Source organism: Palaemon carinicauda, unplaced genomic scaffold, assembly GCF_036898095.1.
Source record: "Palaemon carinicauda isolate YSFRI2023 unplaced genomic scaffold, ASM3689809v2 scaffold291, whole genome shotgun sequence".
Taxonomy (NCBI): domain Eukaryota; kingdom Metazoa; phylum Arthropoda; class Malacostraca; order Decapoda; family Palaemonidae; genus Palaemon; species Palaemon carinicauda.
In genome coordinates, this window is record NW_027170570.1 from 23,919 (window position 1) to 96,007 (window position 72,089).

Consider the following 72,089-nt stretch of genomic DNA (forward strand, 5'->3'; position numbering starts at 1 on the left):
TAGATAGCACCACGGAGCCTGCAGGACAGGGAGGAGATGGAGGACTTGAACCTGGTATTGTGGACAGCTGGAGCTTGGGTCTTGGCCATGCACTCAAGAACCAGCTAAGCTAAAGGTGACCTTCCATTCTTAGGAATGACTAGTGACATACCAAAAGCTCACCGACGCACTTCGTCGAAGCTAATGCTAGCCTAAAGACTGTCTAGAAAGTTGGATCTTTTTTGACGATCTTCTCAAAGGCTAGTATGGAGGACTTTTAATAGACTTGAGAACTCTGTCATATCCCACTCCAGGGCCTGAGTTCTTGGGATGGGCAAAACTACTCAAGGCTTCTCATGAATGAGGACAGCTCCCACAAAGAGCAGAAGGATTATGTTACTCAAAAGGATTGTGCTCAAGGCTGGGAGGTAGCCTTAACCAGCTGCGATTAAGGTGCTTCTCTTGGTAGAGAGAGGGATGAGGAAGTCCTTTATCTGTGCTAAGTGGTCTGGCCTATGGTAATAAATGGTTTAATTTCCCCTTTAGAGCGGTGTAGAAAACCATCACAGGTACTAAGACATACTTTGAGCAGTCCCTCGCAAAAAGCCTCTTGCTCAAAGGACATGCAGTATAGTCTCCAACTGTGAAGTGCAAGCGACTTCACGTATTGGTTGTAGCTCTCAAGGTGTGTCTGACAGAAAAGTGTTACATGGAGATAGTTCTCTTAGAGCGCAATTAAATATGGTAATAGATCAGGATCACATTCACCTGGGACCTACTGTGATCAACACTCCGTTGACCAGCCAGCAATTCAGCCTGAAAGGAAGGCAATGTGTAGGACAACATCCTTGGACACTTCAATCTAGGAGTTGCATAGTTTGGCAATGTGACGAACAGGTCAGTTGCCAGAGAGCAAGAAGCGAGGATGAAAAGACCACTCAGAACGTACAACCTGTCTGGCGACTAATTCTGTCAGCTAGTACATTCCTGTGCCTGGAATGAATCTTGCTGAAAGCTATACATTATTATACACTGACCTAATGTGCACCTGCTTGTCAGTCAGCAAAGACTGTACGAGACAGCCCCTTCTTGCTTGTCGAAGTAAGGTACGACAGTTTTGTTGTCGCTCGTGAATACTACTAAACGTCTATCAAACTGTTGAAAATCTTGAAGTGCCAGGAACACTGCTTGCACTTTAAACAGGTCGATACGTAGGAGCTTTTCTCGGGGCACTACACCCCTGAAGTGATTTGGTCTGTTAGGTGTGTTCCCCATCCCTCCTTGGATGCATTTGAGACCTGAAGCATTTCTGGAGGTGAGGTGGTTATTGTTAGTCCCTAAGTTAGGTTTTTGTTGTTCAGCTAATAAGCAATATAGTCCCATCTTTCAAGCTCCACTGGAACCAGATGAGACGGGAAATTGCTGGCTGCCGACTGGTAATGCTTCGGACACCATTGAAGGGATCGCTGGTTGAGACTCCAGTGTCGAACGAATCTCTCCTAGGAATGGTGTCCTCAAACACATTACACAGCCAAGCTGGGAGTTCTCGCTTGAACAAGAAAGGTTGCGCTGCCTTGCTGAGCCTACTAATGGGATCTTTAGAAGGTAAGTACTGTATCCCAGTAGAGTTGACCTAAGCTAATAGAGTGAACAATCGAGTGAATACTTTGAGAGATGTGAACAGTCCAAAGCACAGAGGTATTTACTGTAGGACATAACGATGGGCACGATATCTGGGAATACGTTTCCTTCTGAACCACCAAGAGCTTCCTCTCTAATGACAGGCTGTACAGTACTTGGAATCCCCTCAGTGGAAAACACACATCGATGAACAAACTTGTTTCGTGATGTGACGTTGATTACTAGTCTCCAGCCCTCGATTGATTTTTGCACCAGGAAGAGCCTATTTTAGAACTCCGAAGACCTATTGAATGACTCCAAGCGCATTCTTCCAGTCTATCGCTTCAACTTCTACCGTCAAGGACAGAGCTTCCAGCGATTTTGGGGGTTAACGTTGCAAGGCCATCAAAGGGCAAGTAGGGGGAGGTCAAAGGTCCTCGAACGGTAAAGGGGTATCCGTCCCGAAGGCCTTGTGTAATCCACTGCTCTGCTTCATGTTGCTGCCACGTCATACAATGAAGTTCGGCGTTCCTGTCCTCCCTTCTTGCCTCCTACATTGGCCAGGTTAGACACAAATAGGTGGAGCACTTTCTGCCCCTTTCTTAGAGGAAGAGGAAGAAGCAACTAGTGTCCATATCAGGCTTTTGGAGGCTGCTGGACCTTTCTTTAATGTAGATACTGATGGTATAGCACTCCAAATACCTAGCTGGGGCTGCCTTTGAAGGTCCTGGATCCTTGACTTTAATTGTGGATGAGGGAGGCACGGCTAGTCTTCCTCCATTTCTCACTGGTGTTTCTACGTCTTTCAGGAAAAGGATATTGTCCGACTTGTCTGGAGAATCAGTAACCAACAGCATCCTCTTCCTCAGGCACCAGTTTGCCCATTAGTTACCCAACTTGTGTGCTAAGAAGTTCACCCCCACTGCACTGGATGGAACCAAGCTACTGTACTTTGCCAATATAGGGCTAAGGGTTTGTGAATTTACTCTTGCCATCTGAGCAGTTCCAACAATGCCACCTCTAGTGAGGTCTTCGATCCTTTAGGGGTGGTAGAGTGCCAATCAGTGACCGTAGACCACAATGTCATAGAACCCACGGTAACCTCTCCAGGTTCATTGGATTTACCAGCGAGTGTAGGAATCTCAACAAACGAACAGTCTTGGGGTTCTCCACATCTGCTGGTGTCAGACCGAAGTGCGAGGTCATTAAGGTGTTAAAAACCAGAGGCTCCCACTGCCTCACAAGGGGGAAAGTCTCGATAATCATCTTGGTTGATAGATCTTTCCTCAAAGAACAAGCATGTTTATTTATTTTTTTTTCAGCCTGACCCTTTTGCTACTACTATACGTGCTCTTGCATATAAATCCACGAAGAAGTTGAAGTGGGGCTAGATTGATGATCTGTTTCCCCTTTGGAAACAGACTTGCTCTTGGCAGTCATGCCCAAAGACTGATATAGTTCCGAATACTTTGGTCCCTGTGGTGCGTGTAGGTGAGCAGGATATCAGGCAGCATGCAGTCACATAGTGTACATACTAGTCACCAAGAGGTAATGGACCTTTTTGCCAATTTCGTGTACCCGATGGAACTCTTGTTCCCGCGTATGCATAAGAGTTTCCTAGTGAATGAACTGGGCATGTGAGGAAGGAATAGATGACAGGTGATTTCTTTCCCTACTGTGGGAGCACCTGGAATTTTATCCAGCGACCCGGGAGGTACAAGGGGAATGTCCACAAGGTAATAATCGTGAAACTCGTCTCTCGATGCAAGGGAACGTCTCGTCGCTCTGTGAAAGCGAGGAGACATGATCATTGGCTCCAGAAAAGGGCATGGCCTTTCATTCGGACCGACAGTGTGTTCTTGTTTGGATGGGAGTTTGAGCAGGAGTGTAGCCGTCTACCATTTACCGATACAAAGTACTTTTCCTATCTGGGTTGGTTCTTATTACCGCTCGCATGTCTAGCACGTAAACGGGGGAAAGATTGGTTGGTGTCTCTCGCGACTCCTATTGATTGGTGTTCTTGGAGTTCTTCGATGCTTTCTTCTTAGAAATAGCAGTGTTTTAAGAATCTGGGGCAAAGGAGGAAGAAAATTTGAAGAGGAGAACACACAATCATCTCGTCAGCCTTCTTTGGAGTCAAAATTTTAGAAAAAAGTCAATGCTCCCATGGAAGAACAAGCCAATTGGCAAAGACCACACCCTTCAACGCTTCCATAGCAGGACTCGGCAAGGCACTCAAGGGATAGTCTCGGCTTCCTTAGGTTCAGGTTGTCATCATACAGTATAGCCATACTTAAGGTGATGACTGCAAATAGTCATGCTTCTATAAGTCACAAGGGTGATTAGTGTTAATGGCAGGTTTCCACATTAATGCGACTCACTTCCTGTGACTTTAATTTGAAACAACTGCATAGCCTTGTTGGAGATCAATGCAGGTCACATGTCTTGGGCTCTGAGAGAGGCACTATGGAAGCCCAGGTGAGTAGGAAGGTCGCATCAGTGAGCGTCGAAGGGACTCGGCGTGAGCCGGCCTGTTTCGCCGCTGGTGCAGATCTTGGTGGGAGGACCTTTGCGTCAATAGGCGTAGGAGACGATGATAATGATAATGCATCTCCTTGTACCTTTCATTTAAATTATCTAGGTTTACCAGACACATAACATGTTTACATTCTATCTGTTTATTCTGGAAAGAGAAGGGAAAAAAAATTAGAATACAGTATTTTAAAATTGAGAGGCAGCAACAGCATGTGCGTACTGCTCACAGCTGAAGTAAAAATGTTATTTTCATTAGTAAAATAAATTTTTGAATATACTTACCCGATAATCATGTAGCTGTCAACTCTGTTGCCCGACAGAATTCTATGGAGGGATACGCCAGCTATCACAATACTAGAAGGGGGTGTTCTAACCAGCGCCACCTGTGGCCAGGTACTCAAGTACTTCTTGTTGACACCTCCTCAATTATTCCTCGGTCCCACTGGTTCTCTATGGGGAGGAAGGGAGGGTCAATTAAATCATGATTATCGGGTAAGTATATTCAAAAATTTATTTTACTAATGAAAATAACATTTTTCAATATTAAACTTACCCGATAATCATGTAGCTGATTCACACCCAGGGGGGTGGGTGAAAACCAGTGTACAAGATTAAAGGATAGCTAAGTATCCCATATTTCATATAACAGTTATCTCAAATAACAATGAAATAATAAGTACCTGGTAAGGAAGTCGAATTGAACCGTTACTCTGTCTCTTTTTTAAGTTCGTCTTCCTTACTGAGCGCAGCGTTCCTCTTGGAGGCTGAATCAACCCAAAGGTGCTAAAGTATACAGGGCTGCAACCCATACTAAAGGACCTCATCACAACCTTTAACCTCGGCGCTTCTCAAGAAAGAATTGACCACCCGCCAAATCAACAAGGATGTGGAAGGCTTCTTAGCCGACCGAACAACCCATAAAAAGTATTCAAGAGAAAGGTTAAAAAGTTATGGAATTATGGGAATGTAGTGGCTGAGCCCTCGCCTACTACTGCATTCGTTGCTACGAATGGACCCAGGGTGTAGCAGTACTCGTAAAGAGACTGGACATCTTTGAGATAGAATGATGCGAACACTGACTTGCTTCTCCAATAGGTTGCATCCATAACACTCTGCAGAGAACGGTTCTGTTTGAAGGCCACTGAAGTAGCCACAGCTCTCACTTCATGTGTCCTTACCTTCAGCAAAGCAAGGTCTTCTTCCTTCAGATGAGAATTTGCTTCTCTAATCAGAAGCCTGATGTAGTAAGAAACTGAGTTCTTAGACATTGGTAGAGAAGGCTTCTTGATAGCACACCATAAGGCTTCTGATTGTCCTCGTAATGGTTTTGACCTTCTTAAATAGTACTTAAGAGCTCTAACAGGGCAAAGTACTCTCTCTAGTTCGTTCCCCACCATGTTGGACAGGCTTGGGATCTCGAACGACTTAGGGCAAGGACGGGAAGGAAGCTCGTTTTAGCCAAAAAAACCGAGCCGCAAGGAACATGTAGCCGTTTCAGATGTGAAACCTATGTTCCTGCTGAAGGCGTGGATCTCACTTACTCTTTTACCTGTTGCTAAGCACACGAGGAAAAGAGTTTCTAATGTGAGGTCCTTAAAAGAGGCTGATTGGAACGGTTCAAATCCTGATGACATTAGGAACCTTAGGACCACGTCTAGATTCCAGCCTGGAGTGGACAACCGACGTTCCTTTGAGGTCTCAAAAGACCTAAGGAGGTCCTGTAGATCTTTGTTGGAGGAAAGATCCAAGCCTCTGTGGCGGAAAACCGCTGCCAACATACTTCTGTAACCCTTGATCGTAGGAGCTGATAGGGATTTTACGTTCCTTAGATGTAACAGGAAGTCAGCAATCTGGGTTACAGTGGTACTGGTTGAGGAAAACTGCATTGGCCTTGCACCAGCTTCGGAAGACTTCCCATTAAGACTGATAGACTCTGAGAGTGGATGTCGTCCTTGCTCTGGCAATCGTTCTGGCTGCCTCCTTCGAAAAGCCTCTAGTTCTTGAGAGACTTTCGATAGTCTGAAGGCAGTCAGACGAAGAGCGTGGAGGTTTGGGTGTACCTTCTTTACGTGAGGTTGACGCAGAAGGTCCACTCTAGGAGGAAGAGTCCTGGGAAACGTCGACCAGCCATTGCAGTACCTCGGTGAACCCTTCTCTCGCGGGTCAGAGGGGAGCAACCAACGTCAACCGTGTCCCTTTGTGAGAGGCGAACTTCTGAAGTACCCTGTTGACAATCTTGAACGGCGGGAATGCATACAGGTTGAGATGGGACCAATCCAGCAGAAAGGCATCCACGCGAACTGCTGCTGGGTCTGGAATCGGAGAACAATACAAGAGGAGCTTCTTGGTCATCGAGGTAGCGAATAGAACTATGGTTGGCAGACCCCACAGGGCCCAAAGTCTGCTGCAAACATTCTTGTGAAGGGTCCACTCTGTGGGGAAGACCTGACCCTTACGGCTGAGGCGATCTGCCATGACATTCATATCGCCCTGAATGAGCCTCGTTACCAGCGTGAGCTTTCGATCTTTGACCAAATGAGGAGGTCCCTTGCGATCTTGAACAACTTCCTCGAATGAGTCCCTCTCTGCTTGGAGATGTAAGCCAAGGCTGTGGTGTAGTCGGAGTTCACCTCCACCACCTTGTTAAGCTGGAGGGACTTGAAGTTTATCAAGGCCAGATGAACTGCCAACAACTCCTTGCAATAGATGTGAAGTGTCCTTTGCTCCTGATTCCATGTTCCCGAGCATTCCTGTCCGTCCAGTGTCGCACCCCAGCCCGTGTCCGATGCGTCCGAGAAGAGACGGTGGTCGGGGGTCTGAACAGCCAAAGGTAGACCTTCCTTGAGAAGAATGCTGTTCTTCCACCACGTTAGAGTAGACCTCATCTCTTCGGAAACAGGAACTGAGCCCGTCTCTAGCGTCATGTCCTTTATCCAGTGAGCAGCTAGATGATACTGAAGGGGGCGGAGGTGGAGTCTCCCTAACTCGATGAACAGGGCCAGCGATGAAAGTGTCCCTGTTAGACTCATCCCCTGCCTGACTAAGCATCGGTTCCTTCTCAGCATGCTCTGGATGCATTCTAGGGCTTGGAAGATCCTTGGGGCCGACGGACAAGTCCGAAAAGCTCGACTCTGAAGATCCATACCCAAGGAAACAATGGTCTGGGATGGAACGAGCTGAGACTCCTCAAAATTGACCAGGAGGCCCAGTTCCTTGGTCAGATCCATAGTCCATTTGAAAATCTCCAGACAGCGACGACTTGTGGGAGCTCTTAAAAGCCAGTCGTCTGACGGAGCCGGACACAAGATCATGATACTGCTGCACAGTCTGTAAACTGACAATCATGGGCAAGCGAGGAAGTACAGTGACAACTCGAATCTGTCTAGACTATCTGGGTCGTACAGACAACTCCTTAACGGGTTGCTGAGGTTGCCGCACTGCGTCACAACAAGTCCCTTCTGTTGGTTGTTGAACGTCTTCCCCGTGACACATTGACTCCGTAAACAAAAATCCTCTAACAAGGACTAAGCTTGGACTGCATGTCATGCAACACAGCTCAAGGTCTATGGGAGCAGGTGTGGTAACAGACGGGATTAGCGGCTGAAGTGGAACCATTACCTTCCCTGTAAGCATGTTATGCTTAAATAAAAGTCCATAAGAGGTTATGCAGCTAAAGGCTCCCTCCAAATGACAGAGTCCTCAAGGGAATATCAGAAGGAGGGAGAAAAGAACTTTCTCATCTACAGGGACCTTATCCTAGAAAAGCTAAGTTCTCTGAGTGAGGGTTCACTGGTGCAAAAGCAGCAGACTAGAAGGCAACGTTATGAAACTGCTTGACAGTCTAGTGAGTTGGCAACAACCCAAGATATGTTGAGAAGCATGCGGTAAGGTATGCAGAGCATGATGAATGCAGAGTATGCTGTATGCAGAGCATGCTGTATGTAGAGCATGTTGTATGCAGAGCATGCTGAATGCAGAGCATGCTGTATGCAGAGCATGTTGTATGCAGAGCATGCTGAATGCAGAGCATGCTGAATGCTGAGCATGTAGTAAGCAGAGCCTGCTGTAAGCAGAGCCTGCTGTAAGGAAAGCAGAGCGTGTGCATGGCGTTTAACATTTCTCAGAAATTCCATGACCAGTGCTAGAGTGCTTTATGCATGCTTGCATGGGGTTTAAAAATCAACATAATGTTTACCTTACATTCATAACTCATGATTCATATTTTTGCCATGGTTAGAAAATGGAGGTAAGGTATGCTGAACAGCAGAGTCAGAACGAGCTGGAACAACAACAGTGGAAGGTGCAGAAAGTTCCTGTTCCTGTGGTATGAGTGGAGCGTGAAGAGACCGAGGTTGCGCAGAACAAGGTAAAGTTCCCGCAAGCAGAGGTGTCTGAGGCGCAGGATCAGGGTGCACGGGTTGAGCTCGGTGCAGCAGCTGAGGAGACTGACTCACAGGTGGAAGAGGTTGTACCTCCACCGAGAGTTGCACCACCGGTGGAGCAGCCAGGGGAGGAGGAGGAAGAGTGGGGTAATCCTCCTGATCCCAAACCGAAGGTTGCCTTAAAGAAGGCTGAGGCTGAACAACACTGGGAACAGCGAACACAGAAAGAGGTTCAACATCGTACGCCTGGCAGATGGTGCTGCGACTGGGTGCAGCGAGTGCAGGCGGGTTGAGCACAGGCTGAACGGGTGCAGGGGAGGTGCAACACTCTCAGCCCGACACTCATACAACAGGTCCGAAAGCTGTGCTCGCATGGACTGTAGTAGAGTCCACAACATCGTACGCCTGGCAGATGGTGTTGCGACTGGGTGCAGCGAGTGCAGGCGGGTGCAGCACAGGCTGAACGGGTGCAGCCGGTTGGTGCACCACCGGTGCAGGCGGGTGCAGCACAGGCTGAACGGGTGCAGGCGGTTGGTGCACCACCGGTGCAGGAGGAGGAGGAGGTGCAACACTCTCAGCACGACACTCACGCATCAGGTCCGAAAGCTGTGCTTGCATGGACTGTAGTAGAGTCCACAACATCGTACGCCTGGCAGGTGGTACTGCGATCAGGCGGAGCGAGCATAGGGGGGGGGGAGTGTAGGCGCACTCTCAGCCCGACAAACTGATGACTGAGGAGAGTCAGAGCTAACCCAATGACTGCATCCGGGTTGTTGAACTTTACTTCGTACGTCTGGCATAGGTCTGGACTTACGTTTAAGAGGTCTTGAGACCTGAGACCAGCGTAACTCTGCCTTTATTTTCTCCTCTAAATCTCTTCTGCAGACGAGCAAAATAAGGGCTCAATCGTCTGCGGGTGGGAGTGACGGTCTCGGTAAGACACGCCCACAACCACCGAGGATACTTCTGTGCGCCGATCAAGGCCTGCCGAACCCTTATGCCCTTCGACATTGCTTCTCCCCTGGGCTTGGGAGCTTGCAAGAGGTCCCGGACTGGGAGGACGACTGGCGCGCACAAAAGTACCCTCACGCATAACACTGACATACTTTGCACTAATCACTTATCACTTTGATTTCTGTTTGCACTTATTTCACTGAACTCGAAACTTTAAGTGGTTTGTACCTGAAACACGCAATTCTATCCTTCTCAAAAGTTAGTAATTGCGAAAACAGAATTACAATGTAACAGAAAAATCTAATGAAAGAAAATTCAGTGGCTGGAAAGAGACTAAACACTAGATCACTCTAGAAACGTTTAGTTTCTTCCCCTAAAGAGACTAGGGATAAGAGCAAAACGATAACGACGTTACTCGTACGCCTGGCAGGCTTGAGGGAAACGTTTATCCTCTTTCTCCCTCCGTCTCTATCTCTCTCTCTCTCTCTCTCTTGACTTAGAACCTGAGAGAAGAGCCCAATCATATATATCGTTAAAACATATTATTGTTAAAGGAAAAAACTGAAATATTTCCCAAAATGAAAAGTTCCTTTATTAGGATTAAAACCATTAAGTTAAGAAAGAATGAACAAAACGCTAGACACGGTTACTCTTACTGCAATGTGAAACCGTGAACATTCTTTCTCTATCGTAACGATAGAGTGCAAGTTGAAACGTTCTGAACGTCAACAACTGCCGAGACAAACAAAACGTTAGTTCAACTTGAAAAAGTACGAGACTATCAAAGAAATTCTTTCAAAGACCTTAAAATAGCATAATATGTTAACAGGTAAAACCGAAATGACGGGCTCACGATAATTAACTTCGGTACCAAGAAAAGACCGCCTACTATTAGGAAGGTCGAATATAAACAAATATAAAAATTAATTTTAATAAGTTTATAATAAAAGGAAGTTAATCGAAGAGGCCTATAAGAGGCGGAGAGATATAAAATAAATCTATAACTTTTGTTAAGCAAAATTAAGAAAGAGAGTCTATACTCTCTTAGACACCAACACTTCCGTCTAAGGGAAGGGTCGGCCATTGAAAGGTGAACGAGAGTTCATACTCTCTTCGTCACCAAAAATAATCAAATTAATTCCAAAAGCTAACTAAGCTAAAATAGAAGTTTCCAGTAAAGCGACAGCCGAAATCAAAGAGAAATACTTCACCAAAGTCGTGAAAATACTCCAAGAACATAAGCGTATCCCAGAACGTCTTGTCAGAAGCACGACAGAGGAATAATTGAGGAGGTGTCAACAAGAAGTACTTGAGTACCTGGCCACAGGTGGCGCTGGTTAGAACACCCCCTTCTAGTATTGTGATAGCTGGCGTATCCCTCCATAGAATTCTGTCGGGCAACAGAGTTGACAGCTACATGATTATCGGGTAAGTTTAATATTGAAAAAGTGCTTGTATTACTACTAAAGTTTAACTGTAGTTCAAACTTTGCTAAAGTCATACTCCCATTTAAAAATAATGGTTTGTATTCATATGTGAACAAATATAAAAATAGATTTTTGACCACAGCATATCACTTTTGTGTAATGACCTGTTCATTTTCCATTATCCCTTCTATACCAAATAACACTACCGAGTGTGTACCTTAAAAACTAACTTGTTATTGGACAATGTAAATTTATGATCAATAAAATGGTTACATGTACTTTAATTAATCTGATTTAGCATGAACCTAACTTATAAATGAAACAATCGTATACCGAGGACTAGGTGTATTTATAAAGGGTTTAATTTACATTTAAAACAATAAATATATTCCTCCGTTGAAAATTTCACTGTAAGAAAAGATAGCAAAAATTTTAAAATACATAAAAATTTGAGAAATGAGTTAACCCTTTTACCCCCAAAAGGACGTACTGGTACGTTTCACAAAACTCATCCCTTTACCCCCATGGACGTACCAGTACGTCCTTGCAAAAAAATGCTATAAAATTTTTTTTTTTTTCATATTTTTAATAATTTTTTTGAGAAAATTCAGGCATTTTCCAAGAGAATGAGACCAACCTGACCTCTCTATGACAAAAAATAAGGCTGTTAGAGCAATTTAAAAAAAATATACTACAAAATGTGCTGGGAAAAAAATAACCCCCTGGGGGTTAAGGGTTGGAAATTTCCAAATAGCCTGGGGGTAAAAGGGTTAACTTAGCTATACTGTACAACGATTACGTGAAAAATAAAGGAATATAAAATTCAATCGGAGATCACAGTACATTTCCATCAAAATGGAAATCCTATTCAAAGTTGCCCTCAGCTGAAATCGGAACTAGACTTCCGCTGCTTCAAATTAGAAGCCTGATCTTCGGTGGAACTTGTTCTAGCGTGCAACAGTTCAACAGTTGAGATTTGCGAGATGGCCCAGGTTTCGAATCTTGTTGTTTGATTTTCTGAAATGATTACAGTAATTATTATAATATAAGAACTACATTTTTTCAATAAATCTAAATTACTATAATGAACACCAAATCTCTATCTTTTATTACAGTGTCCATTAATAATTTACTGTATAATCTTTAACCCTTTTACCCCAAATGGTCGTACTGGTACGTTTAACAAAACTCATCCCTTCACCCCCATGGACATACCGGTACGTCCTTGCAAAAAACTGGTTTTTACATTTTTTTGCATATTTTTAATAACTTTATGAAAAACTAAAGGCATTTTCCAAAATAATGAGACCAACATGACCTCTCTATGACAAAAATTAAGGCTGTTGGAGCAATTTAAAAAAAATATATATATATTGCAAAATGTGCTTGGAAAAAAAAAAATGCCTGGGGGTTAAGGGTTGGAGAGTTCCAAATAGCATTGGGGGTAAAAAGGTTAAGAATTATGTACAAAATACAAAATTATGAAACAGGATTTTATAAACACTGATATTGTACAGTACATATGATTTTGCATGATTTCTTAAAATGCAAGACTTTTGAGTTTTTATGTTTATAAACTCCTATTTCACATATTCAATTGTCTTTATATAGAGTACTTCTCAATGATGTCCCAACTACAATTATTATTATTATTACTTGCTAAGCTACAACCCTAGTTGGAAAAACAGGATGCTATAAGCCCAGGGGCTCCAACATGGAAAATAGCCCAGTGAGGAAAGGAAACAAGGAAAAATTAAATATTTTAAGAATAGTAACAGCATTAAAATAAATATTTCCCTTATAAACTATAAAAACTTTAAACAAAACTAGAGGAATAGAAATAAGATAGAATGGTGTACCCTCAAGCAAGAGAACTCTAACTCTGATGAAGGGGGCAATGCCTGTATACTCTCAATAGTACACAACCTGGTGAATGCTAAAGGACCTTCAAAAATAGGATTAGCATTAATGATTAATGTTCATTGTTCATTACTTCTCTTGCAGTTTAATTATTTCCTTTACTCACTGGGCTATTTTTCCTGTTGGAGTCCTTAAAAGCTTACAGCATCCTGCTTTTCCAAATGGGGTTGTAGCTTAACTAGTAATAATAATAGTATTATTATTATTAATAATAATAATGATAATACAGCTTAATTTTAATATTCTTTCATAAGCACATTAATCTGCAAGGTTAAGAGACAGATGTAAACTTCCTGGCAAGCATTCGATGATATTTATAAAAACAATCGTGTGCACAAAGCCAAGAAAATTATTGTATAGTAATAAATATAGTAAGAAAGGACTTCGCTCAAGGTTCGTATGGGTGGATGCACTGTTGCTGTTAGAGCAAAGACAATGTACAGTAATCCACATTACATCTGCTTATGGCTTGACTCTTGATAAAAGTTTTAAAGGTGTATTACACAGCGGATCTCTGCAATAGCACAGTATATCCACCACCATTTTGATCACCGATAGAAGAGTTCATTGTTGTGCTGGAGTATAGTACTGTGATCTTTAACCTTGGTATAAGAGCTAACTTTTCTTATCAATATTCCTTCCAGTACTGTCACTTATGCTGTGAGCTTACCCCATAATCCTGTCTTGCCGTCGCTATTATCGGCAACTGTAGGAGTCTGGTCACAGCTAAGGTAAAAAAAAACATGAGACAGACATGAGTTGGTTCCTCAGCATGTCTCTGGTCCTCTCTGGTACTGTCTCCAACTGCAGTTTTTGTGATCTTAAGGCTGCCCTGTTGACCTCTTTATAAGTTAGGCTTGCGGAAGTCTAGTGCATAAATCTATAACAAGTCCCATGACAGTGTAACATTTAATTGATAGTCAATTCTTTTGAAGGGGAAGTTGTTTGAGATTCTAAAATCAGAGAAAACCGGTGTTGGGAGGTCAATCAACCGATGAATCTTAACTTTAAGATGGACCTTAGCTTTCTTTTCAAATAATAAATCGCCCGCAAAATGCAGTATCCATCACAGTTCCCTTTCTTAAACAGCAAAAGTCAGGGACACAGAACTTAGGCTATCTGGCGATAGTCAATTCTATCGCCAGATAGCTCCGTCTGGCACAATGTTGCTAACTCCGGCTGTTAAGGTGGTATTGAAAGCAATTGGGAACACAGCTGCTGAATAAAGGAGCAGGTGTGATGTAACCAAGAAATACGACATGAACACTGCTCATAGTAAAACTTGAACAATTTGGAAGTAGTTTGGTCTTGGAAGAACCCTCCGAAAAGCAAAACAAGTAAGCAGGAAAACCAAATTGATCCAGTGCCTAAAATCTCAAAAGCTTATCTGGAATCTTCCAGTAGACTGAAAGAATGAGAGACTTCAGCACGACTGTGATCCTAGGGACAAACTATGGTCCATTTCTTTTAGCGATGCATATTTGCACCGACTCGCGGCGGTGCCCTTTTAGCTCGGAAAAGTTTCCTGATCGCTGATTGGTTAGAATTATCTTGTCCACCCAATCAGCGATCCGGAAACTTTTCCGAGCTAAAAGGGCACCGCTGCGAGTCAGCGCAAATATGCATCGCTAAAAGAAATGGACTATGGTGCATTCCTTCCAGGCTGTTTGGTCTACTTGAACAGAATGATAAACTGAAAGTCATTGCAAGCAGTTTAACCAAAAACATACTCCACTGACATTAAAATATCTTGCAGACGCATACATCATTAATCTGTTGCAAGGCCTTCCTTCTCATATGTCATGCTACTCTGTCAACTCTTCCTAAAACAAACCTTGTTACTATCTTGATATCATCTATTTCTAGCCACAATAATATTCACTACTAAATAACAGTGCTGGGATCCTGCAACACTAAAATTGCTAATTTCCTAAATAAATATTTCAAAATAGAAATATATAAATAGTGAAAGCATTTCCTTACAGCCAAATGAACAGAGGAGTGGAAATGTGTATCTTTGGAGTGCAGAGATACCGGGTAACTCCCTTTCCTGATTTCAAAAGCATAGAGATAACGGGAAACTACCTAACCTGGTTTTACAGAAACTTCCTTTCCTGATTTTACAAGTGTGGAGATAACGGTAAACTACCTAATCTGATTTGATGACAAACTTAGTCACTGATTTTATCTTGTATGGAATTTTCTGCCAAAACTTACAGAATGCTGAGGCTGATGACTGGCTTCCTTCTGTACCATAAAGAAGTCTGTAGAACCAAGGCAAATTTTCTTGTACTCCATGTGATCAATGGAAACAACAAGGTCCTAAGGTCCATTGACTGCAATTGTAATACTTAATGTAGGCTAAAGTCTTCTTTTAGCCTTCTTTAACAAACCTCTTCAGCAAGAGAACACTTAGCACGGAGCTATGAGATGCCACAACACAATCTCATCTTGCTAGTACTTTTCATCTTCCCTGCAGGAGTGTGCATACTGTATGTTTCCTTACTCTCGATAAGATCTTATCCTGATAAAGGAAAGTTAGAGGCGGAGTCACTTTCCATTGGGACTGCTGCTACGCCTAACATCAAGCCTCCTGTCGTCTTAAATTGGATCCTTGAAAGTTCAAGGCAGCTTGTTCTAGTTCGTGCATACAAAAGAAGGGTATTGGTCTCTCACAATTGCGACCAGTCATCCAATCTGGGAACTACTGGCAAAACCTAGCATATGATGAAAAAAATCAATATGATTTGCCATCAAAATTCTTTTAAAGGGAAAAGAAGTTATGAAGGAAAAGGGCCTAGCAAAACCAAATGTTTAGGAAGTGGAATCTTGTTATCAACATGGCAAGACACATACACTCAAAGGCTCTTGGCTGGCCTTTTACAAAGATATATTACTAATACATCGGATAAATTGCATTGACTTCCACTTACTAAAGGAAGTACAGGGTACCTTGGCGGTCGCCCGCTAGATCCTAGAGACGAAAGTGTGGCGCAGCCAGCACACGATGTTTCTTTTGATTTGTAATAGTGAGTTTAGGATTTATGCAGAACGAACGTGGGCTATATGTAAGTATTGTGGTGGGTTTGTTAAGAAACAAATGTACAGCTTTCACATTTTCCATATTTGATATAAAGATGCAACTATGAAAAACTAAACTGTATAAGAAGGTCCTCAGCTTTTAAACAGTCGGATATACAAACAAATCAGACTGAAATCGTAAAATAGAGATATATCGATAGTTTATATACTGTAATAAGATAAAGAAATACTTAAATACTTTAAAATAACAATATTATATTAATTTTATACAATTAACAAAATGACATTTGCAATCAATCTGATATTTATTTCATATAAAACAGGACTATTTTTTTTACTTTAGTAGCTGAAACCTACTAGGTTTATAAGTTTATGACTTTCTCTATAAGTATTTAAGTATTGTAGGGCGTTGATTAAGAAACAAATGAAGACCTTTCACTTATCTGAGATAAAGATGCAACTATGAAGAACTAAATTGTATGATTTAAATAAACAAAACTATTTATAACTATTTTTTTAAAAAAAAAATAAGTCATTCACCTTTTCAGGAAAGACGTGGGCGAGCTGTTCACTTCTCGACTACCAGATCATCTGCTGCCGTTGGAACACGTCGGGATATCTGGAATTAAAGGCGTTATGTAGTCAAGATTGCCTGGAATTTAAAGACTGCAAAGATCGTAATGAAGAACATTGTCTGGCTGGATGGAATTTAAACATTTCTAAATATACTGAAGAACATTGATGAAGATGAATAATTTCTGTGCAACATAAATATATTCTGATAAATTATGCAAATATTTTTATACTTGAATAATCTACTATCTAACACTAACGACATATAATTTTAAGTAGTTGTTGATCAATCAAATAAAATTTTTCAAAATATGTTCAGCATATAAAGAACAAAAACTTTTTTTTCATTTCCTATATGTAAATCACCATAATTTTATTAGTTAAGCATTACTCATATAAAAAAATAAAACAAATATTTTTTACTTTTCTATATGTAAATAATTAGACTTATTAATTCCTTTACTTTATAATATAATAGAAATTTACTCCATCAAATAAAGTTTTTAACCCTTTTACCCCCAAAGGACGTACTGGTACGTTTCACAAAACTCATCCCTTTACCCCCATGGACGTACCGGTACGTCCTTGCAAAAAAATGCTATAAAATTTTTTATTTTTCATATTTTTAATATTTTTTTTTGAGAAAATTCAGGCATTTTCCAAGAGAATGAGACCAACCTGACCTCTCTATGACAAAAATTAAGGCTGTTAGAGCAATTTAAAAAAATATATACTGCAAAATGTGCTGGGGAAAAAATAACCCCTTGGGGGTTAAGGGTTGGAAATTTCCAAAGAGCCTGGGGGTAAAAGGGTTAAGATACAAAAGCAGTAATTTCCTTACACTTCACCATGCATTTATGAAACCGCATGAAATATTAACTATGACATAATAGCATTTCTTCGATGAGTGGAGTACAGCACTCACTTAGTCTTGTTTCGAGATTGTGTACAGTAAATTTTGATAATAAAATGTGAATAGAAAAGGCTATCTCTATGAAAATTGATTACAAAACTCCCTAATATCATCTAAGCAATAGATTTTTTTGTGCAAACTAGAAAAGGATGTTTAATAAATACATACATACATACATACATACACATATACCATGGTACTTCCCCCAATTTTGGGGGGTAGCCGACATCAACAAATGACACAAAAACAAAAAAGGGGACCTCTACTCTCTGCGTTCCTTCCAGCCTAACAAGGGACTCAACTGAGTTCAGCTGGTACTGCTAGGGGGCAAATCAGAGGAGAGACGAAGGACTGAACTATAATCTATGATCATTGCTACTTGCCAAGCTACAACCCTTGTTGGAAATGCAGGATGCTACAAGGATAAGTGCTCCAGAAGAGAAACTAGTCTAGTGAGGAAAGGACATAGAGAAATACCTAATAAACTATACACATACATACATATACCAAGGCACTTCCCCAATTTTTGGGGGGTAGCCGACATCAACAAATGAAACAAAAACAAAAAAGGGGACCTCTACTCTCTACGTTCCTCCCAGCCTAACACATATAATGAAAAAATATACAATACATACAGATCAGTAAGAACATTAAAATAATGTCATGTATAAACTATGAAATAAGACTTATGTCAACCAGTTCAACAGAAAAACCTTTGAAACTACAGTAGTTTGAACTTCAGAAGTTCCACATTCAACACAGATTAGGAATATCATTTCACAATCTCGTCACAGCTGGAATAAAAACTTCTAGTATGCGGTGTAGTATTGAGCCTCATGATGTAGAAAATAAGATTATTGGAATTAACTTCATACCTAATATTACGAATTTGGAAAACATTTGTGCAATATCCATATAGAAATAACTGAATGATGGTGCCAGAGATTAACCCTTTTACCTCCAAAGGATGTACTGGTACGTTTCACAAAAATCATCCCTTTAATCCCATGGACGTACCGGTACGTGCTTGCAAAAACTGCTAATTCTATTTTTTTGCATATTTTTGATAATTTTTTGAGAAACTTCAGGCATTTTCCAAGAGAATGAGACCAACCTGACCTCTCTATGACGAAAATTAAGGCTGTTAGAGCTATTTAAAAAAAAATATACTGTACTGCAAAATGTGCTTGAAAAAAATAACCCCTACGGGTTAAGGGTTGGAAAGTTCCAAATAGCCTGGGGGTAAAAGGGTTAATATCCAAATGAAAAATAAGGAATTTATTAGACATAATTTTCTATCCAAGAAATTGAGATGGTATTCGGCAGCTGGAGACCAGATAGAAGAAGGATACGCAAGGCAAAATATTTATTTATAATAGATTGATCACCAAAAAACTTTTTCTCAATAAACCAATTGTTTGTGAAATTGAAAAAGGAACAAACTGGATGTTTCTCCGGAGTAAATTTACTATCAAGAAAAACACATAGAATCTTCAATGAATTGTGTATAGTTAAAGAGACATTGTCAATGTAAAGATCTTGTTGTTGAGAAGCCACTGTCCTCTACCTACTTACAATTATTTCTTGAGTTTAGTTAAGGTTGGGAGGAACGTAGAGAGTAGAGGTCCCCTTTTTGTTTTTGTTTCATTTGTTGATGTCGGCTACCCCTCAAAATTGGGGGAAGTGCCTTGGTATATGTATGTGTACTTAAGGTTCAGCTTCATCCCCCATGATTTGCACCATGAAGTGATTTCAGTTAGATCTCTATAAGTGATTCAGCAACCATATTCAAATGGAATTGATGCAAAGTAGTATTAGCTGCATACGAATACGTAACAATCTTGTTTTCTAGGCCAGTCAACGTATCGTGTATATAGAATGAAAAGTAACGAGCTTAGAGCACAATCCTGAGGAACATCATATATTACATTCTAATAATTAGTATGGTAACCTTAAAAAATACTCTGCCATCTATTTTTGAAAATCAATAATGATGCCAAGAAAAGACACACCCACTACCAACGGTTTGGGTTTGAAAACCAGGGCCTCATGATTAACACCAAAAGACCCACCAACTCCAAGCTGTTTGGGTTTGAAAACCAGGGCCTCATGATTAACAAGGTTAAAGGACGCATTAAAATAAAAGCCAATAATACAAACTAACCAACTAAAATGAAGGGATTTCTGCACAGCATTGGAAATTGTAAGAGGGGCATCACATTCTCCAAGGCTTTCGTGAAAATCAAACTATGGAACAGATGATTGCCATCCGCAAACTATTTAAACATTTTGTCAAAAGACTTTCATAAACTTTAGACAATATGGGAGCTATTGAAATTAGGCAGTAATTAGCAAAGCTAGAGCTACCACAAATACATTTACCAAATGGAATAACATTAATAATTTTCCAACATGTGCAAAATAACTTCGAAGTGCGCAACTTAAAAATTAAGACAACTTAGGAGCTACGAACTCGGTTGTCTTTATAAAAAGACAGAAGGAAAAATATATCGAGGTCTTCGCCACCATTAGTATCGAGGTCCAGTCATCGTCATCATCACATCCTACGACTATTGACACAAAGGACCTCAGTTAGATTTTGCCAGTTGTCTCTATCTTGAGCTTTGAATTCAATACCTCTCCATTCATCATCTCCCATGTCACGTACATTTAGGTCTTAACCACCGTTAGTATCAAGGTCCAGTAAATGTGCTTTAATTTTAAAGGCCCGAAAAGGTTGACTAGTTAGCTTAGCTTCAAGAAAACAGGAATGGGACGCATTGAGATTTTTATTATTAGCAGTACCAACCAAACTCGGTTGAGTCCCTTGTCTGGCTGGGAGGAGTGTAGAGAGGAAAGGTCCCCTTTTTTTTTTATTTGTTTGATGTCGGCTACCCCAAAAATTGGGGGAGGTGCCTTGGTATATAGTAAGTGACAAGAGCCATCAGGTTTAAGCAAAGAAGGAACTGTTAAGTCTACGCCAAAGATGGCAACATTCAGTGACAAAAAAACCCTAAGGTTACAACCTAAACTTCGGCTATCTTGTGACTATGAGATTTTCTTGATAATGATCACTAGCAGTTGTTTTTAGCAATTTATACCAGCTCCCATTTGGTCAATATTTTAATATATCTGCCTTGAAAAAAGTTCATACCTGCTTCACCATCTGTGTGAAATTACAGATGAAAAGTAATTTATATTACTGTATTACTAGCAGTACCAGCCGAACTCGGTTGAGTGCCTTGTCAGGCTGGGAGGAACGTAGAGGAGAGGTCCCCTTTTTTGTTTCATTTGTTTGATGTCGGCTACCGCCCAAAATTGGGGGAAGTGCCTTGGTATATGTATGTATGTACTATCATTACATGCCGAGCTGAAACTAGTTTGAAAAGCAGAAGGATTGTTACAAGGCCATAGAGAAATCAGCCTTGTTTAAAAAAAAATGAAAGAGGATAAACTTCATAAACTATAAAAGATAAATCTATTCTATCTATTTACCAAGGCACTTCCCCCAATTTTGGGGGGTAGCCGACATCAAACAAATGAACAAAAGGGGACCTTTCCTCTCTACGCTCTTCCCAGCCTGATGAGGGATTCAGCCGACTTTGGCTGGTACTGCTAGGGTGGCCACAGCCTAGACAAAGATAAGGTAACTAAGAGAGTAAATTAATCTTCTTCTTTGTCTGCATCTTTTCCAATGGGGTCGATGTTGGCCAGCATTCTCCATCTACCTCTGTCCCACACTTCATCACCGGTTAATCCCTTTGATCGAAGGTCATCCTTGATACAGTTCATCTACCTTCGCTTTGGTCTCCCTCTCCTTCTCGGTCCCTGTACCTCCATTTCCACCACTCTCCTCCCAATATACTGTTCATCTCTTCTCATGACATGACCATACCACCTCAGTCTACTTCCTTGGATCTTATCTGATAGTTCTCCAACTCCTGTGGTACCCCTAATTACCTTAAATTACCTTATTCCGTTTCTTATTTATTTTACTTTCTTCCCTAACTAAGAAAGTAAAATAAATAACTGATAAACTATGAAACACATCACAAACACTTACTTCTTAACAAAAGCTGTGTCACTTGGGAGCAAGAATTCCCAGACAGACATTGCTGGACAATATGCCGAAACGCCCCACAGAATTTCCTTAATGTCGTTACCAGGTAGTCATATTGTCTCAGTCACTTCGGATCGCCGCAAGACCGTATTCTTCGTGAACATGTATAACTGTAAAGAAAAGTCAATATTTATTACAATATATCAAACATGAAATACTAAACCCTACGTAACTTATTACGTATTTATATTCCAATCTCTTCTGTCCTTTAAATATTCCTGCTCTGTCCTCATACACCTGACAACACTGAGATTACCAAACAATTCTTCACCCAAGGGGTTAACTACTGCACTGTAATTGTTCAGTGGCTACTTTCCTCTTGGTAAGGGTAGAAGAGACTCTTCAGCTATGGTAAGCAGCTCTTCTAGGAGGACACTACAAAATCAAACCATTGTTCTCAAGTCCAGGGTAGTGCCATAGCCTCTGTATCATGATCTTCCACTGTCTTGGGTTAGAGTTCTCTTGCTTGAGGGTACACTCGGGCACACTGTTCTATCTAATTTCTCTTCTCGTTTTGTTAAATTTTTACAGTTTACATAGAAAATCACAAATTTTTAAGTAATTTGTATTTTTCCTAACACACTTACCTAGAACTACCTTCTTAGGAGTTACTGGTAACTATCCTAACCTTCTATAGGCCTTCATTCTTAACTAAACTGTTTGAAATTGTACTACCTTGATATACTATGAGCTAAAAAATATTAACAATACTACTTACAGAAGAAGATTAACAATCATGTGAAGAATATTTCCCCCCCGAGACTTAACTAGAAGTGTGCTCGAGTGTACCTTCAACCAGTTTTTTTTTAAATTCAAGCTTTAGCTCGCACCTCCCAGCACTTACCGAATCGTCATTTGCCGAATATGGGAACAACAAATGTGATACATAATAAAGAAGATGGTAAAGACCATCTTATATATATATTACCATTGATCATAACCATCTTCACATGGTTGTGAAGATCAAGGGATATCAACCCGGACTTTGACATCAGACGAGTTGGGAGTCCAGGAGTAAGCATCTTCACCTCTTCCGTTGGCGGCACTAACTGGTTGAGATAGTCCTTCGACGACAGGCTGAACTGGTCCACCAGTTCGTCTTCATACGTGCAGTACAGCTTGCGAGACTCAAACTCGCTCTTGTCGCTGCCGTACCTGGAAAGTAGAATATTCAATGAACATTTCCTTCAGAGAACATAGCTAATTAAGGATTGCACGATGGAGAAATCAGACGTTGTAATTAGAAGTTGTAGAGTGGATAAAGATAAGAAAAAGTACTGTACGGTAAATGAAAAGACAAGTTCATTTAAAATTTACATTTAAAAAAAAAACAAATTGTGAAATGAGTGCCTGGAAGCTATTGGTCAAATTAGAGTCTAGACGCTAAAAATCAAATGAGCGCCTAAAGGTTTATCAATACAATTTCTCTTTCACATACAGACCACAATCATAATTTCCAAATGTCCACACACACACTGTAGTTTTTGTCTGGCAGAGAGAAGAGTAATAATCGCGTGAACATGTCCCACTTTTATGTATTCTACGAATGAATTTGCAGGATTAACAAGCCTGCTAGGAGATAAAACAGAATACTATAAGAGTTTTGTGTGGATGGATGGAGTGAAGGAAGCTCTGGGTGATAGGAGAATAGATGTGAGAGAGGCAAGAGGGCGTGCTAGAAATAGGAATGAATGGCGAGCGATTGTGACGCAGTTCCTGTAAGCCCTGCTGCTTCCTCCGATGCCTTAGATGACCGCGGAGGTAGCAGCAGTAGGGGATTCAGCAGTATGAAGCTTCATCTGTGGTGGATAACGGGGGAGGGTGGGCTGTGGCACCCCAACAGTACCAGTTGAACTCGGTTGAGTCCCTTGTTAGGCTGGGAGGAACGTAGAGAGTAGAGGTCCCCTTTTTTGTTTTTGTTTCATTTGTTGATGTCGTCTACCCCCAAAAATTTGGGGAAGTGCCTTGGTATATGTACCTATGTATGTATGCATTATTATGTGGAGATATATCAGTTCAATGAGTTGAACTCTACTCTTATATTAATGGCCTGAATTATATATAAATATATTGGATCTAATAAATCAATCAAAGAAATTATAAGATATGAAACTGTGATAAATAGAAATTAAATCTTATCTATAAAACCTATGCTTCTTATACATTTTAAAATCTTGAAAACAGAGAAACTCTCAAAATCAGATAAATTGCTTGACAAACTTTTCTTCACAAAACGTGAATATTTTTGTCCTCTAAAAACTTTACAGTTGCAAAAATATGTGAAAATGACAAATTTGTTTATAATTTGTAACTAACACAAACCTGGAGTTATTTATCATGGATATTCTTTCGGCAAAGCTGGTAGCCAATTAGACTATTGTTGCGAGGTAGCAACCCTACCCACAGACTGGGTAGAGGGTGGCTAGGGGTACCAGCCACCTGTATATATACTCACGGAGTGGTGAACTAGTCTCCTCTCTCTCTCCTCCTTAAGGGTGCCAGTGAAGGAAGTCAGAGCTATGCAACAAAGAAAAACTAGAAAGGTAGTGAAAATATACAAAGTACTGAACCCAAGAGGGAATATTGACAGGCTCTATATACCACGCAGAGGAGGAAAAGGACTCGTCAGTATAGCAGATTGTATCAACATCGAAAGTAGAGAACTGGGACAGTATATACCTTAAGACCAGTTAAGATTAATGGCTAATGAGTCCATGAAAAGAAATCTTGATAAAGGAGGCTGAAGACCCAGAAGTACATAAGGAGAGAACTTGAAATAAAGACTAGAAGAATGGAAAAATAACCCATTGAATGGATCACTCCTGAGAAAAGCTGAAGAATTGGCCAATAAAGAAACATGGCAGTGGCTACAGAGAGAAGAACTTAAGAAAGGAAACTGAAGGGATAATAATTATCAAGTCTTTCAAAAGGAAACCAAAGACTTTCTTATTCTGCGAGTGTTTTGACAGTGATGATCAAACAGTAAGTGAACAATATGCATTGTGAAATGTTAAATGCTCCTGAAGGAACATCATAAAATGAGGAGGTCCTGTAGAGAGTAGGATTCCCCTGCTGTACAGGATCAGATAAGCAGCCCTTAAAGTAAAGAAAAGTAATACATACATACATATACCAAGGCACTTCCCACAATTTTGGGGGGTAGCCGACATCAACAAAGAAACAAAAACAAAAAGGGGACCTCTACTCTCTATGTTCCTCCCAGCCTAACAAGGGACTCAACCGAGTTCAGCTGGTACTGCTAGGGTGTCACAGCCCACCCTCCCACATTATCCACCACTAATGGCAGTATAATATCAAGCCACAAGAATAAGATATACTCAATGAGCTACAGTATATACGGATATAACATCACATGAAAACGCAGGAAAAGAAAGGTAAAAAAAAAATTACCATTAACCACGTTGCTAGTGAATGTCCAGCACTTGCTTAGCATCAATACAAGAAACACTGTACAGTGACTAAAGCTCTCCATTGGAGTACGCAGAAGATATGAAATGCAACGCAGCAACATATGGTACGAACATCAACATCAAGATGTGGTAGAAAATGATCAGGCTTAACCCTTTTACCCCCAGGCTCTTTGGAAATTTCCAACCCTTAACCCCCAAGGGGGTATTCTTTCCCCAGCACATTTTACAGTATATTTTTTTTAAATTGATCTGACAGCCTTAATTTTTGTCATAGAGAGGTCAGGTTGGTCTCATTCTCTTGGAAAATGCCTGAATTTTCTCAAAAAATTATCAAAAATATGAAAAAAAAATTTTCATAGCATTTTTTTGCAAGGACGTACCGGTACGTCCATGGGGGTAAAGGGATGGCTTTTGTGAAACGTACCAGTACGTCCTTTGGGGGTAAAAGGCTTAACTACTCAGGGACTACAGAGTAAGGATAGACAGAATGATACAAGGGTATCGACCAGACATCACACGAGTGGTGAGTACTTTTCTAAATGCTGATAATGAACGGTATACTTTGAGTTATGCAGTGACTGGTGAAATTCTGCAATGAAAATTGGAATATTATAAGTTTACTGAGAAAATTACGTTGAATTATAACTTGAATGAATGTATGAAACAAAAGATGTATAATCTGCAGTGGGGAAAGAAGAGCTGGAGTCATAGAAACGAGGGTTTTGGAACGCCACTGGTCGAAAAAGTATCACTCGTAGATGTCGCATTACCGTGGGACTCGGGCGTGGAAGCTAACGGGGGAGAGAAAATAGAAAAAAAAGGTATCAGGATTTGCAAATTGAATTGAGAAGGGTATGAAATATACAGGTAGAAGGGGCACCAATAATCACAGGAACACTAGGGACCATACCCAAGTCGTTGAAAAGGAATCTTAAGAAGGTAGGAGCCAATTTAGCCCCAGGACTGGTGCTAAAGTGTTCGTGCTACTTGAAACAGCATGAATAGTTTGTCACTAAAGTGTGCGTGCTACTTGAAACGGCATGAATAGTTTGTCACTAAAGTGTGCGTGCTACTTGAAACCGCATGAATAGTTAAGAGTGTGACAGACTTCTAAGGAAGCTGGATGTAATCTCAAACCCCACACTATAAGCCACCAGTCTCTGTAGACTATGATTAACCCTCGCCAAAATAATAATAACATGGGTGACCTTACTCTTCCTTTTTTTGGAATAATGTCCTCATATTTGGGTACATTTTATTTATTTACTTAATAAAATTGAACCTAAAAAAATTCATTTGATAAATAAAACATCCTTGGCTGCTCCATCTAATTCCTACTGATTTAGATTAGGCCCTTCTTAAAAGTGACCTCAAAGGGAATACATACATACATATACCAAGGCACTTCCCCCAATTTTGGGGGGTAGCCGACATCAACAAATGAAACAAAAACAAAAAGGGGACCTCTACTCTCTACGTTCCTCCAGCCTAACAAGGGACTCAACCGAGTTCAGCTGGTACTGTTAGGGTGCCACAGCCCACCCTCCCCCGTTATCCACCACAGATGAAGCTTCAGCATTATGAAGCTTCATCTGTGGTGGATAATGTGGGAGGGTGGGCTGTGGCACCCTAGCAGTACCAGCTGAACTCTGTTGAGTCCCTTGTTAGGCTGGGAGGAACGTAGAGAGTAGAGGTCCCCTTTTTGTTTTTGTTTCATTTGTTGATGTCGGCTACCCCCCCAAAATTGGGGGAAGTGCCTTGATGTATGTATGTACTCATAGGATAATTTGGGAATTTTCTTACTGGTCAGTTTATGAATTAACTATCAGAAGTTTATAATTCCCTTCAAGACAGTTTATCAACACTTTTACTAAATCTAATACTTTTCTAATTCAACTCTCAGGACAATTCATAAATTCCCTCACTCACAAGACAGTTTATTAACTCTTTTAAGACTAAATCCAATGCTGCTTTCCCCAAGAGAGGGGAGGATGAAGAAAAGAATAAGGGCCATGCATACCTTTTCATTCATGCAGACTAAAACTGGGTAACAATGCCCTCAACCCTCTGCTACTTGTCCATTAAGGAGCTGAGGTTTAAACCAGCTGTTGTGCAGCCACCACAGGGCCGATAGAGAACGTATCGAGCCTCCTGTGGGTCACGTCTTGCAGGTAGTGGTAATAACTTAATACTAGGAACACAAGGGAACATGGTTTACCTGGCATTAGCATAAGAAAAACATTAGAATACCAACAAATTTGAGTAAAGATGGAATTCTGATACTCACTTGTTATAATTCACCTCTATCCACGGCTCCTCTTTAATCTGCCGCAGCAAAAACCCGTAGCTCTTTTCCTTGGCCTTGCGGCTTCGTTCCGTCTCTGGCTTTTCAAATCTTACAGTAACCCTTTTGACCTTGTCCTCTTCATCAGAATCTGGAAGAAAATTTTGATCAGCGACATACTTAAATGATAACCGATCGTTTAGTTTGCTGCAAGTAATATTCCTAACAGCTACAGAATTCATAAAATAATTACTGGAGGGTCCTCGACTTGCAAACATTCGGAGATACTGTACAAACTCAAACCCACTGGAAATCGTAAACCTCAAATAATGTATCAAAAGTTCATATTAAAATACTGTAAAATAATAATTTCTGGGTCGACCTGTGTTCGCCGGTGAAAAGGTCCTCCTTGTCACTTTTCTGATATAAATATATTCCAAATATACCAGAGAAAGTTAAAGCATTGGAATGCAGAGGTTACTACCCTCGCGCGAGCACCCTAAGGGCGTCGTGTATAAAGAAAGGGCGTGTGATAACCAATATTCAGAGGTCGTCTTCCATTTAGAATATTCCTTCGTCAATATACACAAGAGGGGTGTGCCGTTATAGCGGTCTCCACCGCATCAACCTGGATCACCCCACCAACGCCCGACACCAACGCCATCTGACATCCTTCTTTTTGGACTCGTCAAGCATTGTACCCCTTGCTTTATGCCAGTTCTTTTTACCCTTTTTTTGGACCTTTTTTGAGATGGCTGAGGCTCTACTTACCCCTGCACCAATGTTAAGTACCCTAAATTCTGTTTTTTGATTCAGTGTTAAGATATTTTGTCTTAAACCCGCGTTTTAGTTTAGTTTTCCACAAGAAATATTCCGAACAGCTACAGGATTCATAAAATAACTACTGGAAGGTCGTCAACTTGCAAACATTCGGAAATACTGCACAAACTCATACCCACCTGAAATCGTAAACCTCAAATAATGTATCAAAAGTTCAAAGTTGGAGCAAATGCTTTTTTGTTGACCAGGCGGACATGAGTCTTTTTATAGTTTATTTATGACATATTTTTTTTTGATGTTGTTAATAGTTTATATATGACATGTCTGTTTTGACGTTGTTACTTATTTTAGAAGGATTTATTGTTAATTTGTTCTCTTCCTTTATTTATTTCCTTATTTCCTTTCCTCACTGGGCTATTTTTCCCTGTTGGAGCCCCTGGGCTTATAGCATCTTGCTTTTCCAACTAGGGTTGTAGCTTGGATAGTAATAATAATAATAATAATAACAAAGGACGTACTGGTACGTTTCACAAAACTCATCCCTTTACCCCCATGGACGTACCGGTACGTCCTTGCAAAAAACTGCTATTTAAATTTTTTTTTTGCATATTTTTGATAATTTCTTGAGAAACTTCAGGCATTTTCCCAGAGAATGAGACCAACCTGACCTCTCTATGACAAAAATTAAGGCTGTTAGAGCAATTTAAGAAAAAATTACTGCAAAATGTGCTTGAAAAAAAATAACCCTTGGGGGTTAAGGGTTGGAAATTTCCAAATAGCCTGGGGGTAAAAGGGGTTAAAATTCTGTAAAATAATAATAGATAATGCAATGCAGTAAGGAAGCTGACATTTGTAATAAGAAACATGGTTTATTTGTTGACTTTGCAGCTGAAAATATAGTCATGTGAGTCAGATGAAGACTACATTATTGTTATTATCATCATTACTTGCTAAGCTACAACCCTAGTTTGAAAAGCAAGATGCTATAAGCCCAGGGGCTCCAACAGGCCAAAACTTAACAAAATTAGACTAGCAAACAGTTCCTTTGAACTTAGTATGTTTGAAAGTTGACGACTTTCCGTAAATACCGTTAGTTTTTCTAGCCTTCAAATTGGGGCAAAGAAAATACTACTCACATACGAAAAAAAGATTTAATACTATATACATACGGATAAAACATAAAAATTTATCCGCACTCGGAAGCAGAAACACATGAGTCTGGAGTACTTGCTCTTAACCCTTTTACCCCCAAAGGACGTACTGGTACGTTTCACAAACTCATCCCTTTACCCCCATGGACGTACCGGTACGTCCTTGCAAAAAAATGCTATAAAATTTTTTATTTTTCATATTTTTGATAATTTTTTTTAAAAATTCAGGCATTTTCCAAGAGAATGAGACCAACCTGACCTCTCTATGATAAAAATTAAGGCTGTTAGAGCAATTTAAAAAAAATATACTGCAAAATGTGCTGGGAAAAAAATAACCCCTTGGGGGTTAAGGGTTGGAAATTTCCAAAGAGCCTGGGGGTAAAATGGTTAATCACACCCTAATGCAGGTAAGAATAACATGTTCTCATTTATAAAGGATTATACTGTATTAGATACACTAAGTTTGCTTTCATATGGCTTCATCTCTGTCTTAGACTGGACCTAAAGAACTGGACAATGCAACCTGCCTCTTTATAAACCGGTTAACTGTCTTTAAGTATCCACTTTTGCTATGGTAAGCAGCTCTTCTAGGACACTCCAAAATCAAATAATTGTTCTCTAGTCTAAGCTGGTGCCATAGACTCTGTACCATGGTCTTCCACTGTCTTGGGTTAGAGATCTCTTGCTTGAGGGGTCCCTGGGTTATAGCATCCTTTTCCAACTAGGGTTGTAGCTTAGCAAGTAATAATAATAATAATTCTGTAATAACAATAATAATGCCATGTACCAAGAGGTACGTAAAGACGGAAGTTCCCTGCCAAACACAACGAACAATAATTTTGATTTATAAAGTTATGGCAAAACCGAACATCTATTCATATTTATGAAGTTGTCACCACTAACCTAACATGTCCCCTTAACCAAAGTGAGGAGCAGAGAAGTAAATCATATTATTCTATCTTATTTCTCTTCCTTTTCTTTATTTTTAAGTTTTTATAGTTTATATATATATGAAAGACTTATTTCAATTATGTTACTGTTTTAGGAAAATTTTAATTTGTTCACTACTTCTCTTGTAGCAAATTTATTTCCTTATTTCCTTTCCTCACTGGGCTATTTTTCCTTGGAGCCCTTGGGCTTATAGCATCCTGCTTTTCAAACTAAGGTTGTAGCTTAGCTAATGATAATAACAATCAGTTATTGATTTATGCCAGGAAATCTTGTCTTCTCTTGTCTCTTAGTAAATGCCAGGTGGCAAGTTGAGCCACGACTTGGGACGACAGCGAGAGGGAAAATTTTATCAATCTTTATCGAGGTCATTAAGTTGGTACTACAGTAAAAACTTACCCTCTTCTCCGGTCGAGTCCTTCCTCTCCTTTTTCCCGCGTTTGTCGGCCTGGTCGAGATAGGAGAGGGACGGCCGCAGGGCAAACACCGACGCTAAGGGGGTTAAGGGGAGACCAGAATCGCGGACTACACCTACCGCATAACGACTGACGTCACTCAGCGCCTTAGTCGACGTCAGCACCAGTTTGTCCATCCCGTTGCTTTATGGGAAAAGTAATGCGATGTATCAGTGGAAATAACATTATTAACCCTTTTACCCCCAAAGGACGTACTGGTATGTTTCACAAAACTCATCCCTTTACCCCCATGGACGTACCGGTACGTCCTTGCAAAAACCTGCTATTTAAATTTTTTTTTTGCATATTTTTGATAATTTTTTGAGAAACTTCAGGCATTTTCCAAGAGAATGAGACCAACCTGACCTCTCTATGACAAAAATTAAGGCTGTTAGAGCAATTTAAAAAAAAATATACTGCAAAATGTGCTTGAAAAAATATAACCCCTAGGGGTCAAGGGTTGGAAATTTCCAAACAAACATATAATTAAATAGACACAGGTAATAATATAACCTCCTTGGCGGAAGTAATAAAAACATCTACTTCCATCACTCAACAAACGTAAGTAATAAAAACATCACAAATTTTTAAGTAATTTGTATTTTTCCTGACAAACTTACCTAGAATTACCTTCTTAGGAGTTACTGGCAACTCTACCCTAACCGACCAGCTTTTTGTGTAGTTTACCCTATTCCCATTTTCTAAGGGGCTAACCTCAGGCGGAGTGAAACGCGCCCTGAGGCAACCCGGGGTCACTCGGGCCCTAGTACTTGGCTCATCCTGCTGAGGCCGTCGGCCAGGACGTTCCAACAAACCTTTAGTAAAAATTGTCCTCGGAATCTCGCTTGTCCCGGAACGCCCCCGTCCACGTTCAGGGAAATCTGCTCCCCCCCTGCTTTTGTCGTACGTCGGTCCCCTCGTGCGCAGACCCATCTCCATCTCTATTTGTCCGCTCTTCGGCCGAATCTTTGTCTGTCGGGGGAATACATTTCATGACAGAATTGATTATGACTCAAATTTATTTGAAAATACTGTGGAATATAGGACATATTTGTTTTTGATGTTGTTAATAGTTTATATATGACATGTCTGTTTTGACGTTGTTACTTATTTTAGAATGATTTATTGTTAATTTGTTCTCTTCATTTATTTATTTCCTTATTTCCTTTCCTCACTGGGCTATTTTTCCCTGTTGGAGCCCCTGGGCTTGTAGCATCTTGCTTTTCCAACTAGGGTTGTAGCTTGGATAGTAATAATAATAATAACAATAAAGTATATGAGTTTAATCTATTCTGAGATTAAGCCTGCACCAAAAAATGCTCGTAAGCAAAGACCAATTTCCCCATGAGAAATAAAAGGGAATCAGTCAATGCATTCCACTTGCTCAAAAATAAACCTATACACTTATTTTGAAAAGTTTTTAATGTAATTCAATATCAATATTATCTTTCATGTTATAGTAATCACAACTCCCTCTTCTTCCGTAAATATTTAACCCTTTTACCCCCAAAGGACGTACTGGTACGTTTCACAAAAGCCATCCCTTTACCCCCATGGACGTACCGGTACGTCCTTGCAAAAAAATGCTATAAAAAATTTTTTTTTCATATTTTTTATAATTTTTTGAGAAAATTCAGGCATTTTCCAAGAGAATGAGACCAACTTGACCTCTCTATGACAAAAATTAAGGCTGTTAGAGCAATTTAAAAAAAATATACTGCAAAATGTGCTGGGAAAAAAATAACCCCCTGGGGGTTAAGGGTTGGAAATTTCCAAATAGCCTGGAGGTAAAAGGGTTAAAATGGAATAAGATCTACTGTACCAACCTTAAGAATAGTGGACTCGTCATAATTGTGAGAATGCGGCCGAACGGGGAACTGTAGAGCGTACAACTGTTGCGCGAGTGTCTTTGCCAAGTACATCGGAATCTATAAATATTAGAAAATCTTAGCAAGAAAAGAGACATTTACACTTGAATGTTTGAATACACAAAGTCTATAGTGTTAAGTAATCCCTTGGCTATTTCGGGCGTTACATTCTAAGTGGTAGCTGGAAAACCGTGAAGTAGATACAGAAATCTAATATATAATTTTTTCATTATTTTTACAATTCATGTTTTTATCTTCATAAATTTAAGCTGTTATATGTCCAAAAATTATTATCTTTAACCCTTTTACCCCCAGGCTTTTTGGAAATTTCCAACACTTAACCCCCAAGTGATTATTTTTTCCCCAGCACATTTTGCAGTATATTTTTTTTAAATCGCTCTAACAGCCTTAATTTTTGTCATAGAGAGGTCAGGTTGGTCTCATTCTCTTGGAAAATGCCTGAATTTTTTCAAAAAATTATCAAAAATAAGAAAAAAAAATTTTTATAGCATTTTTTTGCAAGGACGTACCGGTACGTCCATGGGGGTAAAGGGATGAGTTTTGTGAAATGTACCAGTACGTCCTTTGGGAGTAAAAGGGTTAATATAAAAATAATTCAAACCATGAAAAATATTATAATCTGCCTTTTGAAAACCATGATACTGCATACAGTAAAAGGCCTATGACGTAACGAGGAGATACGTGAACTGGGATATGGCGAGGAATTAATTTCATAAACCTCGTACACAGCGGGACATATTCGCACTCCTATCAAATTGAAATACGAAATTTAGAACATATTTAATCATTACAAACCTCTTATAATATTTGACCCACTCAGTCATGATGTCTACAATATATTTCATAACTACCAAAACACCTTACAAGCTGGGGCAAACTAAGGTCGCACAAAATATAATATTAAAAGTCATATAAGATCAGTTAGAAATCAAAATGAGCTATTAGCTATTAAGCTATTACTGGAAAAGGGAAGTAGTTGTTTATATCATTTGAAAATTTCAGAAGGAACAAATGTAACTTATGAAAAACGATACTCTCTTTGATAGTTGGGTTATGAGACTTAGATTGGGATATAAGTATTATTGGGAATTTAATAAAGACAAAAATGTACCTTGTGAATTTTGTAAACAAGACAAAAGTAATAAGTTGTATCATTGCATTATGGAATGTAAAGAATTTGATGGAATCAGAAATGATTCCATTGCAGACCTGTATGAACAAATATGTTTTGTAATTAATAATAATAAAATAACTGATTTTATTAAAAAATATAAGAGAAACCATATTGTATTTTAAAATAGAATAACTGTGTTATTGGGAAAGGGAAGATATAGGAACACTATACTTCCCTTTTGATGTAAATTATCAATAAAATTTTTGAATTGAATTGAAAATGGAGTTTGTAAGGGCGTTCACATTTCATAAATGTAAACCTCTCGGTGAGAGATTGTATTCAACCCTAAAAGTACAGTACAGTAGTAAACCTCTTTCTCAAAGTGTACAGAAGATATAATGCCCACAACGAGAACTACAATCAAGTGGGGAGCGACTTCCTACTTTCAACTTGAGACCCCTGGGCTTATAGCATTCTGCTTTTCCAACTAGGGTTGTAGCTTAGCAAGTAATAACAATAATAATATTGATGCTTTGACGAGCTTAAATTAGCATGCATACGTATATAAAAAGTAGTATTGAATGAATGAATGATCTGAAGTGTTCTGGCATCCAAAGTAGTATTGAAACAATACAAAATTTCCAGTGAATTTCAAGTCTCATAAACTTCCTTGTTTTATCTATGAAATATCACCTTGGGTAGTTATTTAGTGGGAAAAATGAGGGCTACTTTTGAAAAACAGAAGAGCCACTATCACTCACCCAGGTGAATTAATCAAATAAGAATACAGTACGATAATAACAGACCAAGTTTAATCTAAGACAACACAACTTGCTCCCGTTCGTGCTACAGAACATGAACTTTAAAGAAAGTTGACATGAGAAATTGCAAAACTTTTAAAAAAAAGGTAAAATTAATATCCCTAAACTGTCTTTGGTAGACTAAGTTAAAATCCTTCATTTACAGGTCAAGTACATCCATCTTTCCTATGCAGTACAGTACCATGCATTTACATGTATAGGAAACTATTAGCCAGTTAGTCAAAGCAGAACTGTTTCATAATGCCTTTCTGCTTCCGTACGCAGCTGTCTGTTGACGTTTCTCTTAACTCATGTTTCGTAAAAAAATAACCGGTGCTATTATAGTATGCTATCTACCGCCGATTTTGCTATCTACCACCCCTCTCTGACTATAATATGATACCTACCATCAGTCCCTAAGAATACGGTCTACTTGCTAATTTGCCTCTAATAAGGAGGATCACTACCTACTTGATAACCCAACTTAACCTAACCTAACTCAACCCAACCTAACCTAACTTACAAACTGCTTATAATTATGCATCCATGTCATCCTTCCAATAAATATTATTAAACAATCATTAAAGTCTAATGAGTATAACATACTTGTGGTAAGTAATCTGTTTGATAATCCTCATCAAACAGGAGGATTAACATTGACGGTATATAACATACTTTGTGGTAGATACCATACTATAGTAGTAATTCGATGGTAGATAGCATACTATAATAGCACCAAATAACCTCCCTTACTTTTCTTTTTAGGACAAGATACCTCCACACTACTAATGAGCAAGAATATCCCACTCTAAGTCTTCTTGCTTACCCACAATGCTCCTGCCCATCCTCCAGCCATTGAAAACAACTTGAAGGAATTCAAATTCATGGAGATCGAGTTCCTACTGCCCACCACCACTCCAAAACTCCATGGATAAGTGGGTAATCTCATTTTTAAAAACTCTACATGAAGGCCATGTTCCAGCAGTTTCAAATCACCGATGGGACCAAGCTCACCATTAGAGAGCTTTGAAAAGAACATTTCCACATTGTCATATGCCTCAAAATGATTGATAAAGCCTAGGAAGGGGTTACTAAGAGAACCTTTAACTCTGTATGGAATAAACTCTGTATGGAAGAAACAGTGGACTGAATGCTTTGCAGAAATGACAAATTCGTAGATAATTTGTATTTTTCCTAACTATACAAACCTTGGCTATTTAATAGGGGTATTACTTTCGGCGTAGCTGAAATGACGAGCCATTAGAATTTTAACGAGGGTTTACTACCCCATCGCTAGTTAGCGGGGGTAGGGGAGGGTAGCTTGCTACCCCCCACCCCCTCACACACACCTGTGCTTGAGCTCACTTTGCTTGGAGATAGGACTTCAAGGGGGATAGGGCTGGCGGGCAAGTTTGATTAAATAGCTAAGGTTTGTATAGTTAGGAAAAATACAAATTATCTACGAATTTGTCATTTGTTCCGTAACTGACATACAAACCACGCTATTTAATAGGGGTGACTCACCCATTAGGAAGGGTGGACGTCCCAGCCAGTACTGGCTTTTTGGCTTTGCCCGGGGGCTCGTTATTTGAGTGTGTCAGCACTCAAAAATAAGGAGTCCCTGCACCTCGCTAGAACCTTGCTACGCAAGGACTGGGGCTTTACGCAAGCTGTGGGTGAAGGTATAATGAAGTGTGAGTCGTCCTAAGAAGTTGACCTTAAGTTCTTTAGATGGAAACTTTAGGCTAGGACTCTCCCACTACCACCTCGTCAGGGTATGGGGACGTGACAGTATTAGCTTAATACTAGGAACACAAGGAAACATGGTTTACCTGCAGTGGTTTGAGGTCAGCTATGCAGAGAACTCAGGATGCTGCTTTCCCCAATAGAGGGGAAGATGAAGACAAGAATAAGGGCCAGACAAACCTTTTCATTCATGCAGACTGAAACCGGGTAACAATGCCCTTAACCTTCTGCTACTTGTCCACTAAGGAGCCTGAGGTTTTAAACCAGCTGTTGTGCAGCCACCACAGGGCCGATAGAGAACGTATCGAGCCTCCTGTGGGTCACGTCTTGCAGGTAGTGGGCTGTGAAGGTTGTCTGACGCTTCCACACCCCAGCTTGAAGAACCTGCGTCACTGAGAAATTCTTTTTGAAGGCCAGAGACGTAGCTACGCCCGACATCATGTGCTCTAGGGCGACGTGACGGAGGAGAGTCTGGATTCAGGGACAGATGAATCACCCTGCGAATCCATGCCGAGATGGTGTTCTTGGTGACCCTCCTCTTAGTCCTCCCTGTGCTATCAAATAACGCTGGCAACGGAGGACGGACTGCAGCCGTTCTTTTGAGATATAGCCTCAAACTCCTTACTGGGCATAGTAGGAGATGGTCTGGGTCATCTGTTACAGAACGGAGACTCGAAATCTGGAAGGGGTTGAACCGAGAATCCGTCACTCCCGGATTCTGAGTCTTAGCAATAAACTCAGGGACGAATCTGAACGTTACCTCCCCCCATCCCCTTGAATGGGCGATGTCATTCGAGACACCATGAAGTTCACTAACACGCTTGGCCGAAGCCAAAGCTAGTAGGAACACCGTCTTCCAAGTTAGGTGGCGGTCTGAAGCCTGGCGTAATGGTTCATAGGGAGGTCTCTTAAGAGACCTGAGAACTCGAACAACGTTCCATGGAGGAGGTCTCACTTCCGACTGAGGACAGGTAAGTTCATAACTTCGTATGAGTAGGGAAAGTTCCAGCGAAGAAGAGATGTCCATTCCTTTGAGCCTGAAGGCTAGACTTGAGGCTGAGCGATAGCCTTTCACCGCCGAGACTGAAAGGCGCAATTCTTCCCGCAAATATACGAGGAACTCCGCTATTGTTGGAATAGTGGCATCGAGTGGAGAGATACCCCTTCCACGACACCAACCACAGAAGACTTTCCACTTTGCCTGGTAGACCGCTGCGGATGACTTTCGCAGATGTCCAGACATCCTGATCGCAACTTGTTGCGAAAATCCTCTCTCAGCGAAGAGATGCTGGATAGTCTCCAGGCGTGAAGTTGTAGCGAAGCTACGGCTTTGTGGAAGATGTTGGCATGCGGTTTTCTGAGTGGATCGTGTCGTGGAGGGAGTTCTCTCGGTAGTTCCGTTAGGAGTTGCAGAAGGTCCGGAAACCATTCCGCGTGATGCCATAGCGAAGCTATGAGGGTCATTGAAAGATTGACCGATATTCTGGTCTTGTTGAGCACCCTCCTCATCAGACAGAACGGGGGAAAGGCGTAAACGTCGATGTTGTCCCACCGTTGTTGGAAGGCATCTTGCCAGAGCACCTTGGGATCCGGGACTGGGGAGCAGTACAGCGGAAGCTCAAAGTTCAGAGCTGTTGCGAACAGATCCACCGTCGAGGAACCCCACAAAGTCAGGACTTTGTTGGCTACTAGATGATCCTAAGACCACTCGGTACTCACTATCTGAGCGACGCTCTGCTCAGATTGTCGGCGAGCACATTCCTCTTGCCTGGAATAAAACGTGCCGATAGTGGAATCGAGTGGACTTCAGTCCATCTCAGTCTCTCTACTGCAAGATGGGATAGCTGCTTCAAAAAGGTACCTCCTTGTTTGTTGATGTAAGCCACTACTGTGGTGTTGTCGCTCATCACCACCACAGAGTGACCCGCCAGGTATTGTTGGAACTGTTGAAGGGCCAAAAAGACGGCCTTCACCTCTAGAAGATTTATATGGAGGCACTTTTCTGATTCGGACCACAGGCTTGAGGTCGTGTGGTGCAGTACGTGGGGCCCCCAACCTTACTTTGAGGCGTCAGAAAACACCATCAAATCCGGGGAAGGACGAGAAGATCCACTCCTCTTCGTAAGTTCTCGTCTGTCACCCACCACTGGAGGTCCGTCCCTTCCGCAGGTCCCATAGGGATCAGGACGTCCGGGGAATCATAGCCTTGATTTCACCGGGACTTGAGTCGCCACTGGAGGGATCTCATCCTGAGGCGACCGTTGGTTACTAGACGAGCCAAAGATGAGAGGTGACCGAGGAAACGTAACCACGATTGGGCTAGAAGTTCTTCTCGTCTGAGAAAAGGGCTTGCGACCTTCCTCAGCCTTGCTATCCTGTCGTCTGATGGGAAGGCTTTGTGGAGATTGGTGTCTATAATCATGCCTAGGTATACCAGACTTTGAGTGGGAAGCAGAGAGGACTTCTCGAGATTTACCATGATCCCCAGATCCTGGCAAAGTCCCAGAAGTTTGTCCCGGTGTTGAATAATGTAACAGCATATAAAAACACACACACGGACGTTACACCTCCCTCCTTCAAAAAAAAATTTATTCAAATGGAATAAAATTTTTAGGCAAGTAAATAACAAACAATGACGGACAACTTTTAAGAAAATTACCTTACTCAAAACAAAAACAAAGGGTATCTTACAACTAAACCAATACTACCTTAAAACTAATAAATAATCACCATGACAAATAGTATTACGCATTTCCAGGAATAAGATACAGCCCACCTCCTGGCAGTGTACCAGTACGAGGATCAAGCTACACTTTGAACATAAACCTCCAATGAACGTTGACCAAAAACTTTCACATAAGAGGCAGACTTCAACCATCAATAAATCTAAACCTAGATTGTCCAAAATCAGAGGAGCGGTCAACTTTTGGCCCTCCCCTCAAAGTCCTCTGACTTCCTACAATAAACATTCGGAAAAAAAAAAGGAGAAATACAGATTAATTAATGACAAACTTATTACTACATAAAACACAAGGAGCGTGATCGGGACCAAGATAACAGAGCAGCGTTATACCGACCTACATCCGAGATAGTGTGTCTGGGATGCAATTGTCCACTCCCCTAACGTGCTTAATAACCAAAGGAAATTCTTGCAACTCAAGAGCCCACCTCAGAATCCTTTGATTAGCGCCCTTCATACACTCGATGAATACTAACGGGTTGTGGTCCGTCCAAATTTCTACTGGGAAGGAGAAATTGGTGACGTAGGGCTTGAAATGTACCAAGGTGCGGACCAGGGCTATAGAGCTTCTTTCTCGATGGTAGAGTACTTTCTTTCCGCCGCCAGCAGCTTACGACTGTACTGTAGTAAGAAACGGGGCGTACTATACCATCTTTACCTCGTTGGAAGAGAACTCCACCCATCCCCACGTCACTAGCATCCAGAGCTATTATAAATGGCTCCAGAAAATTAGGCGAGGCTAATATGGGATTGGAAACCATCAAAGTTTTCATTTTGAGAAAAGCCTTCTCACAATCCGCTGACCACATACATTTTTGACCCTTTTTTAACAAGTCCGTCAGAGGCTGACCAAGGTCAGAGAAGTTTCGCACAAACCGCCTATAATACCCCAGCATTCCTAAAACCCGACGCACTTCTCTGACGTTACACGGTCTCTTCAAACCTACTATGGCATCCAGGTTAGCTCGTTTAGGAGTGACCTGCCTAAGACCTACCTCATGTCCTAAATAGCTAACCTTGGCCTTCCCAAACTCACATTTCTTCAAATTTACGACTAAACCAGCCTCAACTAAGACCTCCAATACCCGCTTCAAACGACGCACATGGGTGTCCCAATCATCGCTGTGGACCACCAAGTCATCAATATAAATTTCAACACCATCTAAACCACAAATAATTCTATTCATCAGCCTTTGGAAGGTACAAGCGGCATTCTTAAATTCAAAAAGCATGACTTTACACTCATACAACCCAAATGGAGTGGCAAAAGCTGAAATTTCTCTGGCTCGATCAGATAAATGAACCTGCCAGTACCCCTTCAACAAATCTAATTTAGTAATGAACTCCGAGGGTCCTATCTGATCGAGACAGTCGTCAATTCTGGGAAGAGGAAAAGAATCACTTTTGGTATGTACGTTGACCTTCCTATAGTCGACGCACATTCTAAACTCGCCATCGGGTTTCTTTACTAACACCACAGGAGAACTCCAAGGACTAATGGAGGGCTGGATGATGTCATGCTCCAACATGTATTTTATTTCCTTCTCGACGAAGGCTCGTTTCCCTGGGTTCAGTCGATACGGACTCTGCTTTACTGGCAAAGCATCGCCAATATCTACATCATGTTGGAGAAGACCAGTCAGCCCCGGAGAATCCTGCCATAAATTAGGGAAAGACATTATTAGATTTAACCCTTTTACCCCCAAAAGGACGTACTGGTACGTTTCACAAAAGCCATCCCTTTACCCCCATGGACGTACTGGTACGTCCTTGCAAAAAAAATGCTATAAAAATTTGTTTTTTATATTTTTTGATAATTTTTTGAGAAAAATTTTATTTTTATTAGTAAAATAAATTTTTGAATATACTTACCCGATAATCATGTAGCTGTCAACTCCGTTGCCCGACAGAATTCTATGGAGGGATACGCCAGCTATCACAATACTAGAAGGGGGTGTACTTACCAGCGCCACCTGTGGCCAGGTACTCAATCATTTGTTGTTTACACCTCCTCAATTATTCCTCGGTCCACTGGTTCTCTCTGGGGAGGAAAGGGAGGGTCGATTAAATCATGATTATCGGGTAAGTATATTCAAAAATTTATTTTATTAATAAAAATAACATTTTTCAATATTAAACTTACCCGATAATCATGTAGCTGATTCACACCCAGGGAGGTGGGTGAAAACCAGTGTACATGATTAAAGGATAGCTAAGTATCCCCAAATTTCATATAACAGTTATCTCAAATAACAATGAAATAATAAGTACCTGGTAAGGAAGTCGAATAGAACCGTTACTCTGCCTTTTATTTAAAGTTCGTCTTCCTTACTGAGCGCAGCGTTCCTCTTGGAGGCTGAATCAACCCAAAGGTGCCAAAGTACAAGGGGTTGCAACCCTACTAAAGGACCTCTACCAAACCTTTAACCCAGGCGCTTCTCAAGAATGAATAGACCACCCGCCAAATCCAAGGATGCGGAAGGCTTCTTAGCCTACCGTAACAACCATAAAAACAACAACAAAAGTATTCAAGAGAAAGGTTAAAAAGGTTATGGGATTATGGGAATGTAGTGGCTGAGCCCTCACCTACTACTGCACTCGCTGCTACGAATGGTCCCAGGGTGTAGCAGTTCTCGTAAAGAGACTGGACATCTTTCAGATAAAATGATGCAAACACTGACTTGCTCCTCCAATAGGTTGCATCCATAATGCTCTGCAGAGAACGGTTTTTATTAAAGGCCAACGAAGTAGCTACAGCTCTTACTTCGTGGGTCCTTACCTTCAGCAATGCAAGGTCTTCCTCCTTTAAGTGAGAATGTGCTTCTCTGATCAGAAGCCTTATATAGTACGAAAGCCCATTCTTGGACATGGGTCTCGAGGGTTTCTTGATGGCACACCATAAGGCTTCTGACTGTCCTCGAATAGGTTTAGACCTCTTCAGATAATATTTGAGAGCTCTGACAGGGCAAAGAACTCTCTCTAGTTCGTTACCTACCATGTTGGAGAGGCTAGGTATTTCGAACGATCTAGGCCAAGGACGTGAAGGAAGCTCGTTCTTTGCTAGGAATCCAAGCTGAAAAGAACATGTAGCTGATTCGGTTGTGAAACCAATGTTCTTGCTGAAGGCATGAACCTCACTGACTCTCTTAGCTGTTGCAAGGCAAACGAGAAAAGCAGTCTTGAGGGTAAGATCCTTGAAGGAAGCTGACTGGAGAGGTTCGAACCTAGATGTCATAAGGAACCTTAAGACTACGTCCAGATTCCAGCCTGGAGTGGAAAGACGACGTTCTTTAGACGTCTCAAAAGACTTGAGAATGTCTTGAAGGTCCTTGTTGGAAGACAGGTCCAAACCCCTGTGGCGGAGGACTGAGGCCAACATGCTCCTATACCCTTTAATCGTAGATGTTGAAAGGGATCTCTCATTCCTAAGATGAAGAAGGAAGTCAGCTATTTGGATCACAGAGGTATTGGTAGAGGATATTGAATTGGCTCTACACCAGCTACGGAAGACCTCCCACTTAGACTGGTAGACTCTACGAGTGGAAATTCTTCTAGCTCTGGCAATCGCACTGGCTGCCTCCTTCGAAAAGCCTCTAGCTCTAGCGAATCTTTCGACAGTCTGAAGGCAGTCAGTCGAAGAGCGTGGAGGTTTGGGTGCAACCTGTCTACGTGTGGTTGACGTAGAAGGTCCACTCTTAGAGGTAGAGTCCTGGGGAAGTCGACTAGCCATTGACGTACCTCTGTGTACCATTCTCTTGCAGGCCAAAGGGGAGCAACCAGCGTCAGCCGTGTCCCTTCGTGCGAGACGAATTTCTGCAGAACTTTGTTTATAATCTTGAACGGAGGGAATGCGTACAGGTCGAGATGGGACCAGTTCAGAAGAAAAGCATCTACATGAACCGCTGCAGGGTCTGGAACAGGGGAACAATAAAGCGGAAGTCTCTTGGTGATGGAGGTGGCAAACAGGTCTATGGTAGGTTGACCCCACAACGTCCAAAGTTTGTTGCACACACTCTTGTGGAGGGTCCATTCCGTGGGAATGACCTGATTCCTTCTGCTGAGGCGATCTGCTGAAACATTCATATCGCCCTGGATGAACCTCGTGACCAGAGTGAGGTTTAGACCTCTTGACCAAATGAGGAGGTCCCTTGCGATCTCGTAAAGGCTCCTCGAATGGGTCCCTCCTTGCTTGGAGATGTAAGCCAAGGCTGTGGTGTTGTCTGAATTGACCTCCACCACTTTGCCTAGCAGGAGGGACTTGAAGTTCAACAGGGCAAGATGGACTGCTAACAGTTCCTTGCAATTGATGTGGAGTAATCCTTGTTCCTTGTTCCACACTCCTGAGCATTCCCGTCCGTCCAAGGTCGCACCCCAGCCCGAGTCCGATGCATCCGAGAAGAGATGAAGATGGGGGGTCTGGATGGCCAATGATAGACCCTCCTTGAGAAGAAGATTGTGCTTCCACCACCGGAGAGTGGTCTTCATCTCTTGGTTGATAGGGATAGAGACTGCTTCTAGAGTCGAGCCCTTGTCCCAATGAGCTGCAAGATGGAATTGAAGAGGGCGGAGGTGGAGTCTCCCCAGCTCGACAAACAGGGCCAGAGATGAGAGGGTCCCTGTGAGACTCATCCACTGTCTCACTGAGCAATTGCTCCTCTTCAGCATGCTCATGATGCACTGTAGGGCTTGGTTTATCCTGGGGGCCGATGGAAAAGCCCGAAAATCCCGACTCTGAATCTCCATTCCCAGGTACACAATGGATTGGGAGGGAATGAGTTGAGATTTCTCTAAATTGACTAATAGACCTAGGTCTCTGATTAGATCTAAAGTCCAAGAGAGGTTCTCCAGACAACGACGACTCGTGGAGGCTCTCAACAGCCAGTCGTCTAGGTAGAGGGAGGCTCTGATGTTCGATAAGTGCAGGAATTTCGCTACATTCCTCATCAGATGAGTAAAGACCATAGGAGCTGTGCTTAGGCCAAAACACAGGGCTTGGAACTGATAGACAACCTTTCCGAAAACGAATCTCAGGAAAGGTTGGGAGTCTGGATGAATGGGAACGTGAAAGTATGCATCTTTCAAGTCCAACGAGACCATCCAGTCCTCCTGTCTGACCGCTGCTAAGACCGACTTGGTCGTCTCCATAGTGAACGTCTGCTTGGTGACATACTCGTTGAGAGAGCTGACGTCCAGCACCGGTCTCCAACCTCCTGTCTTTTTGGCCACAAGAAAGAGACAGTTGTAGAAGCCCGGGGATTGATGATCCCGGACTATAACCACTGCCTTCTTCTGCACAAGTAGCGACACCTCCTGTTGCAATGCTAGCCTCTTGTCCTCTTCTTTGTAGTTGGGAGAGAGGTTGATGGGCGATGTGGTCAGAGGCGGTTTGAGGCAGAATGGAATCCTGTAACCGTACCTCAGCCAACTGACAGACTGTGCGTCTGCACCTCTCTTCTCCCAGGCTTGCCAGAAGATCTTGAGCCTGGCACCTACTGTTGTCTGGAGAATCTGAGAGTCAGTGCTTTCCCTTTGATGTCCTGGGTCCTTTCTTAGACTTGCCCCTGTGAGAGACTGGACGGGAGCTTCCTCGGCTGGGGGCTCTACCACGAAAGGGCGGTATGAACCTAGTGGCCGGGGTATCAGCCACTGGAGAGCGATAAGTCTTGGGGACAGAGGTGGTAACCTTAGACTTACGAGCCGATGAAGCTACAAGATCGTGCGTGTCCTTCTGTATCAGGGCAGCCGACAAGTCCTTAACTAGCTCCTCGGGAAAGAGGAACTTTGAGAGTGGAGCAAAAAGGAGCTGTGACCGCTGGCACGGTGTAATGCTGGCTGAGAGGAAGGAACACAGTTGTTCTCTTTTCTTCAACACCCCTGATACAAATAACGACGCTAGCTCACCCGATCCATCCCTGATAGCCTTATCCATGCAGGACATAATCAACATGGCAGAATCTTTGTCCGCAGAAGATGTTTTCTTGCTGAGGGCTCCCAGGCACCAGTCGAGAAAATTGAACATTTCGAACGCTCTGAACAACCCTTTCAGAAGATGATCCAGGTCTGAGAAGGTCCAACAAACCTTCGAGCGTCTCATCGCAGTCCTCCTAGGCGAGTCCACCAGACTTGAGAAGTCAGCCTGGGCAGAGGCAGGAACTCCCAAGCCTGGTGCTTCCCCTGTGGCATACCAAACGCAACCTTTCGATGCGAGCTTCGTTGGAGGGAACATGAAGGAAGTCTTGCCCAGGTGTTGTTTAGACTGAAGCCACTCCCCTAAGGTCCTTAAGGCCCTCTTGGAGGATCTAGCTAGGACAAGCTTAGTATAGCTCGACTTAGCTTGTTGCACGCCTAGCGAAAACTCAGATGGAGGAGAGCGGGGAACAGCAGAGACGAAGTGGTCAGGGTAAAGCTCCCTGAGTAGAGCCAAGACCTTTCTAAAATCAACAGACAATGGAGAAAGCTTAGACTCCTCCACGTCTGATGAGGGATCAAGATGTGCCTCCTCATCATCCGACACTTCATCAGCAGAAGGTAGCGAAGCAAAAGGACCAGAATGCTGAACCGCAGAGTCAGAACGGGAAGGAACAACAACAGAGGTTTCCTCAACTTGAGGGAGAACCTGAGGTTCAGACTGCATAGGTTGAACAACAGTCGGAGCAGAAGGCAGGTGCAAGGGTGAAGGAGGTTGACTCCTAGCAAGAGTTGCACCCAAGGATTGCACCAGCTGAGCGGAGGACGGAGGCGGAGTAGTCCGTTCCTGTTCCTGAGAGATGAGTGGAGCATGAGAAGGTTGAGGCTGCGCAGAACAAGGTAAAGTTCTAGCAAGCTGAGGCTCCTGAGGCGCAAGTGCATGGTGTAGATGAGCTTGCCTAGATGAGGGTTGAACTCGGTGCAGCGCTGGTGCAGCAGACAGACTCACGGAGGGGAGAGGTTGTTGTACCCCAACCGAGAGTTGCACCACTGGTGGAGCAACAAGGGGAGGAGGAGGAAGAGTGTAACTCTCCTGATCCCTAAGCAGAGATTGCCTTAAAGAAGGCTGAGGCTGAACAACACTGTGAACAGCAAACTCCGAAAGTGGTTCAATATCGTACGCCTGGCAGATGGTGCTGCGACCAGGCGGAGCAGGTGCAGGCTGGGCGAGCACAGGCGGAGCAGGTGCAGGCTGGGCGAGCACAGGTGCAGCGAGAACAGGTGGAGGGAGTGCAGGCGGAGCAGGTGCAGGCTGGGAGAGCACAGGCGGAGCAGGTGCAGGCTGGGCGAGCACAGGTGCAGCGAGAACAGGTGGAGGGAGTGCAGGAGGTGCAACACTCTCAGCCCGACATTCACGCATTAAGTCCGAAAGCTGAACTTGCATGGACTGAAGCAGGGTCCACTTGGGGTCGGCAGAAGCGATAAAAGACTGAGGTAAAGTCACAGTCGGGGTCTGTATAGGCAGAACCTTACTCCTCTTGGGCGGAGTACTGTCGATCGATGACAGAGGCGAATCGGAGCTGAGCCAATGACTGCAACCTGGCTGAGCACTCGCTGACTGAACTCTACGTTTCAGCGGTCTCGAGACCTGAGACCAACGTTTCTTCCCTGCATGAAGATCAGCGGACGAGAAGACGGGCTCAATCGTCTGCAGGTGGGAGTGACGGTCTAAGGAAGACACGCCCGCAACCACCGAGGATAATTCTGTGCGCCTAACAAGGCCTGTCGAACCCTTAAGCCCTTCGACATTGCTTCTCCCCTGGGCATGGGAGCTTGCAAGAGGTCCCGGACTGGGAGGACGACTGGCTCGCACAGAAAAATCCTCACGCACCACACTGGCACCACTAGCACTTGGCACTGCACAGACACTAGCACTCGTCACAGCACTGGCACTATTTCCACCCACTGCACTCTTGACCTTCAGTTCTTTAACCTCGGCCATCAGAGACTTATGGTCACTTACCACTGATTCTACTTTATCTCCTAAAGCCTGAATAGCACGCAAAACAGTTGACATATCAGGCGGAGGGCACACAGTAGGTTCGGGGGTAGCCACTACAGGGGTAGGAAAAGGTAGGGGATCATGAGGTGAGGAAAACATAGAAGAGTGAGAAGAACTTCTCCTAGCTCTAGTTCTCTCTAACTTGGATGAATATTTTAAAAGACGTACAAAATCCAATTCCGAAAGTCCGGCGCACTCCTCACACCGATTTTCTAATAGACAGGGCCTGTCCCTACAGTCAGAACAAGCGGTGTGAGGATCTACCGAGACCTTCGGAATACGCCTATTGCAAGACCTACATCGTCTATGGGAGGGAGCTTGCGAAACGTCAGACATCTTGTTTCAAAGAGTAAGTCAAAGGGTGATCCAAAAAACAAGCAAATATTCATTAACCGTTAATCAGAGTTTATATAAAAGCTAACTAGCTAATATAAAAAGGATTCCAGTATGCGACAGCCGTTAATCTAAGAGAATACTTCACCAAATATCCATGAATAAACTCGAAGACCATGAGCGTATCCCAGAACGTCTAGCCGGAAGCACGACAGAGGAATAATTGAGGAGGTGTAAACAACAAATGATTGAGTACCTGGCCACAGGTGGCGCTGGTAAGTACACCCCCTTCTAGTATTGTGATAGCTGGCGTATCCCTCCATAGAATTCTGTCGGGCAACGGAGTTGACAGCTACATGATTATCGGGTAAGTTTAATATTGAAAATTCCAAATAGCCTGGGGGTAAAAGGGTTAAGAGCATCTGCAGACACCTCACATGATTCATCCTCTTCAAAATAATCAAGAGAGTCCAAAATAGTAGCTACCGACTCCAAAGGTACCCTCTTGGGTTCTATCCTACCACAGGAATAAGATTTTAGACGGTTAATATGAAATACACGGCATTTCCTGCGAGTACCAGGTACTTCAATTTCATAGTTGACCTCGGATAACTTCCTCAATACCCTCCAAGGCCCCTCAAATTTGGGCTTGAGAAAGTCACCGAGACCTGTACCTAAAACCAAGACTAAATCACCTGGTTCGAAAGAACGTACCTTACATTTCCTATCATACTTGGCCTTCATTTTACCCTGGCCAGAGGCTAAATTCTCCTTGGCAAATTGCCAAGCCACAGATAACTTACTTCTTAGGTTATCTAATACTTCATTTATGCTCTGATCAATCACTTCCCTGGACTCCAAGAACTCATGAAAAATCTCTAATGGACCACGAATCTTGTGTCCAAAGACCAAATCAAACGGAGCGACACCTGTGGAGGAATTAGAAAGATTACGTATGGCAAAGAGAGCATAGGGAAGCCCCTTATCCCCCTCCTCTCCTTGCTCAAAACAATATTTCTTTAACATAGACTTAAGGGTCTGGTGAAATCTTTCCACCACCCCCTGACTCCCCCTGACTTTCTGGGTGGTATGGTACACTGGTAAGGTGCTGAATGGCCAATTCACCACATTTACTCCTCAAGATCTTACTGTTGAAATTTGAGCCACAGTCAGACTGAATGACCAAACCTGGAAAAAAAATCTATTAACTTGTCAAATATTGCCCTAGATGTTATCTTCCTCATAGGGATTGCTTCCAGGTATCTGGAAGCCCTATCCATAATTGTCAACACATACACAAAACCTGTTTTAGTACGGGGCAATGGACCAACTACATCAACTACTAACTCAGAAAATGGTTCACCTAACGAAGGAATTGGATGTAAGGGAGCCCTAGGAACCCCTTGATTAGGTTTCCCCATCACCTGTCACGTTTCACAAATGGCAACGTATTTCTTTACCGAAGACTTCATCCCCGGCCACCAAAATCTCTTGGCCAACTTCTGAAAAGTTTCACCTATGCCAATGTGGCCAGCAGAAGGATCTTCGTGAGCCAGACTCAAAACAAACAACCATCTGTTCGTTACCAGAGGCCGAGAGCGCCGGCCTAGTCAACGGACGGCCCAGACGATACAACCGCCCCTCGTACACCACGAATCTAGGCTTGGATAAGTCCTCCGTTCCTCCAAGCTCAAAATTAAATTCATCCTTCTGAGCTTGAATAAAGGATTTTCGGTCACAATCGGGTTTCAACATCTTAAAAAACTCTAAACTATTTCTACATGCTACTGACCCGGGCCCATCTATGTCTACTTCTAAACTACTACAATTAATATCAGAGTCTATTTCAACTTCAGCGGCTTTTTTAGCCGCAGCACGAGTAGTTACCGTCACTGGCCAAGCAGTAACAGATACAATGGGAAACACCTCATGTCCTTGAGTGTCGGTTCCCACATCATTTCCCAAAATGCCGTCGATCCCTGGGACTGGCAAACTGTCTACCACAGCCAGCTCAATACAGCCACTATACTCAGGGAAAGACACCTCTACCCGAATTAAAGGCGCCGATACTAAAGTGTCTGGGAATCCACCCAGGACTACATATTCACCTCAAAGAGAGCACATGTTCATTAATGACTTAGCTAAAACTAAGGACCTAGCTGACCCGGTATCCCTTAGAAACTTAATGAGTCAGAAGACGTCTTCAGCTTACCTTCGTATACATAATTTGGAAAACCTAACCAGATTCATATTTCATATCAAAGCCTCCTGTTAAAAAATGTATTTTCATTAGTAAAATAAATTTTTTAATATACTTACCCGATAATCATGTAGCTGTCAACTCTGTTGCCGACAGAAATCTACGGTCGGGATACGCCAGCGATCGCTATACAGGTGGGGGTGAACACCACAGCGCCATCTGTGGTCAGGTACTCCAGTACTTCTTGTCAACACCACCTCAATTTTTTCCTCGGTCCACTGGTTCTCTATGGGGAGGAAGGGTGGGTCAATTAAATCATGATTATCGGGTAAGTATATTCAAAAATTTATTTTACTAATGAAAATACATTTTTCAATATTAATCTTACCCGATAATCATGTAGCTGATTCACACCCAGGGTGGTGGGTGGAGACCAGCATACATGTTAACAAAGAAGCTAAGTATCCCGTATTTTATTTTATTAGTTATTCAAAAATAACATAAAATAAATAAGTACCTGGTAAGGAAGACGACTTGAACCATTACTCTGCCTTTATTAAGTACGTCTTTCTTACTGAGCGTAGCGGTCCTCTTAGGATGCTGAACGACTCTTAGGTGCTGAAGTATAAAGGGCTGCAACCCATACTAAAGGACCTCATCACAACCTTTAACCTCGGCGCTTCTCAAGAAAGAATTGACCACCCGCCAAATCAACAAGGATGTGGAAGGCTTCTTAGCCGACCGTACAACCCATAAAAAGTATTCAAGAGAAAGGTTAAAAAGGTTATGGGATTATGGGAATGTAGTGGCTGAGCCCCCGCCTACTACTGCATTCGTTGCTACGAATGGTCCCAGGGTGTAGCAGTTCTCGTAAAGAGACTGGACATCTTTGAGATAGAATGATGCGAACACTGACTTGCTTCTCCAATAGGTTGCATCCATAACACTCTGCAGAGAACGGTTCTGTTTGAGGGCCACTGAAGTAGCCACAGCTCTCACTTCATGTGTCCTTACCTTCAGCAAAGCAAGGTCTTCTTCCTTCAGATGAGAATGTGCTTCCCTAATCAGGAGCCTGAATAGGTAAGAAACTGAGTTCTTAGACCTTGGAAGAGAAGGCTTCTTGATAGCACACCATAAGGCTTCTGATTGTCCTCGTAAAGGTTATGACCTTTTTAGATAGTACCTAAGAGCTCTAACTGGGCAAAGTACTCTCTCCAGTTCGTCCCCCACCAAGTTGGACAGGCTTGGGATCTCGAACGACTTAGGCCAAGGACGTGAAGGAAGCTCGTTTTAGCAAAAAAACCGAGCTGCAAGGAACATGTAGCCGTTTCAGATGTGAAAACTATGTTCCTGCTGAAGGCGAGGATCTCACTTACTCTTTTAGCTGTTGTCAAGCACACGAGGAAAAGAGTTTTAAATGTGAGGTCCTTAAAAGAGGCTGATTGGAGAGGTTCAAATCTTGATGACATAAGGAACCTTAGGACCACGTCTAGATTCCAGCCTGGAGTGGACAACCGACGTTCCTTTGAGGTCTTAAAAGACCTAAGGAGGTCCTGTAGATCTTTGTTGGTGGAAAGATCCAAGCCTCTGCGGCGGAAAACCGCTGCCAACATACTTCTGTAACCCTTAATCGTAGGAGCTTAAAGGGATCTTACGTTCCTTAGATGTAACAGGAAGTCAGCAATCTGGGTTACAGTGGTACTGGATGAGGAAACTGCATTGGCCTTGTACCAGCTTCGGAAGACTTCCCCTTTAGACTGATAGACTCTGAGAGTGGATGTCCTCCTTGCTCTGGCAATCGCTCTGGCTGCCTCCTTCGAAAAGCCCCTAGCTCTTGAGAGTCTTTCGAAAGTCTGAAGGTAGTCAGACGAAGAGCGTGGAGGTTTGGATGTACCTTCTTTACGTGAGGTAGACGTAGAAGGTCCACTCCTAGAGGAAGAGTCCTGGGAATGTCGACCAGCCATTGCAGTACCTCTATGAACCCTTCTCTCGCGGCCAGAGCGGAGCCAACCAACGTCAGCCGTGTCCCTTTGCGAGAGGCGAACTTCTGAAGTACCCTGTTGACAATCTTGAACGGCGGGAATGCATACAGGTCGAGATGGGACCAATCCAGCAGAAAAGCATCCACGTGAACTGCTGCTGGGTCTGGAATCGGAGAACAATACAACGGGAGCCTCTAGGTTATCGAGGTAGCGAACAGATCTATGGTTGGCTGACCCCACAGGGCCCAAAGTCTGCTGCAAACATTCTTGTGAAGGGTCCACTCTGTGGGGATGACCTGACCCTTCCGGCTAAGGCGATCTGCCATGACATTCATATCGCCCTGAATGAACCTCGTTACCAGCGTGAGCTTTCGATCTTTTAACCAGATGAGGAGGTCCCTTGCGATCTAGAACAACTTCCACGAATGAGTCCCTCCCTGCTTGGAGATGTAAGCCAAGGCTGTGGTGTTGTCAGAGTCCACCTCCACCACCTTGTTAAGCTGGAGGGACTTGAAGTTTATCAAGGCCAGATGAACCGCCAACAGCTCCTTGCAATAGATGTGAAGTGTCCTTAGCTCCTGATTCCATGTTCCCGAGCATTCCTGTCCGTCCAAAGTTGCACCCCAGCCCATGTCTGATGCGTCAGAGAAGAGACGGCGGTCGGGTTTCTGAACAGCCAAAGGTAGACTTCCTTGAGAAGAAAGCTGTTCTTTCACCACGTGAGAGTAGACCTCCTCTCTTCGGAAACAGGAACTGAGATCGTCTCTAGCGTCATGTCCTTTATCCAGTGAGCCGCTAGATGATACTGAAGGGGGGGAGGTGGGGTCTCCCTAACTCGATGAACAGGGCCAGCGATGAAAGTGTCCCTGTTAGACTCATCCACTACCTGACTGAGCATCGGTTCCTTCTCAGCATGCTCTGGATGCAATCTAGGGCTTAGTATATCTTTGGGGCCGACGGAAAAGCCCGAAAAGCTCGACTCTGAAGATCCATACCCAGGTAGACAATGGTCTGGGATGGGACGAGCTGGGACTCCTCAAAATTGACCAGGAGGCCCAGTTCCTTGGTCAGATCCATAGTCCATCTGAGAATCTCCAGACAGCGACGACTTGTGGGAGCTCTTAAAAGCTAGTCGTCTGACGGAGCCGGACACAAGATCATGGTACTGCTGCACAGTCTGTGAACTGTCAACCATGGGGAAGCGAGGAAGTACAGTGACAACCCGAAGCTGTCTAGACTGTCTGGGTCGTACAGACAACTCCTTATCGGGTTGCTGAGGTTGCCGCACTGCGTCACAACAAGTCACTTCTGCTGGTTGTTGAACGTCTTCCCAGTGACACACTGACTCCGTAAACAAAAAATCCTCTAACAAGGACTAAGCTTGGACTGCATGTCTTGCAACACAGCTCAAGGTCTATGGGAGCAGGTGTGGTAACAGACGGGGTTAGCGACTGAAGTGGAACCATTACCCTCCCTGGAAGCATGCTATGCTTAAATAAAAGTCCATAGGAGGCTAAGCAGCTAAAGGCTCCTCTCCAAATGACAGAGTCCTCAAGGGAAAATCAGAAGGAGGGAGAATAGCACTTTCTCATCTACAGGAACCATATCCGAGAAAAGCTAAGTTCTCTCAGTGAGGGTTTCACTGGTGCAAAAGCAGCAGACTAGAAGGCAACGTTATGAAACTGCTTGACAGTCTAGTGAGTTGGCAACAACCAAAGATGTGTGACTGAGAAGCATGCGGTAAGGTATGCAGAGCATGCTGTATGTAGAGCATGCTGTAAGGTAAGCAGAGCATGTTGCATGGCGTGCGGCTTATGCTGCATGGGATGAGGCTCATGCTGCATGGGATGAGGCTCATGCTGCATGGTATGAGACTCATGCTGCATGGGATGAGGCTCAAGCTGCAAGGGATGAGGCTTATGCCGCATGCGTTGAGGAGGATGCCGCATGCGTTGAGGAGGATGCCGCATAGTATGAGGCTCCTGCCTCATGGGTTGAGGCGGTTGCCGCATAGCATGAGGCTCCTGCCTCATGGTTTGAGGAGGATGCTGCATAGCATGAGGATCCTCATAGCATGAGACTCCTGCCTCATGGGTTGAGGAGGATGCCGCAAAGCATGAGGCTCCTGCCTCATGGGTTGAGGAGGATGCCGCATAGCATGAGGCTGCCTCATGGGTAGAGGAGGATGTCGCATAGCATGAGGCTCCTGCCTCATGGGTTGAGGAGGATGCCGCATAGCATGAGGCTCCTGCCTCATGGTTTGAGGAGGATGCCGCATAGCATGAGGCTCCTGAGAGGTTCCTGCCTCAAGAGTTGCGTCTGCCTCAAGGGTTGAGGAGGTAGCTGCGCAGAGAGAGGCTCATGCTGTGAAGAATGCGGTTGCTGCATGCGTTGAGGCGGCTGCCTCATAGCATGAGGTTCCTCAAGAGTTGAGGCTCTTGCCTCAAGAGTTGAGGTTCTTGCCTCAAGAGTGGAGGTGGCTGCCGCAAGAGTTGAGGTTGCTGCCTCAAGGATGGTGGAGGTTGCCGCAACGCAAGAGGTTGCTGCCTCGAGGATGGAGGAGGTTGTCGCAACACATGAAGCTCCTGCCTCAAGGGTAGAGGAGGTTGCTGCAAAGCATAAGGCTCCTGCCTCAAGTGTTGAGGAGGTTGCCGCATAGCAAGAGGCTCCTGCCTCAAGGAAAGTGGAGGTTGCTGCACAGCGCTGGTATCTGGCAACTCCCAATGCGGCAGCTCACGCGTGGAGGTAGGTTGAGGAACCTCAACATCATACGTCTGGCAGGGTGGACTGCGCAGAGGTGGAGTTGAGGCGGCTGCCTCATGAGCGCTCGCAGGAGGAGGTGTGCTAACCTTCTCTGCCTGAAACTCCTGCATCAACACCGCAAGCTGAGACTGCATTGTCAGCAGCATAGACCACTAGGGTTTAAGAAAGACAACAACAAACGGAGCTACTGTCCGTTGAAACTGAGGGTCTAAAACAGCTGGTGCGGCAACAGACGGAGTTACTGTCGGTTGCGATACCACCTTGCCTCTCTGAGAGGTGTGCAGTTGTCGTACTGCAGCAAGTCTGAACTGACCCAGTACTAATGGCACCACCTAGGAGTTGGACTTGCGCGGAAGGGACCGACTTGCACTTAAAAGCTGCAAGATTTGGTCCATGGTTTCTGCGAGAAACCTCTTCCGCAGACGAGGAATAAAAGGGCTCTCTCGTCTTTGTGTGGGTGGGGTGATCACGTCGGCTACGTGAGTTGGTAACACCCGAAACCACGGAGGGAAACGTCTGTTCGTCGATCAAGGCCTGCTGAACCCATAAGTCCTTCGACATTACTTCTCCCCTGGGCTTGGGAGCTTGTAAGAGGTCCCAGACTAGGCGAACAACTGGCACGAACAGACGAACCCTCGAACGCAACACTGTAACACTTTGCGCTTATCACTTTATCACTTTTGATTTTCTGTTTGCACTTATTTCACTGAACTCGAAACTTTAAGTGGTTTGTACCTGAAACACGCAATTCTATCCTTCATTAAAAGTTAGTAATTGCGAAAACAGTATTACAATATAACAGAAAAACATAATGAAAGATAAATAATTCAGTGGCTGGAAAAGAGACTAAACACTAGATCAAATAAACTACGTTTAAAATCTATCACCGCATAAAGCCTGAGAACAAGAATAAAACTCTAGAAACGTTTACCTTCTTCCCCTAAAGGAACTAGGGAGAAGAGCAAAAACGATAACAACGTTACCCGCTTGAACGAAACGTTTATCCTCCTCTCTCTCCCTCCGTCTCTATCTCTCTCTCTCTCTCTCTCTCTTGACTTAGCACCTGAGAGAAGAGCCCAATTATATATATCGTTAAAACATATTATTGTTAAAGGAAAAAAAAAACTGAAAGATTTCCCAAATGAAAAGTTCCTTTATTAGAATTAAAACCATTTAAGCTAAGAAAGAATGAACAAAACGCTAGAATCGGTTTACTCTTACTGCAACGTGACACCGTGATAGACTCTCTCTCTATCGTAACGATAGAGCGCAAGTTGAACGTTCTGAACGTCAACAACCGCAGAGACAAAACAAAACGTTAGTTCAACTTTGAAAACAGTACAAGACTATCAAAGAAATTCTTTCAAAAACATTAAAATAGCATAATATGTTAACAGGTAAAAACGAAATGACGGGCTCAATGTTAATTAACTTCGGTTCCAAGAAAAGACCGCCTACTATTAGGAAAGGTCGAATATAAACAAATATAAAAATTAATTTTAATAAGTTTATAATAAAAGGAAGTTAATCAAAGAGGCCTATAAAAGGCGGAGAGATATAAAATAAATCTATAACTTTGTTAAGCAAAATTAAGAGAGTCTATACTCTCTTCGACACCAACACTTCCGCTAAGGGAAGGGTCGGCCATTTAAAAGTGAAAGAGAGTTCATACTCTCTTCGTACCAAAATTAAATCAAAAATTAAATCAAATTAATTCCAAAAACTTGCTAAGCTAATGATATAGCTTCCTGAATAGCGAAGGCTAAACTCTAGAGCAAATACATCACCAAATCGTGAGCAATAACTCCAGAATCAACAGCGTATCCATGTAGGTCTAGCCGGAGGCACGACAGAGGAAAAATTGAGGTGGTGTTGACAAGAAGTACTGGAGTACCTGACCACAGATGGCGCTGTGGTGTTCACCCCCACCTGTATAGCGATCGCTGGCGTATCCCGACCGTAGATTTCTGTCGGCAACAGAGTTGACAGCTACATGATTATCGGGTAAGATTAATATTGAAAAAAAGTTAGTAATATATATTATGTGGGCACAGACATAAAACTTTTTTCTAGTAGTTTAGGTAAGGTAAAGAAAGTTTTTACTTAACCTCCTACAACCGCTCCAAAAACTCTAGTCCAAACTAAGAAGTAGTCTTAGTCTTATCTACTCTGGTAAAATTTTGAATTAATGCAATAATCCTTACTGGTACAAGGTTTATGTTAGGGTGCTTTGAATGAAGATAACTGGCGAGAAATCATTAAATACACGCTATTTCATTGATATTGTACAAATCTGTTAAAACTTGGTAAGTCTTAGGAGTAGTTGGGTCGACTACCATACTTAAACAACTAATTTCATCCAAATATCACAAATTTTCAAGTAATTTGTATTTTTCCTAACATACTTACCTAGAACTACCTTCTTAGGAGTTACTGGTAACTCTACCTAACCAACCAGCTTTTTGTATAGTTTACCCTCTTCCCATTTTCTATGGGGTCAACCTCTGGCAGTGTGGTATGTGCCCCGAGGCGACCCCGGGGTCGGGCAGCGTGCTAGCTCAGGTCGAATCGTCAGTAAGTTTCTGGTCGCGACGTAATCAACATCTCGCCGCGCTCTCTCTTACCTTGTGCGACTAATTTCCTCCAAATATATAAATTTTTGAAAAACCATAGGAGAAATACCAGAACAACAGACCAGCCCTTTAAAAACACACACAAAAAGAAATTGGAAATTCACACTCCCAATACCGAAGGATCATTTATATCCAGGTCTGTCGTACAATAAACACCATCTACATAAGCAAGCATAATTACGGGTGTGACGGTTGGCCAAATTAACCCTATCACTTCACTTCTTTATCACTAAGCCTAACCTCAAATTACCCAATCTGATTTGACATACTGTACATTCTAATACGGTTTTTGTTGGGATTTCATGAAATACGTTAAAAAATGCGGTTCACTTCGAATGTAAAATCCTCATTTCAATTATGACTAACAGTTGTGAGACTTGTTCAACACTCTAAGCCTTATTTTACATAATAATCTTAAAAAATTGAAATTTTTACGTAACAATGGTGTTCTTCCAAGAGAAACTAAGTGTCTTAAATATGCTAAGCCTTATAGTTTACCTTCAGATCAACAATACAAGCACTATCATGCCAAAGTTTGTATGACTAAAACTAAAACACTTGTACTATCCCGCCAAAGTTCGTAAGACTAAAACTAAAACACTTGTACTATCACGCCAAAGTTCGTAAGACTAAAACTAAAACGCTTGTAAAGTGTGATTTGGGCGTTTCCCCAACTGTAGGTCGTTCCGGTGATGTTTCTACCCGTCACCCTAGAACATCAGACTGACTAATAAGGTAAGACAATATAGCATCCTAGGTCAGGGTGAATGTAGTTTGTTGGGACGGGTGTAAACTTCCTTATGACCTGTCAAATCAATTTTATTTATGGGGCAGTTGTTGTTGTTTATTTTGGTCTGAAACATTTGAAAACAGTTTTATCATTTATTAATGTTACCTTACCAGGAGTGAATTCAGTTGGGAAGCAAATACAGAGTTGAGAGACTTTGCCTTTGATAAGCTAAGAATATGGCAGTCTAAGGGGAGTAAACAGGTCTTAGATTAAATTAGGTGAGCCTTGTGTTTATTCCCCTTTTAAAATGAGCATTTTCAAACATAACTATTGAAACCACAACTATAAAACAAAGCAAAGACAGAAAAATAGCTGGATTGGAGCCTTTGTATAATGCTGGAACCATTTTCTAAGCTTGATTGCAAATTAACAGGATGTGTCCCCACCAACTACAAACTTAAATGAAAGGTAAGAATGTATGTGGATGGGACAGCATAAATGGTAAAAACGAATGCTTTATAATCTAGAACGGCAGAGGCTTTAACTATCGTGAATATTGTAAACTAAGCAGGAGCTACCCATGACTGGTGCGTGGACTGGACAGTATTTTTAATATATTTCCGTGGTAAAGGTTAATGATATTGTAAGGACATCACTCCATCTGTCGTCCAGCAAAGTCACCGAATTCTCTATTTTATTTAAATTCTCCATTCGCCACACTGTGGCTAACTGTATATATTTATTCCGCTCCCTCAGAGCTACAATTTCATGTATTTATTATTTCATTACCTATTTCTATTGACTTGTAATTCAAGTATTTGTACGTGTGAAAACACACACATATTTTGGCGGTTAGTTCAAGCCGAATTGGCGCCTGCGCGCATATTACTTTTCCGTTCGCACCCTGTATTATTTTCCCACGTATGTTTGAATAAACTGTCAGTTGTCGTTGGTGATGGCTCGTCTCACTGTCCTTACAATATGTAAATTGTAAATATAATCCGGAGCCTTTGTATATCAACGGTCAGTTCCTCCTTCAGAATGCATAAAAATGGACACCAACTAACCTAAACTCTACCCAGAAACCCAACCTAAAAGCCATAACCTTACATACTTACCTGACGGTCCCCTGCGACGCCCCTCATGCTGGCGTATTCTTTGTCTGCCATCATCATACATACAGCCTTCCCCCAATTTTGGGGGGTAGCCGACATCAACAAATGAAACAAAAACAAAAAGGGGACCTCTACTCTCTATGATCCTCCTGTATCTACAATCCTGTGAGACATCGACAAATAATTCATATAAAAATTGAAAATATAATTCATATGATATATTGGACCCATATAATGTTTTAAACCAAAAAAATATCAATTTGACAAGTAATAAGAACGATATTGCCTGCACCATTTAAATACATAGATCGCAACATCTTATAAATTGAATTAAATGGGGTTTTACACACCTTAGAGGTCCAGTCCGTCATTCTACAAAGACCCCACATTGGCGATTCTTATTTGGCCTTAGCCAGGCCTGGGAGGAGTTATATTACGTATGGCCCTAACCTGCATTGAATTAAACGTGATTTAGGCTTAGTCTGGGCCTAACCCAGGCTAAAAGGCTAAATATAAGACTTGACATACGGTAAATCAGGCTAAGTCTAAGCCCGTAAGCGGTCACGCTAAGTCTGAACCTGGACACTAAGTTTCTTTTAAAGTTTCAGCACACACTTGAGACTTACCACAGCCACTAAACGGATCACTGTCGTCAGTTTTCATATTTAAATGGTTTGGACACAATTTTAAAATATTAATAAGAATCCAGAAGCACAAAATAAGGCTTAACGTCAGATCAATTTTCGGCCATATTGCTTTGTTTACATCAGGGTTGCCAGATTATTTCGACTGAATTATCGTACATGAGCCTTAAAATTGTCGTTTTTTCAACCAAAATTATCGTACACAGTTTCAATATAATTATTAGTGTGTTAAATGATTGACTTATTTCAAAAGATTTTAGTATAATTATTTAATTAAACACATACATATACATTGTATATACCTAAGGTATATATCGTACATCGTACCGGACCCAAAATAATCGTACATGTACTATAATTATCGTACGCATGGCAACCCTGCTTTACTTAATCAGTATTACCAACCGATTTATTAAGCAGCATTAAAATTTTCTGCTAAATTATTTTTTTTAGGATATATTTCGAAAGAGTTTTTCTATTTTATATCAAAATATTATTATTTAATTAATTTAAAAATATAATTTGATATTTATGAACCATTAATTAAAGAAAACCAATATGTAAAGCATGTTACATTTACGCTAAATTGTGGTATCCTTGCTTCACTATAGCTGGCGCAATTTTCGAAAAATAATCCTTTAATAATATATAATTTATATCATCTGTTTATTAAAACTATAAAAAAACGAAGAAAAAATCAAGCTTTGGATTTATTAATTAAAATGATTGAGTTTGAATTCATGCTAATGTTATATTTATAGTTATATGTTGGATGAATTTCACACTAGCTAAAGGTAGTAGGTTGGCTAGGGCACCAACCACCCGTTGAGATACTACCGCTAGAGAGTTATGGGGTCCTTTGACTGACCAGACTACTGCATTGGATCCTTCTCTCTAGTTACAGTTCACTTTCCCTTTGCCTACCCATACACCGAATAGTCTGACCTATTTACTGATTCTCCTCTGTCCTCATTCACCTGACAACACTGAGATTAGCAAACAATTCTTTTTCAACCAAGGGGTTAACTACTGCACTATAATTGTCCAGTGGCTATTTTTCTATGGGTAAGGGTAGAAGAGACTCTCTAGCTATGGTAAGCAGCTCTTCTAGAAGGACAATCCAAAATCAAACCGTTGTTCTCTAGTCTTGGGTAGTGCCATAACCTCTGTACCATGGTCTTCCACTGTCTTGGGTTAGAGATCTCTTGTTCAGGGTACACTCGGGCACGCTATTCTAATTTCTCTTCCTCTTGTTTTGTTAAAGTTTTCATAGTTTGTAAAGGAAATATTTATTTAAATGTCATTGTTCATAATATATATTATTTTCCCTTGTTTCCTTTCCTCACTGGGCTATTTTCCCTGTTGGGGTCCTTGGGCTTATAGCATCTTGCTTTTCCAACTAGGGTTGTAGCTTGGCAAGTAATAATAATAATAATAATAATAATAATAATATTAATGTATAGATAATTGTTGTTCCTTATAGCATTTTATACGAACCTTCTTCTTAGTTGCAGTTCAATTTAACAATTACTTTGATAAGCTAGTTACAATTCAAAGAGCTATGGAAAGAATAATGTTGGGAATAACACTAAGAGACAGAAAAAGAACAACATGGATACGAAAGCAAACTAGAGTGCAGGATATTCTTGCAACATTTAAGAAAAAGAAATGGACATTGGCAGGACATATAATGAGAATGACAGACAATAGATGGACATTAAGAATAACAGAATGGGTCCCTAGAGATTGTTAAACAGGGGAAGAGAAGACGATAGATTGACAAACTGATTCATCTATCAACCTCAATCCTCGACCAAGCACCTTTACATCAACAAACAGTTTGAACAACGATGGTGACATCACACATCCCTGCCTCAGTCCCACTCTCACTGCAAACCACTTACTTCATTTCCTATCCTAACACACTTTACTGCCTATGTATTAACTTAAACGCTTGCAATACAGTAACCTTCCACCAGTTCCATATAACATCGTCACATACCACATCCCTTCCCTATCAACTCTATCATAAGCTCTCTCCAGATCCATACATACAAACCCATATGAATGACTTGGGGGTGTTGAAGGTTTAAAGGTCGCTCATGAATGGTAGAGGCAAGGGACAGTGACATTGCCCTAGCAATCAGGACAATGCCCTAGAGACTGACCATATATTATATGATCAGCGCCCAAGCCTCCTCTCCACCCAAGCTAGGACCAGGGATGGCCAAGCAGTGGCTGCTGATGACTCAGCAGATAGACCTATAGGCTCCTCCAAACCCTGCAACCTTAGCTCACAAGGATGGTAAGGTTGCAGACACTAATGGGACTAACAAGTCTGAGCGGGACTGGAACCCCCGACTGGTAAACACCAGGCAGAGACGTTACCAATCAGGCCACAGCTAAGAAAGGTACACATTAAAGCTATGTTTAATTTTCAGGCCTAAATTTTTTAGAATAAGATGTTATAATGAATGAAGGATGATGTTAGAATTAATTTTTTTCTACTCCATGCAATGTAGGTAAACTTTGGTTATTTTTCTCATCAGAAAGTCTTAGTTAAATTGCATATAGTTGACATTAGTTTTGTTGGGGCAGCTGTTTTGGTTCCCAGGTACATTTACGTTTTCCTGTTATATTTGGGAATTAGGTTTGTCTTTAGAATTGGAGTTTAATGAAAGATTGAAAAAGGCAAATCAATGGCTAGGTTGAGTAAAACCTGGAAATCAAACTGCCTGAAATTACATGTAAAAATCTATATATGTTTAGTAATATTGGTGTTATTATGACAAGAGTTGTGGTATGACAAGAAACAATATCCAACAGATTTCGAAGATTTGAGAACAAATCCCTCAGAAGGATATTGGGAGTTAGATGGCAAGACAGGATTAGAAATGAAACTATAAGAGATTACTAGAGTGCTATTTGTGGATGAGATCATGGTGAGGGGTAGATGGTATGGGCAATCTCTTCGCACTCCTCAAGAGAGACTAGTTCGCCAAACTTTCAACGGAGTTCCACAAGGCACTAGAATAGTTGGGGGACCCAGGCCCACATGGCCGAGGATTATGAAGCATGAAGTAGATGAATGGAGAAGTTTCATTTTAAAAACCCAAGATAGAGAAGACTGGCGAAACCTAACCGAGGCCCTTTGTGTCAATAGGCATAGGTGATAATAGTCACTGTGCTGTTTCTTGACAAAATAAGCCCCACCCGCTGATGACATCATAGCCAAAAAGTTAGCAGCAGTCACAATGCATATCCTTAAAAATTTCAAACTAAATTAACTTATAATCTCTCTAAGGGGATGTGTTGTGACTGCTGTTAATGCGAGAGACGACAAAATTGGCTATGATTTCATCAGGGATGGGATGTATTTTGCTTGGAATCTGTGGCAACTATAGCATGCATACTCAACATCAAATAACTCTACTTCCTCCCATAATTGTAATGGTTTGGTAATTTAAAAAAAAAAAAAGTTAAAGTACTGTAATATTATTCTAGAAATCAATGTACTCCTGTTTTCCTTCTCATATTTTATAAAGTACAGTATGTGGTCTCTTTACAGTACTACTGTGTTAAAGTACTGTAATGTTATTCTAGAAATCAATGTACAGTTTTCTTGTTTTACTTCTCATCTCATTTTATGAAGTATGTGGTTTCTTTACAGTACTTATGATACCTATACTTACCATAACTGAATTTTTTGTCATCTTTTCTTGTTATAAAGATACCTTTGTGGTAGTGTACCGCACATTCTTCGCTATTGCTTACAGGTCTAACATTGACGGAACTTGAATTTTAGTAGACATTTAAGTTCCCTAAAACACCTGCAGTGAGGCTACAAAACTTTTTTTTTTAAAACAAACATTGTGGCTGATATTTGCTAATCTTAACTATGAGAATCTTTTTAATATCTAACCGATTCTCTCAAGATTGAAGGCGGCTGTTTCTTTAAGAGTAATGTGTGCGCTGGATCGTCTTGCTCAGGCTGCAACAGTTCCTTGCACTTTCCTTCCCATACCCAAAGTGCAAGAAGCAGGTTATGCAGAATTTGAAGAGCTAAAAGATAAAGAGGATTTTGCAGTGCTTGATAGCCGAGGCACTCTTCTCATGTCAAGAAGGCCGTCTGCAAAAATCCCGATGTAGTGTTTTCTGCTTCTAAGTAAAAGGATACTGACTACAACCAAGATAATTATAAATAGGATCTGCCATAATTACAGGTGAACAAGTTCTTAACAGTAGCCAAAGAAAGCCACCCAGTCCCCTTCTTACATACACACATATACCAAGGCCCTTCCCCCAATTTTGGGGGGTAGCCGACATCAAACAAATGAAACAAAAAAGGGGACCTCCCCTCTCTACGTTCCTCCCAGCTTGACAAGGGACTCACCTGAGTTCGGCTGGTACTGCTAGGGTGCCACAGCCCACCATCCCACATTATCCACTACAGATGAAGCTTCATAACGCTGAATCCCCTACTGCTGCTACCTCCGCGGTCATCCAAAGCACCGGAGGACGCAGCAGGGCCAATTGGAACTGCGTCACAATCGCTCGCCATTCATTCCTATTTCTAGCACGCTCTCTTGCCTCTCTCACATCTATCCTCCTATCACCCAGAGCTTTCTTCACTCCATCCATCCACACAACCCTTGGTCTTCCTTGGTCTCCTTCTTACTGTGTAGATATCCGTTGATGATAGAATCCTCGGAAACTTGAGGGAAATGTCCCACCAGGCTCTGCTCTGTATGGTTGCATTGACACAGTTAGGGGACCAACCTGCTAGACTTGTTGGCCAGATGATGGTTCTGTAGGAGCTACATAAAATAGTCAACAAAATCAGGACTTTTATCATTTTGACTGAAGGGGCATACTGTACCTGCAGATCCATAGGGAGGGGAAGGAGCACACGTCAAAGAGACCATCGAGGTAAATATTGTCAATGGATGCAGACATCCAGAACAAAAGTATGTTTACTTTCAGGGTCCATCCATCCATATACCAAGACACTTCCCCCAATTTTGGGGGGTAGCCGACATCAACAAGAAAAAAACAAAAAAGGGGACCTCTACTCTCTACGTTCCTCCAGCCTAACCAGGGACTCAGCCGAGTTCAGCTGGTACTGCTAGGGTGCCACAGCCCAACCTCCCAGGGTATAGTTACTAAATTGATTTCATTCGAGAAAATTGAAATACCATAGGCAGCAGAATGTGGGGCTACTGTTAATTTTTAATAACTATCCTTGTTTTCTTATTTGCTATTCCAACTTGGCGTCTACCCCTTCGAGTAACAATTTCTTATTTTGTACACAGCTCTCCAGCCTCTTCATAACACGAAAAATAAATTCTTACATAACTCCTGTACTACAGAACATTTGATACTGGAATGTAGAGCTTGAAAAAGTGGTCTTTGAAACAAAAACTTTATATCTATATATTTTTTAATCAAAAAGTCGATCTGAAGCATTCAGGAAAATTTTCATATCAAAATTAATAATGTAATCAACATAACTAACACTTAAATGAAGGCATTCCATAGAATTGAGTTGCAAGGCTATTTGGATAAACACATGAAATTAAAATTCTTGAAATTTCCAATTCATAATAATGAAATAAACAGCTAATAATTAAATGAAGGCACTAAAACCCTATGAAAATAAAGTGTAAAATTCTTATATCCTTTTTAAGAGACAAAAATAAAGGATCAAATGCTATTTTCATCCGCCCACAACAGGGGGAGATTCGTCATCATAACAACGGCTTCAGCTTGACGACACTCAAGCTGATCAACACCTGCATCCGGTGGTTTTCTTCGACCTTCTCGAAGACTTAGAGTTTCTTGACGTAGATGGTGCCGTAATTCTCCTTCTGCGAGAGCTCAACTGATCTCGCCTTGTGCATTCCTGCCAAAAAATACAAAATTAAGTAACAAATAACAAAATGTAATATATTACTGATAAAGGAAATCATTAATAGTCTAAACAAAGCTAAAAGCAAAGCAAAAGTATAAAAGGTACTAAAGCATTGGAAAAGTAAAGAATAAACTTAAACAGGTAGATCAAACTGATCTTGATATACACTTTAATTTTCTTTCTTCAATCATCCTATCCAAATTCTCTTAGCCTTTACTCCAGAGCAATTAAAAGTTTTACTCTAGTTACAGTTCTGTGCCTAACCCTTCTACCCCCAATGGACGTACTAGTACGTTTCACAAATCTCATCCCTTTACCCCCATGGATGTACCGGTACGTCCTTGCAAAAAACTGCTATTTACATTTTTTTTTTTTTTTTTTTTTTGCATATTTTTGATAACTTTATGAGAAACTTCAGGCATTTTCCAAAATAATGAGACCAACCTGACATCTCTATGACAAAAATTGAGGCTGATAGAGCAATTTAAAAAACATATATTGCAAAATGTGCTTGAAAAAAAAAACTTGGGAGTTAAGGGTTGGAAAGTTCCAAATAGCTTAGGGGTAAAAGGGTTAATAAACCAGGAATCAAGTCTAGACTTATATAAATTTATGACCCAACAACGTTGATGGAATTCATTCTCACTGTACCAACTGAGAAAAACATATGCAACCACTGGGAAACAACCTGCAATTGCAGTAAATTAAGGGTAACTGAAATAATTAACAAATCATACATTTTTAAAGTAATTTGTATTTTTCCTAACTACATTCAAACCATGTTGAGAATGGAAAATGGCTGTCTGCTAAAGGTGATGAATGCAAGAGTTGATGGTAGAAGTACAAGAGGAAGGCCAAGGTTTGGGCGGATGGATGGAGTGAAGGAAGCTCTGGGTGATAGGAGGATAGATGTGAGAGAGGCAAGAGAGTGTGCTAGAAATAGGAATGAATGGCGAACGATTGTGACGCAGTTCCGGTAGGCCCTGCTGCTTCCTCCGGTGCCTTAGATGACTGCGGAGGTAGCAGCAGTAGGGGATTCAGCCTTATGAAGCTTCAACTGTGGTGGATAATGTGGGAGGGTGGGCTGTGGCACCCTAGCAGTACCAGCTGAACTCGGTTGAGTCCCTTGTTAGGCTGGGAGGAACGTAGAGAGTAGAGGTCCCCTTTTTTGTTTTGTTTCATTTGTTGATGTCGGCTACCCCCCAAAATTGGGGGAAGTGCCTTGGTATATGTATGTATGTACATACAAACCTGAGTTCATTACTACGAGTATAAATTCATGGAAAACGGAACTGCTGTATAGACCTTTATCGAGGTAAACGTAGTTTACCGGTTCACTTTTCAGTCGACTTTTTTCACTGATGACGTCACGAGTCTGTCGAAAATAGTACATTGCGTCGTTTTTCATGCTCGACCCTGTTTGTGGAGCTTCACGGCTTGGCACACTTGCTGGCAATTACAGCCAAACATCCAATTTTTTTTTTTTTTTTTTTGACATGCTTAGCTTAACCCTTTTACCCCCAAAGGACGTACTGGTAAGTTTCACAAAACTCATCCCTTTACCCCCATGGACGTACCGGTACGTCCTTGCTAAAAACTGCTATTTAAATTTTTTTCTCCATATTTTTGATAATTTTTTGAGAAACTTCAGGCATTTTCCAAGAGAATGAGACCAACGTGACCTCTCTATGATGAAAATTAAGGCTGTTACAGCAATTTAAAAAAAATATACTGCAAAATGTGCTTGAAAAAAAAAATAACCCCTGCGGGTTAAGGGTTGGAAAGTTCAAAATAGCCTGGGTTTAAAAGGGTTAAAAACTAAATGTATTCACTTTATTAATCTTTATACCCAAAATAAGATATGAAACAATACTACAAATTTTATACAATTTGTATTTTTCCTATCTATACAAACCTCAGTAATCTACATGGGTTACTTCTAGTTTCGTTTTCTACGACCAATCAAAAGAAATGGGTTTAATTGCGTCATGCTTCATTGCAAGGCAACTGCTGCGCATGACGCATAATTTTTGTTTCAAAGCGCTTCCTCGCAAAACTCATGAGGTGGGACTTTTGCTAAATGAGTCATTTAAAGGGGAGTCTTCCTTAAGGAGGAGGAAGTTTCTGTGAAGGTAAGAGGTCAGCCCTTTCTCTCTCAACATACTACAGTATTAGTAATAGTAAGAGATCAAAGATAATTATTTGTGAACAGTGCAGGGCCTTACGTTCAATTCTAGAGAATTAAATACTTTTCCAGGGTGAAGTGATATTAACATCAAGTGTTGCATAGTATAAAAAATTTCAATATTGCATCCATTATACATACATACACCAAGGCACTTCCCCGAATTTTGGGGGGTAGCTGACATCAAACAATGAAATAAAAAGGGGACCTCTCCTCTCTACGTTCCTCCCAGCCTGACAAGGGACTCAACCGAGTTCGGCTGGTACTGCTAGGGTGCCACAGCCCACCCTCCCCTGTTATTCATCCATTATATAAACAAGTATTCGACCTCAAGGCCTTTTTACTTGCGTTAAGGTGGATTCCAAGAGAAGGCTTCAAGTCCAATCAGGATGACCATCCACCTTAAGAGCCCATTACATACCCTTATAATGCAGAGGATAACAGATGCGTGAGATAAACAATCACATGTCCCAGAAGAGATTATTGATAGATTATGTTGTGACACCCTAGCAGTACCAGCTGAACTCGGTTGAGTCCCTTGTTAGGCTGGGAGGAACGTAGAGTGTAGAGGTCCCCTTTTTGTTTTTGTTTCTTTGAGGATGTCGGCTACCCCCCAAAATTGGGGGAAGTGCCTTGGTATATGTATGTATGTTGTACAGCAATAAAAGAAGCGTATAGAAAAGGTGTCTAATGACCTGTGTGTGCATTCTCTAAGTAATGGTTCGTAAAAGAGGTTCGTCTTTTCCAAACTCAAGCTTTTACAACTTGTACTACAGAGTGATTTTTGCGGGACGCTAAGGTGGCGGCAAGTCCTCGTATATTGTGCTCAAGGGGGCCACCGGGGAGATGCTTCCCCTGAGGATTTAAAGGCTCTCATGATAGTGTCTCTCAACCTAAATAAAAGAGTATTTCTGGAAAATTGCTCTCATGATAGTGTCTCTCAACCTAAATAAAATAGTATTTCTGGAAAATTGCTCTCATGATAGTGTCTCTCAACCTAAATAAAATAGTAATTCTAGATAATTTCTTTTTGGAGCGGGCAGTGCTCACAAACAAAATGGAGATTTTAGGCCTAAAATACAGCACTCTTTATAAATATTTACGCACTGCTCCTATGGGTCATAGTAACATGTCATCCAGGTCATGATTTACAAGATTGTGAAAAGAGTCAAAATCTAATATTATTAATCGGATTTTGGGTTTTGGCCACAAATTCAGGAAAATAAAGACAGTTCTCTCCACCCTCTGGAATGTGACGTGAGATAGACCGTGTAATTTGCTCACTCTCTCGGTTGAAGCTAAAGTAAGGAGGAAGACAGCCTTTAAGGTAAGGTCTGTCTAAGGCTTTATGCACAGGTTTGTACAGGGCTATTTTCAAGGTCCTTAGACCTTAGTCACATCCCAAGAGGGGTGGTTTCAATTCTCAAGGAGGGAAAGACTGCCCAAAACTTCGAATCAAGGCTGAGAGTTCCCAAAAACTTTGAATCAAGGCTGAGAGTTCCCAAAAACTTTGAATCAAGGCTGAGAGTTCCCAAAAACTTTGAATCAAGGCTGAGAGTTCCCAAAAACTTTGAATCAAGGCTGAGAGTTCCCAAAAACTTTGAATCAAGGCTGAGAGTTCCCAAAAACTTTGAATCAAGGCTGAGAGTTCCCAAAAACTTTGAATCAAGGCTGAGAGTTCCCAAAAACTTTGAATCAAGGCTGAGAGTTCCCAAAAACTTTGAATCAAGGCTGAGAGTTCCCAAGAGTCTGAGAGATCCAGTCCTTTCAGTTTGAATACTTGCCTCAAGGCTAACGGTAGCCTTGCACCACAGTGACTGAAGGGCCTTTCTGTTCATTAGGAACACTAAAGTCTGGGAACAGTGGCTTTGATTGGAGTAATATTCCCACTATGACACCAATAACAGATGATTTTCCTCTTTGCCTGGTAAACTGCTGCGGAAAACTTCCAAAGGTATCCAGAAAGCTGCTTTGTAGTTGGTCTTTTGGAGGAGACGCTGGATAGTCTCCAGCCGTGTAGGGTACAAGCATTGTACTGTGTCATGGAATTTTATGTGAGGCTGGAATATCAGGTTTGGTAAGTCTGGAAGTTCTCTTGACACTTCTGTGAGATGTTCCAGTAGGTCTGAATACCACTGGCTTCTCTGGAGTCACTAGCGTTACACCGACTCCCTTGGATGTTCAGACTCTGTTTAAGGTCTGACGAATCAGATAAGAGCGATAGGAAGGCGTAAAAGTCTAGCCCTTCCCACGGATGTTGAATTGCGTCTTCCAATACTGCAGCTTTTTTTGGGACTAGAGAGCAATACACCGGGAGTTTGTGACTCTGAAGGTTGTATCCACGTAAGAATAAAATTCATCTCCACTACCTTGTTAAATGTTTACCAAAGCCCAATTCTTGCTACGATGTATGTTTGTACTATCCAGCAAAGATGGGGGTTACTCAACCACCCCACAGCTACTACTATTACTAACTTATCAAAAGATAGTACCGCTAGAGTTATGGGGTCCTTTGACTGGCCAGACAGTACTAAATTGGATCCTTCTCTCTGGTTACGGTTCACTTTCCCCTTGCCTACACATACACCAAATAGTCTGGCCTATTCTTTACAGATTCTCCTCTGTCCTCATACACCTGACAACACTGAGATTACCAAACAATTCTTCTTCACCCGAGAGGTTAACTACTGTACTTTAATTGTTCAGTGGCTACTTTCCTCTTGGCAAGGGTAGAAGAAACTCTTTAGCTATGGTAAGTAGCTCTTCTAAAAGGAAACTCCAAAATCAAACCACTGTTCTCTAGTCTTGGGTAGTGCCATAACCTATGTACCATGGTCTTCCACTGTCTTGGGTTAGAGTTCTCTTGCTTGAGGGTACACTCGGGCACACTATTCTATCTAATTCCTCTTCCTCTTGTTTTGTTTAAGTTTTTATAGTTTATATAAGAAATGTTTATTTTGGCGGTGTTGTTCTTAAAATTTTTTATTTTTCCTTGTTTCCTTTCCTCACTGGGTTATTTTCCCTGTTGGGGCCCCTGGGCTTATAGCATCCTGCTTTTCCGACTAGGGCTGTAGCTTAGCAAGTAATAATAATAATAAAAGTTTATGTAGCCATTCAAGCTTAAAACAATGGTTTGTTTTCGAATAGGAACAAAGGTAGGTGTGACACTTTCATACATTTTAAAATCAAAACTAAATCATTCTATGTTTTACTACATTAGTAAAAAAGCAAAGATAAACTGAAAGACAAGGAATAGTTACTTATAAAAAAATATATATCAGATATACAAACACAGTCTTCATGAATAAAACATCAGAAGGCAAGGACTTCAGAAATAAACCACAGAATACAAGCAGGATGGAAGAATTGGAAGTATGTGGAGTACTATGTGACAGGAGAATAGGGGTTAAGTTGAAAGGTAAAGTACACAGGACAGTTGTGAGACCGGCAACGATGTATGGAGCGGAGACGTGGGCAATAAAGAAGACGGAAGAGAAGAAGATGGATGTGGCAGAGATGAGAATGCAGAGATGGATGTGTGGGGTGACAAGAAGAGATAAAATACGGAATGAGGTAATTAGGGGTACCACAGGAGTTAGAGAACTATCAGATAAGATCCAAGAAAGTAGACTGAGGTGGTATGGTCATGTCATGAGAAGAGATGAACAGTATATTTGGAGGAGAGTGATGGAAATGGAAGTACAGGGAACGAGGAGACGGAGACCAAAGCGAAGGTGGATGGACTGTATCAAGGATGACCTTCGATCAAAGGGATTAAACGGTGGTGAAGTGTGGGAGTAGATGGAGAAAGCTGCCCAGAAACATCGACCTGACAGAAGTGGGAAAAGATGCAGACGAAGAAGGAGGAAAGGACTTCACTGATTTTCCTAATGGAAAAACACTACATTGGATGACAGAGTACGTACCGAGCAGCGAGGCGAACAGGTTAGCGGCATCTGTCCTTGTCGGATTGGGGGGGAGGAAATCTTCAAATGTGGCAGGCTGATCACGTTCCCCTTGCCTCAAAACATGCTGCGCTAACTCTGCGTGGGTGAGGTGGTACGATTTTGGAGTCGCGATACTGGCAACGTGCGGTGTTCTCCTCGACCGAGACCGAGAAGAGCGATCGCTGTCTGAACTCACACCTTGAGCGAAGGGAACCTCACTTACGATGAACTCTTCGGTTCCTTGGAGGGCTGCCGTTCCTGTTGGAGTCAATTCCATCCTGGGGATTCCTAGTCCCGCCGGTCTCTCTGGGGTCCGTTCCGCTCTGGGAGGCAACTCCGATGGAACATCTTTGCTGAGGGGGAAAAGGTAGCCGTGAAATTGGGTAAAAAAATAAACAAAATACAGAAATTAAATTATTAGGAATATCCTTATGAATTTCTTAATCATTCATACTGAAAGTCTGTATATAGTTTCAAATAACGGCAAAACAGATGGCTACCTTGAAAGCAACAGGTTAGATAACATACTGTATTCCTTAATTTTCAAATTTATTTTGTCAGGGAGAAAAAAAAAAAAAAAAAATTACTAGTACAGAAAATCCTCAATTTACAAACTTAACAATATTCCAAGAAGCCATTTTCAAGTCTAATTATGTAAAATTTTGGCCCATGGTACGATTCACCTAATTCACATGCCTACGATTTCCAGTTGCAAAAGTCAACAAATAGTCACGCTCTCATATTGCAAATGTCGTCTTGCTTATTGCATTAAATGACATAATACAGTATTTCATTATGAACCCTTGATACAATATCTTATATTTATGATTTCAATTCAATCTGTCTCTATCTCATAATGGTTGCAAGTTGATGA

The 72,089-nt window shown here is 41.8% G+C and overlaps 1 pseudogene; it reads right to left on the reverse strand.

The window, feature by feature from the left end:
• Window positions 1–11,235: 11,235 nt before the first annotated feature.
• Window positions 11,236–59,187, reverse strand: LOC137636410 (DNA-directed RNA polymerase III subunit RPC5-like; annotated as a pseudogene).
• Window positions 59,188–72,089: the final 12,902 nt, after the last annotated feature.